Below are 72,089 nucleotides of genomic sequence, written 5' to 3'. Positions count from 1 at the left end.
GGGCCTGTTCTTCATAGGTGGTGCCTTTTATGTGTCACAATCCTTCAGACCATAGTATGTCCCTATTATTCCGAACATGTTTTCTGCAATTGAGTATGGTCTTAGTCACTGTCCATAGCTGGTTGGTCACAGAATAAAACTTTTAAATCTCAAGGGCCTAATTAATACAGTTTTTCTCATCAAATTTTGAGCTGAGAGACACAGAAGCTGGATATTTCTAGTTTCTGCATCACTTCATATTGGTGCATAAAAATGGTACATAAATCTGGCTCTACTTCATTCTCAAGTGGAAATAATGCAAAAACGTTGATTTCTGTGCTTCACCTAAAATATCTACCTCAGAATGTTTTGCATCTGTTATAAAAATGTTTAATAATGATAGCTAAATATTGAGAAGGCGCACCCCACATTATGTGTCACATCCTGTAGTTCTTATTAAGATTGCCAGAACTTAAAGTATTCTGGACAGCATTGGTCTCAGCACTCATATTTGGAAAATTCTGAGAACTCTTGCTAATGGGATGCCTTAATTGCTGCTCATACTAAGGTTCGCTAGTTGAGTTGTTCTCTTATTTCTATCAATTAATATAGTGTCCTTCCAATAAATTCCGTTTTAAACTTAAATTAGCTCAAATTGGTTTCTTACTTGCAATGAAAAGAATCTTAGCTAAAAAAGTATTTTTAATTTCCTAAAAGGAGATTATAGCATGCAGTGCTTCACAAACTTATTGAAGACTGAATGGTCCCTTTCAAGGACCTTCCTGTTAAACCAGTGTTCTTCTCCATGGGTTTTGGGGAGACACTAGTTTAAGGTAATTGATTTATCAGTGCTGTCAATTTCTTGAAAGCTATATCTAATACTGGGTTTCAAATCCAGTTTCTGAAGGTTATACTAATTGCTTTAATATATGTTCATAGAATTAGGGACCCTCTATGGTGATACTCACTAATACTCAATAATAATGCAAATAAAGCCTCAATAGACAGTTTTAGGGTTTCTCTTGGAAACAAGAAGACAGGGCTCCATTTCAGATGCAGTGCTATTTTCCCAGATATTTTTATCAATTCGTCCTCAGGTTTAACAGAGAAAATATTATACAAGACACGTAATAAAAAATAGAGGCAGAAATGGTTGGTTTATTACTGAGATGATAATTGTGCAGCCACAAGTGAAGAAAAAATAAGTATTATTAATTTAATAGACCAAAAAGTAGTAATAACATTCTTTTCTACATATCTAGGAGGTAAAGGAAAGGCAGAGAAATAGCAGGATAAAGTGTAATGGAAAAGCAGCAGACATGATTAAAATCTAAATTCATTTATTAGCTCTGTAACATTGAACAAGGTCTTTTAATCTAAGCATATTTCTAGCTCTATAAGAGAAACAATTGCTCTATGGTTTTGTGTTAGAATTAACTGAAATAGTACTCATCATAGTAAGAGTTACCCTTCAGTAAGTTCTATATGCCAGACACTGTGCTAAGCCTTTTAAATTTATCACTTTGTTTAATTTTCTAAGCATTTCTGTGAGGTTGACACAATTTTTTTTTTCATTTTGTTACTGAAGAAACCTAAGCTCAGAAACATTAACGATATTGCTTAAGGTTGCCAGTAGATAGAATTCAAGATACAAATTCAGGCTTTCTGACTCCAATGACTGCATATTGTAAGCACTCAGTATTTACTTTTTCTAGGAAGTCCCTTGTTGCCCTTTGAATAATTGGCAATAGTGAAATATCTTATCATTTCAATATATTTATTACATGAGAGAAAAATTATAAATCTGTGTGGATGACACTTGTGAATTCTGAATTCTCTCCTTGGTCAAGGTAGAAATCTTTTGAAAGAATGACTTAAATGGAGCGAAGAGAGAATTGAATCGCCAACATAATCATGTTAAAATAAGGAAAATTGACCGGAGCATTCACATCATGTAAAGAGAAATGAAGGAGTGGTGAATCTGTGTAGGATGAGTGAAGTTATGTCATTTAAAGAACTGTTTTTTAACCAGAGTAGGAATGTGGATTGATGGAAAATTCAAAGGCTGTTATAGAGGTAGTATGTTCAAAGTCTGAGTAGTTAGGATGAGCAAACTGATTTATTTGGGTGAAGAATGAAATTTACACCAAAAGATAAAAAAAAATACCAATGGCTAAATTCAGAAATGGCCCCAAGTAAAGTCTTCTCTCCCTCTCTGTTAATATATGAGGTAATATTTATTGAATAGTTACTTTGTGCAAAGCACTCTCCTAATCATTTTACTTACATGAAATCATCTAATCCTCATACCAACTCTATTAAATTGACACCATTTTCACATTTATTTTACCATTAGGGAAAGTAAGTCCCATGGGAGTTTAATGACTTGCAAAGTTTCCAGGAGGTTGAAGAGCCAAAATTCAAACCCATAATTAAGTTTCAAACTCTATGATCTTATACCAGGGTACTACCACATTGTAGCTTAGATTTGCTTTATTATGTTATTTCCTTTCTCATAAAGGTAAAGTGGTTCCATATTACTTTCATTATCAAATCTACATTCCTCTGCCTGACCTTCTGTGACCTCTATCAACTTGTAGCTCTTGATCATCAACATGATCTTTCATCACTCTCCCAAATATACTCCTGCTCTGTTACAGATAAACTATTTCTATAGTAAAATGTCCTCAGTCTCCTGATTCATTTCTCTGAACTCCTTTAAAATTGGGCTCAAAAATACATCTACTGTCTCCAACAAGCCCTATCTGATTTTTCCAATTAAATATCAATTTAAATTACTCTTTTCTCGGCAGGGGATGTACCGTAGTGGAGCTACACCTACCTCACAAGCGCAAGGTCCTGAGTTTGATCCCTGGTACAAAAAAATATATAATTTTTCCTTAAAAAATGTTTTATCTCCTTGGCTATTGAGTGGATATTGATTATTTTGTCCTTAGTAAATTTACTTGAATATTTAATTTGTATTTTGAATATTGAATCTGTAATATTGAATCTGTATTTTGAGCACGTTTCCGCTAAATGAATTATATTCCTTGAAATTAAAAAATAATGCCTTTACATAATCTTATCCATTCTTTTGACCATATGAAACAGGAAGAAAGAGGAAAATAGTAATAAAGCATAGTAAGGAAATGTTTGTTTCGTCTCTTCATGTGTCCAGAAACAGATTTATTAAAAATTCTACTTTTCTCTTGTAGAAAGTTGAGGTCAGACTACTAATATTTTCCCAAACAGATGGTAATACCAATGTTGGAAAGGTTGAAGCTCATTTTCAAAGTATGATAATCAGATCATTGGTTCAAGAAACAACAGGACTTGGAAATATTTGTAGATTAATAGTACCTTTTATATGACAATTTTAATTTTACACATCCCTGTAGAGATTATTTCACAATTACTGAAAAAATGACAAGTATCCAAGAAAATGCTTTTTTGTTTTGAATGTGGAAATGCACATACGCAAATGCAGATATTTGTTTAATGTCTGGACAGTGGGGAAGATTTCTATTTGTGCTTAGTAAATTGCAGTCAGTTGGTCCTCAATAATTTGGCCAAGGTTGTCACTGCTAATGGCAAAACATTCTTGTTGTTGTAGCTAAGCAAACACTCAGTTATTCATTTTCCTTCTGGAAAATGTCATTTTGGAAATGCTCAGAGTACTTGTTTGTCATGAAAGATTATGGGGATATCCTTTGGTAAAGTTAAAACTGTACAAGCAAAGATAAAAAGATACATTTAAACATTATGGAATTTGCATGTGCTTACAGATATATATGCAAACCTTCATGTGATTTTTGTTTTGTGTGAAATATCCTATGTTTCAGTGGAATCTATCTCTTATGAGCATCCATCCTTAGATTAAGGGAACTAACATAAGTGACTTCATGTATATTCAAGGCTCTGAGCATATGGATTTTATTGAACTCTTAAAGATATATAATAAAAACTATTCACGGATTTTGCCCCCAAAACTATTATCCTTAACTAAATACACAGTACAATTATCTTACTATCAGAGTAAAGTATTTATGAATCAAAACAATATGTGAACTAGATTGAAAAGTGTAGGAGATGACGGAAATGTATGTGAAATTACACAGGAAATGTTAAGAAGAATACAATTCATAGTATTTTTGTTTCAATTTGCTCAGTTTCTTATACAAGGTGTTACTAAGGACAAGATATAATAGGATTAGTAGGTAAGTGGGAGTCAGAGACCTGAATTCTAGACTCAGTGGTACAATTAACTAGCTGTTGGACATGAGCACGCAGATCACTCTTGTTCCCCTCACAAATAGGGGTAAATATTCTCAAAAATGCAGTTCAAATTTTAATAGTAATAAAAGGGACATCACTAGCCTAGAGAGCTTAAATGACTCAGTATGCATTTATTTCTCCTTCATAAAAAATTCAGAGGAAATGTTTTCTAAAGAAACAATTTTCTCACTTTTATTTAGGTATTTCAAAATAACCCATTAGTACTTACATGACTGAAACAATGTATTTGACCTGCCTACACTGCATCCTATGCAAAACATGAGAATCAAATGAAATTGTGTTCATAAAGCTTTAACAAACTGCAGAGTACATAGTAAATGAAAAATAACCTCTAGAAGGATTAGAATATTAAGAATAAGGCCAATAGGATCAGGCTACATGGGTTCAAATCCTTAGTTTCCTACTTAATTGCTCTGTGAATTTGAGCAATTTGTTTAATCTTGCTAACCTTCAACTTTTTCTTCTACAAAATAAGGATGATGGTACCTACCCCATTGTAGATATTAAAATGCAACAATACATGTAAAATAAGATCTGGCATATAAAGTTTAATAAATGTAATTCACTTGTTGAAGAAAGAAATCTATGGAGCATTTATAATATGTTTGACAATATTTTTTATGCTTGGACTCAAAGATGAACCAAGATATTAATCAGTCTGCCTTCACAGAGCTCATTCTAATTAGGAAGACAAATAACACATAAGCAAACACACACTATCATATGAAAATGGCATGCAGAAATTATAACAGAAAAAAAAAAACTAGAGTGAAACTATATGGGAAGAATGCATGTTTTTTGTTGTTGTTGTTGTTGTTTTTTTTTTACTTAGGGTTGTTTGGAAAGGCTTCTCTAAGAATGTGACACTTCATGAGAGACCTGAACAATACATAGGATGACAGCCATGAAAAGATCTGTGAGGGAGAAAATGACCGAAAGAGTAAGAAGTGTAATATATATATATATATATGTGTATATATATATATGTATATATATATATATGTGTATATATATATGTATATATATATATATTTGTATATATATATATATATATATATAGGGTTTTGTTTTTTTTGTACTGGGGATCGAACTCAGGACCTTGCACTTGCAAGGCAGGAGCCTTAACCACTGAGCTAAATCCCCGGCCCGAAGTGTAATATTTTTAATGAGGAAAGAATAATTTTAATTTTCTTTAGGAGGAGCAGAGACACCAATATGACATGAAAATTGTGAATTAGGGGAGAACAAGAAGGAGATGAGATCAGATTGGCAAAAGGGGCCAGATCATGATGGGCTATGTCAAATGCTAGCTATTAGCATTGCTATTATTGTTAAGCTCCAGGCGCTTTGATTATTGAAGTAATGCTTTATCCCATTTAGTAAATCCTTTTAAGATCCCACAAAGCAGAAACTTGTGACAACAATAATAGCAATGATGGGCCGGGGATTTAGCTCAGTGGTTTCGCTCCCTGCTGCACAAACGCAAGGACCCCAGTTCAATCCCCGGTACCAAAATAAAATAAAATAAAAATAATAATAGCAATGATGGCAGACTTTATCATTTGACCTTTCATAAAGTGATTTTTCACATACATGGTTTCATTTACTCTTTACTGTAATACTGTAAGTTATATAATTTTTATTATCTTTCTTTTGAGGAGACAGGCTCACAGAAGATAAAATCCTTGTGCTTAGTCACATAGCAAAGTATGTAGAAGATGTGGAACAGAAAGTCTGACTCTAGGTTTTTACTTTATTTATATCATGTCTTGTTGACCAATAACAAAAGTGATCCACAAAGGAGGGTCTGATCTAACAGAGAAATAGATATCACTTCCCCAGGTACGAAAAGGGCTCATAATCCTGATTTCATCCCCTGAACACATTTAAGAACTGAATACAAAGAGCCTATTTTTTATTGAAGAAATATTTTTTGTTCTTAGTGCTTGTGAAATTTATGAATAAAAATTTTAGTCTAAAACAATATCTTTGAAGAGACAACAGTACAAATTTGTAATATTTGAGGTTGCTTTTTAATATGATAAGTTTCTGTAATAAGTGAGCAATGCTTACTCTCACCTTCTGGTGTTTTCCATTGGTTCAAGGATAAACTAGACTTATGCGGGACAATATCTAAATTTGATTGAACAAAAGATAATCTCATTTAGAAAGAATGATACATTTCAAACACAGAGGTGCTGGAGCTTGGCACAATCGATTTTCTTTTTTCTTTTTTTTTCTTTTTTTTTTTTTTTTGGTATGGGAGATCAATCTCAGGACCCTGTGATTGCAAGGCAGGTGCAGCAACACTGAGCTAAATCCCCAGCCCCACAATCCATTTTCTAAACAACATTTATTAAAATATATCAAATGCTGACCAAGTTTATTGTGAAACAAAAGACAGAATCAGTCTATTACTTTGTCTTTCACTTTCAATATTTATGAAGTTATTTTCTATGGAAAAACATCTCTAATAATGCATACCTGAATTGAGTCATGACATTGCATGCCATAAATTTACAAAATCATCACGTCAATTAGCTCAGTGGTGCCACACTTGCCTCCCAAGGTCCTGAGTTCAATCCCCCCGGTTAAAAAAAAAAATTAAAAATTCTAATGACACACAGTATCTACTAACATACAGCAAATACTTAAACAACAAAAAGAAGTCATGTGTGTTACTTAAGAATTAGTGGGTTTTTTCCTTTTAGGTTTTTGTTTATGTTCTGGTCCCTGACATTCCAGTAGCCAGTTTTGTTATGATTGTTTTGGCTCCTCTGTGCCCTCAGGTAAGACAATCTGGTCAGCAATTCTAATTATACTAATGATCTGCCTATATTTTCCAGAGACCTAGTTTGCTATTGTGAACTGTATAGCACTAAGATGAAAAAAATCTGTTGATAAACTAATTCGTCTTCTCAAGAACAACAATATTTATAATAAGTGATATAAAATGTACATATAGGGGATTTTTTTCTTTAAGAAGTACACAATCCAGTTAGGAAAGCCAAGTATGTACAAATAAAATTTGACTAATATAGAAGTTTATAATGTACGTACAGTCAATTAATAACTTTGAAAATCTTATACCTCAGCTTTTATTGGGATTTATAGAGATCCCTATTTCAAAAAGTGTCCATCTATGAATATTTGGTGAAAAAAGTGTATAATTCTTAAGATTTCTTGGTTTTTACTGCATTCTTTTTCATGGTATGCTAAATGAAATTGCTTTCTTTTTTTATTTTTATTTTTTGGTACGGGGATCAAACTCTGGACCTTGCACTTGCAAAAGGCAGGCATGGTGCCACTGAGCTAAATCCCCAGCCCCATGAAATTGCTTTCTTTTTTTTTTTTTTTTTTGGTACCAGGGATCAAACTTGGGTCCTTGGGCTTGCGCAGCAGGCAGCGAAACCACTGAGCTAAATCCCGGCCCTGAAATTGCTTTCTTAATTCCCTTTTTTACCTAGTTCATTATTAATGTTTGGAAATGCAGTTATTTGCATGTTGGTTTTATGTCCTACAACTTTCCTGATTTTTATGATTTGTATATAACCTTCACCAGGCTTTCTTTTCTTTCTCGTTTTCTTGTTTCTTTCTTTGTTTTTCCTTCTTTCCTTCTATATTTTTCCCTTCTGTTTTTTCTTTCTAATTGTGTGTTGGTGAATTCATTTGCATTTTCTAAATCTAAAATCATGCCATCTGCAAAAACAGATAGTTTTATTTCCTTTTTAATGTGGATGCCTTTTATTGTTGACTAAATGTTTTGGCCAGAAGTTTCATAGTAAACTGAATAGAAATAGATAAATAAACATCATTTTATTTTTCCTGATCTTGAGAGAGTTAGGGACTATCATAGAGGGACAGAAGGCTGGAACAACAAAATAAACTCTTGGGCACAGTGAGCTATTACACTTTGTAGCATGGCATGTTTCAACAGACCCAATATAAGATGTGACAAAACAACAGAAATAGAATGTTTACATAAAATGAATAATCATTACGGAGAAAAATAAACTAAATAAGCCCTCTAGGGTTACTTGCTTCTGGTCAGCTTATGATTCATAATTTTCATAGTCACAAAGCTAGGCAATGGAATATTAGCTTACCACTGTCTTTTCTATAAATAATATCTCTGATGTGTAGGTTAATATACCGGTTTTCAAGGTTATTTTCTATGAACCTGAAGGTTGATTTTGTTAAGAACACTGACTCTCCTCTTGGTTCTACACATATCTGGTGGTTGACTAAAATGGAATAACAGCCTTATATCTCTGTCTTCATATTGTGCTGGTCTCCTTTGATGTCTAAATCTCTAAATCCTTCAGGGAGAGACTCTGCATGCAGGCAGGTTGATCACCTAAAATTTTTTTTTTGTCCAAGGCAGTCATATAAGTTTAATTTGGCTGATCACCCTTTGGAAATGGTATGCACTTCTTCTACCCTGCTCGCATGCTTTTTTAGCAGCACAAGTTCTTCAACCCTATCATAAGGCCAAGATATTAATAAAAAATGATGATACAAACTGTAAGAGTAACTGCAGTTTCTTAGCAACGTTAACTACCTCAAAGCCTACTTGGCTGGATACTTTGTACAAGATGATGGAATTAGATACAGGAAAACTAAATAGCTTCTAAGATGAGTTGACCATGACCTCTCATCACTAAAAGAAATATCTTTTTCTATTTTTTATTAATTTCACTGGTACATTTTAGGTATGCAATATAATGACAATCATCATTGGCAATGTGCACTTTTACATAATCTCTCTTGGTTCTTATTTTTTCCTCATTCCCTTGCTCTCCCTTCAACTCCTCCATCCCTCCCAATTTACAAAGACTTTGTTTCCATTTTTCAATTTTCTCATATTAATTCCATTCCTTCTTTCCTTTCCCCTACCCCTCCCACTTCCCCTTCCCCTTTGCCCCTTGTCTTTCTATTTCACATTATCTATTATACCTTTTAGTCCTTATTTACACTTTCAGTTTCTCACACTAGAGAAACTATTCAGTATTTATACATGTGTGTCCTATTTATTTCACTTAAGAGAAATATCTTTTAAACCTTTGTCCCTGGCCAATGGAAATTACTGGACCTTAAAGCAACCACCAAAAATTCAGAAAAAATCCTGTCATTCTCTTCTTTCTGTAAGCAGCAAGTTTCTCTCTCTCTCCCTCTCTCTCTCTCTCTCTCTCTCTCTCTCGCTTGCTCATTGACTCCACTCAGTCAAAGCCCCAATATGTCTGGAACCTCCTCTGCCATAAATATTTGCTTGTGCAAAAAATATATAGTGTGTTTCTTCAATATTTGCCACAGTCTCCTTTCTGTCTTATCTGGATCAAAAATTTCATTATTTGATAAAAATCTTATTGAAAACTGTCTTTTGCCACAGAATGTGATTATAATATATATAGCTATTATCAGGTTGAGGAAGTTACTTTCTAATCTATTATGGTTTAAATCTTAAATGGTCCCCAAATGTCTCATATTCAGTGGTGGGGCATAGTTGAAAAGGGCTGGTAACTGGAAGGATAACTTGTAGGTGTTTATTCTGGTCTTCAATTCCTCCCTTCTCTCTCTACTTCCTGATTACCATGAAATGATCACCTTTCTTCCTCCCAGTTCTTGGAGAGAGCCAACCATTGACTGAACCTACTGAAACTGTGAGCGAAAATAAATGCCTCCTGCTTTAAATTGTGAATGTCAGGTATTTTGTCACAGAAAGGAGAAAGTAACTAATAGAGAAACTTGTTACCAAGAGTGGGATCATTGCTCAGACTATATCTGAACATGTGGCTTATAATCCTTAGAAACTTTTTTTTTTCTGGAGGAATTTGGAAATGTTTGGAGAAGCAGGATAGAGGAGCCTTAGAATGTAGTAAGCAGAGACTGGTGGGTGATTCCGGTCAGAGCTCAGAAGAGCAGAATGCTTATAGGAATGTGGACAGCAAAAGCCAAATTCCGGAGCTTACCAGTTGCATTTTAACCTGAGGGTATATGTGTAACACTGTGGCAGAAAATTTGTTTATATTTTGCCTATGTCTGGAAACATTGTGGGATATTAAGATTAAAAGAGGTAGACCAAATTACCTGTTGGAGGAAAAATCAAGGCAGCCCAAAGTTCAGGCTGTTGCTTGGCAATTGTTGGCTCCTTGTAGCCAGTTCTGCAGTAAGAATCAGAAATAAATGGCAGAACTAAATGATTTGAAAAGTTTACAGTTTCACAGAAAAGAAGGACCTGCAAAGTTGGGGCCATGGAGAATACTGAAAATATTATAATTAAAAAGAAGCAAAGTTCTTTGTAGAGGGCAAAAAGAAAGATGCCTTTGTGGGCATCTCAGAAATCACTATGACCATACCCTTCACAGGCTCAAGGGTGCAAAACTATAAAAATTTCAATTAAGAAGAGAGTTCCTGGGGCCCCTGGTCAAGCAGAACAGCCTTGTGATGCATATTCCTAAATTCAGCCACCTAGGAACGCAGAGGCTACTTCAACCATAATCCAAATAGGCCTGGCTACTGCTCTTGTTAGTTGAATTCCTTTCTATAACCCATATGGTTCTGCCATTAGCATGCAGAATACAACTTACGAGGTCAGTGCATTCCAGAGCAAGGCTTGGGAGGCCAGGCAAAAATATGTGACAGGGTCATGTTCCCTGAGAGTAGACCCTGAGAGGGAAATACATAAAACTAAGAAAATGAAGCTAAAGGTACAGGAAGTTGAAGATGCCAGAATTGTGGATCATTTTCTGAGGAAAGCCATGGACAATGAGTAAAGTCAATCCAAGAGTCTGGCCATGTGGGCTGCAACTGGCAATGCTACAGGGGCAAGTCCTCCAAAAGCCTTTGGAACACACATCACACCACAATTTGTACCAGATATTGTGCTACAGTAGTTACTGTATACCCTAGTTTTCTATCCTCCTATTCATGCCACTTGAAATAAAAATGTATGCTTTGTTCCCATCTGTGGGAAATGGTAGAATTCAGCTATCTAGTTGTAAGAATAGATCACAAGAAGTTTGTTAACTAAGAAAATTAAGTCATTTCTGGGAAATTCCACAAGTCTGTTTGTTAAAAGAATGCCAGAAAACTTTAAGAGACCTTGTAAAAGTCTCACGGGAGAAAAACAGGTTTTCCTAGTTTTCTTATTTACCATTTCCTGGGATCAGAGAACCGTGACCCAGTGACTCTACAGGTGGTGAGAGAGATATGACTCACTATGCACATCTGTGATGTTTGTGGGCCAGTGGGCTTGATTTTAGCTAAAGTTGTCCTGCTCTATTGGTACCATCTGATAAGAAGAGGGCTGCGGTGTGCTCTTTGATGTACAGGATTGGTGAAGGGAAACAGGGGACTTGTGAATTCACCTGTAGCTTTTATGAGTCACTTAAAGTCACTGGTTATCATCAGAGGTTAAAATCAGAAAGACAATAGCCAGAATAACTAAACTGCTTTCCTACATGTATAAAAACCTTGCTTCTTCCTTTTGTGATTGTCAAATAGTGCCAGAGGAATTAAACTGCTGTTCATCCCCCAGGCTGTCTCCTTTACTTTCTTTAAAAGTCAGTGCTTTCTGGCATTCCAGGTCTCCCTCTAGAGAGACCACCAACACCCATTTATGCTGGAAGTGTTTATATTTTGTTTTTACAGGATCTCATAGCAAAGTGTTTGCCTTGAGTCTCAAAGGAGATTTTGGGCTTAGACTTTTTAGCAATTCTGAAACTGTCAAGTCTAGGGGACTCTTAGAGATAGAAAAAATGCATTTTGCATAATGAGAAGGACAAGACCTTTCTAGGAGTCAGGGGTAGAATGTTATGTTTTAGACATAAAATGTCTCCTAAAATTCTCACCTTCAGAGGTGAGATCTGGTTGGAAAGGCATGTCACTGGGGGCATTTCTTCTAAGGATGTATTCTCCTCCCAATTACTTCCTTCTTTTTTGCTTCCTGGTTGCCATGAAGTCAACAGCTTTCAATTACCAGGCTCCTCCTCATGCTTTGTGTTCTGCCTTGGAGCTGGCTGATCATGGACTAAACCCACTGAAAACAAAGACCAGAATAACCTCTTCTCCTTTAAATGCTAAATGCTAAATATTTTGTCCCAGGTATTCTAAAGAGACTAATAGATATTCTTTGTTTATTAGATATTTTAAAAAGGAAATGGTGGACTTCTGGTAAGATGGCAGAGTGGTGAGCAGAAAAGAAAGAGCCTCTCCAAGATATGGAGTCCATATGCTAGAATATTGCAACATGGGGAAGAGAAGAAGGAGGGAAGTGAATCCCTGGGACTCAGCAAAGATTTGAAGTGAGACTTGGAACCTATGGGGAGAGAGAAGAGAGAGATCTCAATGCAGAAGAGGGAGGTGACAAGCTTTTCTTTCCCTCAAGCCCCAATTCATGGTGTGAGAGGGGCAGCTTGAATCTTCAGAGGGAAGGTGACTACTGCTGACTACAGAGGCCTCCACGGAGAAATGTTCCAGTGGAATGGAGCAGTGGATACTCTAAACTAAACTGCCTGGTCCATGAATTTAGTCTGGTTCAGGAGTCTTCAGGAGACGGTGATTGGCCAGTTGCCATTTTGGAAAGGAGCCCACTGAACTCAGGGCCAGACCAGCCACAAATTGGCGATGTCTAGGGGTTCCCTGTGTCAGGGTGAGACACAAGCATGGGAGGCACCCAAAGTCAGAGAGCTCAATTCAAACTAGCCAGCAGCACCTGGAGTGTTGCAGGATGAACAACTCAGGTCCAAGTCTCACAGACAGATATCAGAAGTTCTGTGGAGCTGAAAAGAAAGGTCAGGCTTACTGGAATTATCCACCATCCTACTATAATTGTACTACTGGCTTGCTGGGATCATTTAACATGGATCTGGGCTCTGTCTGCTGGTATTTTCTACCAGGAACAACAGACACACCCTGAAGTGAACGTTTTTTTTTCTTTTCTTACTCTGTTTTTTTCTTTTTCTTGATCATATGCTCTTGTTTTGTGAGTGTGAACATTGTTTCTAGCTTGGTTGTTGTTTTTTGTTCTGTTCTTGTTTCTGTTTCTTCCTTCTTTTGTTGCCTCCTGTCTTTTTCATCAGTTTCCCAAAGACCAAATAATTTTTCTTTGTCTTTCAGTCTTGCTTTTAATTTCCTTCTCTTCTATTTATCTATTTTCCCCTAATCCCTTTTAAACATTCTTCCCTGAGGGTAAAATCATCATATTAAAGGGATATTTATTCTAAATTTTCAATTTTGTTTTAGATATTGTTATAAACCTAAAATCTTGTTCATATGGTTAAAGGTGGCAAATTAATAGTTACCACAGTTTGTAATTTTCTAGACTGTGCTTCATGTTATTGTTATTACTGATTTTACTACTTTAGCCAAGGTGACATGCTTGTTTTCATCAATTGTTCTTCCTTTTATGCCAACACTGAGATTGACTGAGAGTCATAAATAATACTATAGAAAAGTGGCAAAGAACTAGGGGCTAGTCCAAACAGGCAGAAATTTCTTATCCTTGATAAATTGAACAGGTAGGATTTTGCATCAGACTCAAAAACCAAAGCCAGCTACACCTGGAAGACATCTCTGAGAAGTAGTCATTTCCTAAGTTTTCCCAATACTAGCAATAAAGCTACCTACCATAAGCAATTTACGATCATCATTGAAGAATTTAAACTAAAAAAAAAATAGAAAATGAGAAGAAACAGAATCAAAATGCAACCTCAGACTTCCAGCTTCCAAAGGCAAACCTAGAGGGGCAATTTGAAAGTCACTTACCTGGACTCTCTGATCTAGTAAGAGCAGATGAATGAAGGCTGTAGTAAAAGGCAAATTAGAAATAATTTCTCAGATAACTAAAGAGATGATGATCATATTGAAGCATATCATTAGTGAATCTAGAGGAGATAAAGATGAAAAATAGAGGAACTTAGGAAAATGATGTAAACTTTGAATGTCCAACATAAGAAAGAAATGAAATTCATGAAACAATTCAGATACCCAAAAGAGCTTGGAGTGAAGTATTTCAAGCACTAAAAACAATAACCTCCAACCCAGATTGATGTATCCCACAAAGAGACCATTCAACTTTGATGGAGAAATAAGATATTTCCATGACAAAAACACCTGAAGAAATTCATGACCAACAAATCAGAGCTCCAACGTGTTCTAAACAAAATTCTAGAAAGAGATAATGAAGAATACAACTCCATGAACCCCAAAAGAATGAATTCATTAGCCAAAGTAAGGCATTAAAGAGAGGATAAAGAAAGAGAACTAAGAATGTGAAAATAACATGACAAAGATAAGTCAATACATATCAGTTATAAGCATCAATATACAATCCCATTTCAGCAATCAAAAGTAACAGGAAGAATTGATCAAGAAACAATCTCCAACAATATGCTGCATACAATAAACATGTTTAACTCAAAAAGAAATTCACAGACTGAAAATCAAAGGATGAAAAACTATTTCATATGAAAGGAAACCAGAAAAAAGCAGAGGTAGCTACAAAATTTGTAGATAAAGTGGATTTTGAACCAAAACTGATCAGAAAAGAAAAAGAAAGTCACTACATACTTGTTGAGGGAACCATCTAAGAGGAAGAGATAACAATTATAAATATATATGCAGCAAATACCAGTGCACATGACTACATAAAACAAATATTAACAGACATGAAAAATCACATAAACACTAATAGAACTGTAATGAGGAAACTAAATACTCCACTGTCACAAATAGACAAAACTATTAGGGAAAAAAAATCAACAAAGAAATATCAGAGCTAAACCAAATTTTTGAAAAAATGTACTTAATAATGTCTACAGAGCATTTTACCCCACAATATCAGAATATTCATTCTTCTCAGCTGTACACGGGATGTTTTCCACAATAGACAACATACTTGCTCATAGAACATGTTTAAGCAAATGCAAAGGAGTTGAAATTGCCCCATGCATTTTATCAGTCATAGTGCAATAAAACTGCAAATCATTGGCAAAAAGAAACCACAAAAATGCAGGTAAACATGAAAATTAAGTAACACCTTACTTTACCTATGTCTCAAATGTACCAATAAATGTTTTACTAAAAAAATACAAAAAGTTATAAATAAATAACACTTTCCTCAACAATCAATGGGTCACATATGAAATTAAAGAAGAAATTAGAGAGTTTCTACAATCAAATGATAATGTCAATACAACATACTGGAACATATGGGATGAAATGACAGCAGTCCTACAAGGGAAATTTATATAGGTGAATTCACATTTCAGAAAAACAGAATGAACTAAAATAAAGTATGTCAAGTCCAAAGCTCATATGTGGAAGAAGTTATAAAGATCAAAGCAGAAATAAATGCTACTGAGACTAAGGAAACAATACAAAGAATTAATGAATTGATGAGTTCATTCTTTGAAAGATTAAATAAAATTGACAAGCCCTTAGCCAACCTGATCAAAAAAAGAAAAGACTCAAATTCATGCAATTAGGAATTAAAAGAGTGAAATTAAAATGGATCCTGCAGAAATCCAGATTATGAATGCCTACTTCAAATATCTGTATTCTAATAAGATAGAGAACACAGAAGAAATAGAAAGATTCCTAGATACATATGTTTTACCAAAGCCAAATCAAGAAAATATAAAAATTCTAAATAATCCAATATCAGTTAATGAGATTGAAGATATAATTAAAAATAATGCATGAATTAAAAAAGCCCAGGTGCTGACAAATTCACAGCTGAACCCTACAAGAAATTTAGAGATGATCTAATACCAATACACCACAACTCTTTGATGAAATTGAAAAGGAAGTGATATTCCAAGACTCATTCCTCTGATGCCAAAACTAGAGAAGTATGCAACCAAAAGAGAGAAATATAGGAGAATCTCCCTAACGAACATACAAACAAAACTCCTCAGTAAAATAAAGGCAAACAGAAAGCAGCAAATCAAGAAGATTATAGACTATGACCAAGTAAAATTCACCTCAGTGATAGAGGGATGGTTCAAAATACACAATTCAGTAAATGTAATATACTATATTAACAGAATCAAAGACAAAAACCACATGGTTATCTCAATGAATGTGAAAAAAGCAATTAACAAACTCAACATCCATTCATGAAAAAAACCCTACAGAAAATTGGAGTAGATTGTCTTTACTTGAATCTGATAAAAATCCATCTATGACAAACAAACAACCAACATCATATTAAATGGTCAAAGCTTTCACTGTAAAATACTAAATGGTAAAAGCTTTCATTCTAAAATCAGGAAGAAGACAAGAATGGTCGCTAACAACACTCTTATTCAATATAGTTCTGGAAACATTACCTAAAGAATTAGACAACAGAACAGAATAAGTACAGGAAAGGAAGAAGTTAAATTACCTTTATTTGCAAATGACATGATACTCTTCATAGAAGACCCCAAAAACACCACCAAAAGATATATAGATTCAATAATCAAATTCAGTAGCATGGCTAGATACAAAGTTAGCACTCAAAAATGAATAGCATTCCTGTACACAAATTTTGAAAAATTCAAAAAGAGAGAAATTAGTGAAACCACACGTTCCTCAATAGCATCAAAAATAAAATGAGGAGGGTAGGCCAAGCAGCCTGAGTCTGCTCGGCTGTGTTTCGGCTCCTGTCTGCTACACGTTGAGGTCATGGGAGCAGCTTGGAGCTCCACCTTCATCCAGTGCTCCACTTAGCCACACAGGCACCTGCAAAGCCCAATTCAATCCCCACCACCACCACCTTATGGCTCTTCTGCTACCTGGTCCCTCACTACAGAGGCACAGGGGAATATACTTCACATAGTTAAATGTGATAGATTAATAATTACCACAAATTGTCATTTTCTAAGCTGCACTTGATGCTATGGTATTGCTGATTGTAACATTTGGCCTAACATGTTGTGATTGAGCTAATCAGTTTTCATTCCTGGTATAAGGAAAATAAAATAGCCTCAGAGTCACTAGAGCCTCAAAACCTAAATGCAAGCCATATCTGGAAGACACTTCTGAAAAGCAGTCATTCCACAAGGGTTTTAAACACAAGCAACAAAGATAACTGCATTAAGCAATTTTGAAATATCAACCCAGGAATTAAATCAAGGACAGTACAAAAAAAAACAAAAATGAGAAGACATTTAAGCAAGGCACAAACTCATACTTCCACTCCACAAAAAGGAAATTCTGGGGGAAATGAGGTGGAAAAATTGGATAATCAATCACCTGCACTCCCTGAACTGATAGCACAGGAAGTAACAAAGCAGATACATGAAGCTCTAGAAAAATTCAAAGCAGAAATAATCTCCCAGATAAATACAGAGATGGTGAGTAGAGTGAAAGACATGATTAGAGGCTTTAGAGCAGAAACAGATAAGAAAATAGATGAGATCAGAAACATGCTGGAAGCCATGAATGCCCAGCATAAGAAAGAAACAGAAAACATGATGGCCCAACATAAGAAAGAAATGGAATCCATGAAACAGATTCAAACAGATATTCAGGAGATTAAAAACTCCATTGAAAGCATGTAGAGCAGACTAAGAGAATCTGAAGACAGAATATCAGATATAGAAGACTGGATCGCAGTTAAGAACCATGAAAGCAGAGATTTCTTGAAAATAGTAAAGGAACACGAGAAACCAATCCAACAGCTGCTAGATGATGCAAAGAAGAATAACATAAGACTGATAGGAGTCCACGAAAAAACAGGAGAAAGTACAATTGACATAAAAAAAACTGTTCACAGAAGTAATAGTAGAAAGCGTCCCAGACAGAGGTGGAGAATTGGACACACAGATAAGTGAGGCATATAGAACTCCACCCAGCCATGATTAAAAAAAACTACATCTAGACATATAATAATCAAGATCCCAGAAACCCAACAGAAGAACAAAATTCTACACACAGTTAGGGAAAAGAAACAAATCACCTACAAAGGAAAGCCCATCAGATCACAGCAGATTTCTCAACACAAACCCTCAAATCAAGGAGAGCTGGGAGTGAAGTATTTCAAGCCCTAAAAGAAAATAAGTTCCAACCTAGACTATTGTATCTGGCAAAATTATCTTTCAAAATCAATGGGGAAATTAGATACTTTCATGATGAAGAACACCTGAGAAATTTCATGAACACTAAACCAGCACTCCAAAAAATTATATGCAGTATCCTAGAAAAAGACAATGAAGGTCACAACTCCATGAGGGCCAACAGAAAGAAGACACCATGCAAGGTAAGGCACTAAAAGGAAACAGAGAAAAATAAGAAAAGAGCCAACAATAAAACATCATGGCAAGAATGAGTCAATATCTCTCAATTATAACTATCAATGTTAGTGGCCTCAATTCACTAATCAAAAGAAACAGACTGACAGAATGGATTAAGAAGGAAAACCCAGCAATATGCTGTATACAAGAAACACACCTAACTCAAAAGGGAATTCATAGACTGAAAGTAAAAGGATGGAAAACAGTTCTCCATGTGACAAGATCCCAGAAAAAAGCAGGGGTAGTAATCTTATTTGCAGACAAAGTAGATTTCAAACCAAAAGTAATTAAGAGAGACAAAGATGGTCACTATATCCATGTGAAGGGAACAATCCAAGAGGAAGTGATGACAATCCTAAATATTTATGCACCAAATATGAATGCCCCAACTATACAAAACAAATATTAATGGACATGAAAAACCAAATAAGCACTAACACAACTGTAGTGGGGGACCTCAACAACCCTCTATCACAAATAGACAGATCATCTAGGAAAAAAATTAACAATGAAATTCTAGAACTGAACCTAGCTATTGAACAAATGGACTTAATAGATGTTTATAGAGTGTTCCACCCCACAAAATCACAATACCCATTCTTTTCAGCTGCACACAGGTCATTCTCCAAAATAGATCACATGCTAGCTCCTAGGGCAAATCTAAGTAAATGTAAAAGAATTGAAGTTATCCCCTGCATATTATCAGACCATAGTGCAATAAAATTGGAGATCAATAACATAAGAAACCACAGAACGCCCAAAAACACATGGAAATTGAACAACACCCTCCTGAACAACCAATGGGTGACATAGGAAATTACAGAAGAAATTAGACAGTTTCTACAAGTAAATGATAATGCTAGTACAACATACAGGAATCTGTGGGACACAATGAAAGCAGTTCTATGCAGGAAATTCATAGCAGTGAATGCCCATATTAGGACAACAGAGAGAACTCAGTTAAATAACTTAATGTAGAACCTTAAGCTCCTAGAACAAGAAGAGCATAACAAACTCAAAGCCCATACAAGAAAGGAAATTATAAAGATCAGAGTAGAAATCAATGCAATGGAGACTAAGAGAACGATACAAAAAAATCAATGAATTAAAGAGTTGGTTTTTTGAAAGAATAAATAAAATTGATAAACCTTTAGGCAAGCTTATCAAAAAAAGGAATGAAAAGGCTCAAATTTATGCAATTAAGAATGAAAAAGGGGAAGCCACAACAAATCCAGCAGAAATCCAGAGAATCATCAATACTTACTTTCAGAACGTGTACCCTAATAAAATGGAAAACAGAGAAGAAATGGACAGATTCCTAGATACATGCAAATTGCCAAAATTAAATGAAGAAGATATAGAAATTCTAAACAGCCTAATAACAATGATTGAAATTGAAAATGTAATAAAAAACTTACCAACAAAGAAAAGCTCAGGTCCTGATGGCTTCACTGCTGAATTCTACAAGACATTTAAAGAAGAACTCTTTACTCTTTAAACTCATCAAGAAAATTGAAAGGGAAGCAAGGCTCCAAATTCATTCCTGGAAGCAAGTATTACTTTGATTCCAAAACCAGGAAAAGACCCACCCCACAAAGAGAAATACAGACCAATCTCGCTAATGAACATAGATGCAAAAATCCTCAACAAGATACTGGTAAACAGAATACAGAGTGTCATCAAGAAGATCATACACCCTGACCAAGTTGGATTTATCCCAGGGATGCAAGGATGGTTCAACATCAGTAAATCAATAAATGTAATACACTGTATTAACAGAGTCAAGGACAAAAACTACATGATCATCTCAATAGATGCAGAAAAAGCATTTGACAAAATCCAACACCCATTCATGATAAAAATGCTATAGAAAATTGGAATAGGAGGTCTTTATCTCAACCTGATTAAGGCTGCCTATGAAAAACCAACAGCCAAAATCATACTAAATGGTCAAAAACTGAAAACTTTCATGCTAAAATCAGGAACAAGACAAGGATGCCCACTATCACACTCCTGTTCAGTATCATTCTGGGAACATTAACCATAGCAATTAGAAAAGAGAAAGAAATAATAGGAATAAAGACAGGAAAGGAAGAAGTGAAACTGTCATTATTTGCTGATGATAGGATACTTTACATAGAAGACCCAAAAAACTGAGTCAAAAGTCTTCTAGACCTAATTGACAGATTCAGTAGAGTAGCTGGATGCAAGGTCAACACTCCAAAAACAATAGCCTTCTTATACGCAAATATGAGACCCATTGAGAGAGAAATTTGGGAAATAATTCCTTTTACAATAGCATCTAAAAAAATGAAATATCTTGGAATCAACCTAACAAAGGAAGCAAAAGACCTCTACACTGAAAACTACAGCACTCTGAAGAAGGAGATTGAAGAGGATATAAGAAAATGGAAAGATATCTCTTTTTCCTGGGTAGGAAGAGCCAATATTGTGAAAATGGCCATACTTCCAAAAGTATTATATAGATTCAATCCAATGCCTATTGAAATTCCAACAATATACTTCACAGAACTAGAGAAAACAATCCAAAAATTCATTTGGATACAGAAGAAACCTAGAATAGCAAAAGCAATTCCAGGCAACAGAGACATGGCTGGGGGCATCACAATCCCCAATTTGAAACTATACTACAAAGCTACTGTGATAAAAACAGCATGGTACTGCCAAAGAAACAGACCTGAAGATGCAGAAACAACTCCAGACATGCTCAGTCACCTCATCTTTGACAATGGAGCCATCAACCCTCATTGAAAGAAAGATAGCCTATTTAACAAATGGTGTTGGAAAAACTGGATTTCAACCTGTCAGAAATTAAAACTAGACCCATACATATCATCATGTACTAAGCTAAGATTGAAGTGGATTAAAGATCTAAATATTAAGTCAGAAACACTAAACTTGCTGGATGATAAGTTAGGTAGAACTCTCAATGACATTGGCATAGGAAAAGACTTTATGAACAAAACTTCAGTATCATGGGAACTAGCACAAAGAATCCACAACAGGGACTTCATATTATTAAAAAGCTTCTGCACTGCAAGAGAAACTACTAACAGAGCTAAGAGACAACCTACAATATGGGAAGAAATTTTTAGCAGCTGTACCTCAGACAAAGGTCTACTATCTAGAATATATAAAAAATTGAAAAAAATCAGACCTCCCAAATTCAAAGACCTAATCCAAAAATGGGCATCTGAAATGAACAGACATTTCTCAGACAAAGAAGTAAAAACAGCAAATAAATATATTAAAAAATGTTCAACATCACTGGTCATTGGAGAGATGCAGATGAAAACATCACTGACATTCAACCTTACCCCAGAAATAATGGCTGCTATCAAGAAATCAACCAATCACAAATGCTGGCAGGAGTGTGGAGAGAAAGAAACCCTTCTCCATTGTCAGTGAGAGTGCAGACTGGTGCAATCACTGTGGAAATCCATATGGAGATACCTCAAAGAAATAGGACTAGAGGTCCCATTTGACTCAGCTATTCCCCTACTGGGTATCTTCCCCAAAGAATTAAAAGAATCGTATCACAGTAATATATGCCCACCTATGTTTATAGTGGCACAGTTTGTAATAGCTAAAGTTTGGAAACAGCCCAAGTACCCATCAACTGGAAACTGGATAAAGATGATGTGGTTTTTTATATAAAATGGAGTACTACTCAGCCATAAAGAATGAGAAACTAGAGTCATTTATAGCTAAATGGATGCATATTGAGGCCATACTCTTAAGTGAAATAAATAGGACACACATGTATAAATACCGAATAGTTTCTCTAGTGTGAGAAACTGAAAATGTAAATAACTATGAAAATGATTAAAACAAATAACTGATGATTTGAAATAGGAAAAGGTCCAAAGGTGGAGGGGTGTTGGGAGGGGAAGAGGAAAGGGAAGAAAGGAAAGGAAAAATTATGAGAAAGAAAAAGAAATGGAAACAAAGTCTATGTAAATAGGGAAGGATGGTGGGGGTGAAGGGTGCATAGGTAATCGGGAAAAAAATAAGCACTAAGATACATCATGTTCAGGTACAAACACCCAATGATAAATGTAAATGTATTGTACACCTAAAATGTACCAATTAATATATAAATTAAAATAAAATAAAATAAAATGAGGCCTTTCTGTGCTATCCAGGCAGGCGTCCATATGGCTTTGTTCTTGATTCCCAGCATAACTTAAAGGGAAAATTTCACAATGTCTGGAGCCCTTGATGTCTTTCAAATGAACCCACTTAGGTGACCAAAAAAATAAATAAAATGAAATACTTAGGAATCCATCTAACAAAGGAAGTAAAAGACCTTTACAGTGAAAACTCCAGTACTCCAAAAAAGGAGATAAAAGAGGATATTATAAAATTGAAAGATATTTCCTGTTGTATAGAAAGAAGTAATATAGTGAAAATGGTTATACTTCTAAAATTGTTATACACATTTATTGCAATCCATATCAAAATAGCAGTAGTATACTTCATAGAGTCAGAGAAACAAATTTAAAATTTATTTGGGACCAAAAGTGACCTAGAGCAGCAAAAGCAATTCTGGGCAACAAAGGCAAGGCAGAGGCATCACAGTTCCTGACTTGAAATTATATTACAAAGCTGCCTTGATAAAAAACGACATGGTAGTCACAAAAAAATATACCTAAGGATCAGTGGAACAGTTTAGAAGATGCAGAAAAATATTCAAACACATTCAGACCCCTTATCATTCACAAAGTAGTCCTTTCTCTGGAGGAAAGATAGCCTCTTTAATAAAAGTGCTGAAAAATCTCTTTCCACATGCTGAAGATTAAAAACTAGACCCACATCTCTCACCATTCATTAAACTAAACTTGAAATGGATCAAAGATCTAAATATTAAAACAGAAACTTTAAATCTGTGGGAAGATCAATAGGTAGAACTCTTTAAAACATAGGAGTAGGCAAAGACTTTATGCACTAAAAACTAATTGCACAAGAAATATTACAAAGAATAAACAATTAGGATCCTATCTTATTAAAAAGATTTTGGGAAAAAAGGACCTGAACGGGCATGTGGGCTCCCTCCAGAGGCCAGCCATTCCATCTGTGAGTGTGTGCAGAGCCAGGGAGCAGCTGTGTGGCCCAAACCTGTGAAGCTGCAGGAGGATCCCAGCCCGGAGTCTGCCCTGACAAGAGAGGCTCAGTCACACCCCACCCCCAGGCCAGGAGCCTCCCCAGAGAGGAGCTGCACAGGCACACATGCTTGCTCCAGAGGCCCACCATTCCATCCCTAAGTGTGGGCAGATCCCTGGGAGCAGTTGAGTGGCCCAGACCAGCACAGCTGCAGGCTGATCCTAGTCAGGGCTTTGGTGCAACCCCAAAGGGTCAGGAACACTGGCCTAAGCCAAAGGCCTACAACTAAAGAGACTGCACAGGCTAATTGGCTTCAGGAAGAAGCTCACCATACTATTGGCCACAGCCTGCGACCTGCCTGGAGAAGAGTTGTAAAGGCACACAAGCAATACCCAGAGGCTTGCCCCTATACCATTGATAAGTGTGTGGAGACCCTAGCCAAAGCCTGTGCAGACAACAGAAACTGGGGTACACAACCCCTAACCAAAGACCCTCCCAGAAAATAGCTACATAGGGGCCTCTGTGAGAAGCATGCCTAGATACCATCCAAAGTGTACACAGGCCCAAGCCAGAATCCCGGCCACACAGCAGGTCAGCTTGGGGATCTAGCAGGCCAATGCTCTGAACCCAGGAATAGGTGTACTGGTGAGCAGCAGAGTAAAGGCTGCTCAGTGCCTTGCTGAGAATTCAAGAACACTGGGTGAGCAAAAAGTCACCTCAACAAAGACCCTGCAGGTGGCATCTGTTCAAATGAGAAGACACATACATAAGTCCTAAAAGGAGCCTTGAAAATCATCTAAGGGAACTCCAAAGAGAAAAGTGATGGAACAATCTGATACTCAACCAACTGGACTCCCTGAAATGGCAACAAAAGAGGACCTGGAAAAAATGAAATCAGATATAATTTCTCAGACAACATCAGAGATTGTACCCATAGTATAACACATGGTTAATAAATCTAGAGTGGACATAGATAAAATAATAGAGGAGCTGAGGAACATGACAGAATCCCAACATACGAAAAAAATGGAATCCATAAAACAAATGCAAACAGATTTCCAGGAGATTAAAAACTCCGTTGAGAGTTAATGCAGCAGAATGAGTGAATGAGAGGATAGAATTTCAGATATAGAAGATAGGATTGCAAGAAGTGACCAGGAAAAGAAAAATTTTTTAAAAATAGTAAGAAACTATGAGAAATCAATCCAGCAGTTGCTAGACAATGCAAAGAAGAATGAACTTAGAGTGATTGGAGTCAAGGAAGGAACAGGAGACAGTACAGATGACATAAAAAATATGTTCACAGAAGTAATGGCAGAAAACTTTTCAAATAGGGGAAAAGAACTTGACATAGTGATAAGTGAGGCATATAGGACTCCCACTACCCCTGATCAAAAAAAATCTACACATAGGGATATAATTGTTAAGAATTCAGAAACCCAACAGAAGAACAAAATTCTACAAGAGTTAGAGAAAAGAAACAAATTAAATAAAACAGAAAGCCCATCAGAATCACGGCAGACTTTTCAACACAAAACCACAAGTCAAGACAAGCATGGATCAATGTATTTCAAGCCCTAATGGAAAACAACCTCCAACCCTGATTGATGTACACTGCAAAGTTATCTTTCAAAATTGATGGAGAAATAAGATACTTTCATGACAAAGAGCACCTGAGGAACTTCACAAGTACCAAATCCACACTCCAAAAATTTTTAAACATTTATCCTAGGAAAAGGATCACAACCCCAGGAAACCCAGCAGAATGAATCCATCAGGCACGACAAGAAATTAAACAAAAAGGGGAAAAACCCAACAAATAGAAAAAGTCATAACAAGGATAAGTCAATACTATCAATTATAAGCATCTATGCTAATGTTCTCAATTCACCAATCAAAAAAAAAATAGGTAGAATGGGTCAATAAGCAAAATCCAACAATATGCTCTATACAAGAAAAACACTTAATTCAAAAAGAAACTCATAGACTGAAAGTTAAAGAGTGGAAAACAATACTCCATGTAACAGGAAACACCCCAAAAAGTAGGAATAGCTATCTTCTTTGCAGATCAAGGGGCTTTCAAACCAACACTTATTAATGGAGACAATGAAGGACACTATATCCTTTTAAAGGGAACAATCCAACAGGAAGAGATGATAATCATAAATATCTATGCACAAAAAACTAGTGCACCCAAGTACTAACGGACATGAAAAGTCATTATGCACAAATACAATTGTAGTGGGGGACCTCAATACCCCACTCTCACAAATACATAGATCAACTAGACAAAACACAAGTAATGAAATACTAGAACTCAATTGAACTCTTGAGCAAATGAACTTAACAGATGTTTACAGAGCACTCCACCCCAGAAAATCAGAATACACATTCTTCTGACCTGCACATGGGTCATTTTCCAAAAGAGATCACACACTCTCAAATAAAACATGTATAAGTAAGTGCAAAGGAATTGAAGATATCCCCTGTATATTATGAGATCATAGAGCAATGAAATTGGAGAGCTATAGCAAAAGAAACTGGAAAAATTACATAAATACATCGAAACTGCACTACTCACTTCTGAATAACCAATGGGTCAAAGAGGAAATTAAAGAAGAAATCAGACACTTCCTTCAATTAAATAACAATGACAAAGGCACATATCAGAATCTATGGGACACAATGAAAGCAGTCTTATGAGGGAAATTCATAGCAGTGAATACACATGTTAGGAAAACAGAATGAGCGCAATTAAACAACCTGATGGTGAACCTCAAGCTTCTAGAAAAAAGAGAGGACAAACCCAAAGCTCATACATGGGAGGAAATTATAAAGACCAGAGGAGAAATCCATGCAATGGAGACTAAGAGAATGATACAAAAAAATCAATGAAGCCAAGAGTTGGTTCTCCGAAAGAATAAACAAAATTTACAAATCCTTAGCCAACCTTGTCAGAAAAAGGAAAGAAAAGGCCCAAACACATGCAATTAGGACTGAAAGGGGTGAAATTAAAACAGACCCAGCAGAAATCCAGAAGATCTTCAATACTTACTTCCAGAACCTATACACCAATAAGATGGAAGCACAGAAGAAATGGACAGATTCCTAGACACACATGAATTAGCAAAGTTGAACAAAGAAGATTTAAAAATTCTAAACAACCCAGTATCAACTAATGAAATTGAAAACATAGTTAAAAACTTATCAACTAAGAAAAGGCTAGGGCCTGATGGCTTCACTGTTGAATTCAACAAGACATTTGGAGAGTAATTATTGCCACTACTGTTTAAACCCTTCAATGAAATTGAAAGGGAAGCAATACTCCCAAATTCATTCCTGGTAGGAAGCATCACCTTGAACCCCAAAGCAGAGAAAGACACAACCCAAAAAGACAACTATAGGCCAATCTCACTAGTGAACATAGATGCGAAAATCCTTAATAAGATACTACCAAACAGAATGCAGAAGATCATCAAGAAGATCATACACCCTGAACAAGTGGGATTCATCCCAGAGATGCAGGGATAGTTCAACATACACAAATCAATCAGTGTAATACACTATATCAACAGAGCCAGGGACAAAAAACATATGATCATCTCAATAGACACAAAAAAGGATTTGACAAAATCCAACATGCATTTGTGATAAAAGCCCTACAAAAAATTGGAATAGACAATCTCTACCTCAATAGGATAAAAGTCATCTATGAAAAACCTACAGCCAATATCATACTAAATGGTCAAAAGCTGAAATCCTTCACACTAAAATCAGGAATAAGACAAGGATGTCCACTATCACCACTCCTGTTCAATAGAGTTTTGGAAACATTAGCCACTGCAATTAGGCAAGAGAAAGAAGTATAAAAGTATAAAGATAGGAAATGAAGAAGTCAAATTGTCATTATTTGCAGATGACATGATACTCTATATAGAAGACCCCAAGAACTCCACCAAAAGTCTTCTAGACTTAATAACCAAATTTAGTCAAGTAGCTGGTTACAAGGTCAACACACAAAAATCAATAGCTTTCCTCTGCACAAATGACAGACTCACTGAGAGAGAAATAGGGCAAATAATTCCTTTCACAACAGCATCCAAAAAACTGAAATACCTAGGAATCAACCTAACAAAGAAATCAAAGTCCTCTTTTCTGAAAACTATATCACTTTGAAAAGAGAGATTGAAGGGAATATCAGAAAATGGAAAGACATCCCTTGTTCCTGGGTAGGAAGGATCAATATAGTCAAAATGGTCATACTTCCAAAACTGATATATGGATTTAATGCAATTCCAATTGAGATCCTAGCAGCATACTTCACAGACCTTGAGAAAACAATCCAAAAATTCATTTGGAGCAAGAGACCCAGAATAGCAAAAGCAATTCTAGGTAACAGAGACATGGTAGGGGGTATCAAAATCCCCAATTTGAAACTATACTACAAAGCTACTGTGATAAAAACAGCAAGGTACTGCAAAGATACATACCTGAGGACCAGTGGAACAGATTAGAAGATGCAGAATCAACTCCAGACACACTCAGTCATCTCATCTTTGACAAGGGAGCAAAAAACCCTCACTGGAGGAATGATAGACTCTTTAATAAATGGTGCATGGAAAAATTGAGTTTCAACTTGCCAAAGAATAAAACTAGACCTATATCTCTTGCCATGTACTAAAGTAAAATCAAAATGGATTAAAGATCTAAATATTAAAATAGAAATGCTAAACCAGCTGGAACAGAGGTTAGGTAGAACTATGGGAGGCATTGGTGTAGGAAAAGATTTTATGAACAAAGCCTCAGTTGCCTGTGAAGTAGCACAAACAATCAACACATGGGATCTCTTCTTATTAAAAAGGTTCTGAACATCAAAAATCTTCACCTGCTGTTACTCAGACAAAGGTGTACTATCTCAAATTTACAAAGAACTTAAAAAGATCAGACCTCTCAAATTTAAAGACCCTATCTGAAAATGGGCATCTGAAATGCAGAGACATTTCTCAGACAAAGAAGTAGAAATAGCAAATAAATACATGAAAAAATGTTCAACATCACTGGTCATTCGAGAGTTGCAAATGAAAAAAAAGCTGAGATTCCACTTCACTCCAGAAAGAATGGCTGCTATCATGAATTCAGCCAATAACAAATGCTGTGGGGATGTGGGGAAAGAGGAACCCTGTTCCACTGCTGGAGGGAGTGTAGACTGGTGCAACCACTTTGGAAATCAGTATGGAGATACCTCAAAGAACTAGGACTGGAAGTCCCATTTGACCCAGCTATTCCTCTGCTGGGCATCTTTCCCAAAGAATTAAAAGTATCAAAGCACAGTAGTATATGTGCACCCATGTTCATAGCAGCACAATTTGTAATAGTTAAAACTTGGAAACAGCCCAAAACCCCATCAGTTGGAGACTGGATAAAGAAAATGTAGGTTTTTAATAAAATGGAGTACTACTCAGCCATAAAAAATGAGAAATTAGAGACATTTATAGCTAAATGGATGCACATTGCAGTGATACTGTTAAGTGAAATAAATAGGACACACATGTGTAAATACCAACTAGTTTCTCTAGCATGAGAACCTGCAAGTGTAAATTAGAACTAAAAAGTATAATAGATAATGTGAAATAGGAAGAGAAAGGGCAAAGGGGAAGGGGAAGTGGGGGAGTAGGGGAAAAGAAAGAAGGAAATGGAATGAATATGAGAAAATGGAAAAATGGAAACAAAATCTTTATAAATAGGGAGGGATGGAGGGGTTGAAGGAGGGGCAGGGGAAGGGGGAAAAATAAGAACCAAGAGAGACTATGTAAAGGTACAAATTTCCAATGATGAATGTCATTATATTGTATACCTAAAATGTACCAATGATTAGAATGAATAATTGATAATGCAAAATAGGAAGAAAAGGTCAAAAGGGGTAGGGGAATTGTGAGGGGCAGAGCAAAGAAAAAAAGGGAAAGGAAAAATTATGAGAAATGGAAAAAATGGAAAAAAAGTCTTTGTAAATAGGTATGGGTGGAGAGGGTGAAGGGAGGGCTAGGAATGGGGAAAAAAGGAGAACCAAGATGCATCATGTAAAGGTACAAGTTCCCAATGAGAAATGTAAATGTGTTGTATACCTACAATGTACCAATAAAATAATTTTTAAAAAAAGAGAGAAGATTCAGAAACAACTCCAGATACACTCAGCCACCTCATGTTTGACAAAGGAACCAGATACCCTCCCCTGAGGCAAGATAGCCTCTTTAATAAATAGTGCTGGAAAAATTGGGTTTCACCTTGCCAAAGATTAATACTAGACCTATATCTCTCACCATGCACCTAACTAAAATTGAAATGGGTTAAACATCTAAGTATTGAAACAGAAACACTAAACTGGCTTGAAGAGAGGTTAGGAAGAACTCTTGAAGACATTGGTGTAGGAAAAGTTTTTATGAACAAAACCTCAGTTGCCCATGAGCTAGCACAAACAATCAACAAGTGGGACCTCTTCTTACTAAAAAGCTTCTGCACAGCTAGGGAAATGACCAAAACTGGAGAGAAAACCCACAATGTTGGAAAAAATTTTCACCAGTTGTCCCTCAGACAAATGTCTTGAATCTAGAATCTATAAAGAACTTAAAAAAAAAATCAGACCTCCCAAAATTAAAGATCCAGTCCAAAAATGGGCATCTGAAATGAACAGACATTTCTCAAAGAAAAATGAATAAGAAATAAGAATTAAACATATGAAAAATGTTCAACATCACTGGTCATTCAAGAGATCCAAATGAAAACAACACTGAGATTCCAGCTTACCCCATAAAGAATGGTTGCCATCATGAAATCAACCAATAAAAATCAATCAAATGTTGGTGGGGCTGTGGAGAAAGAGAAACCCTACTCCACTGCTGGTAGCAGTGTAGACTGGTGCAACCACTGTGGAAATCAGTATGGCGATACCTCAAAGAACTAGGACTGGAAGTCCCATTTGACCCACCTATTCCCCTGCTGGATGTCTTCCCCAAAGAATTAAAAGTATCATACCACAGTGATATATGTGCACCCATGTTCATAGCGGCACAATTCGTGATAGCTAAAACTTGGAAACAACCTAATTGCCCATCAATTGTAGACTGGATAAAGAAAACGTGGTTTTTCTACAAAGAGCAGTTACCTATTTAACCCATAATTTCTTAATAACACAGTTAACTCATAGTTGCCAAGTTCCATATGGAGGGGTGGTCTCCTCTCTCATTGCCCCCTTTGAGGCTCTGATTGAAGAGCTTCACCTTTTATATCAACTTTTACCATTTACATCATGTTTCATCTTACCAATGTCTATGATTATATAATATTTTATAGATTGATATCTTTTAGCTCATAAAACTCTAGAGGATTTTTTTGATCTATGGTGGTTATTATCATGGAACTGGAGGTGGTTAGGACAAAATTAAGTCTCTTGATGCAGATTAGTATCTAGATCATAACCTCTTCCATTTATTCATAGTTCAAAGTCTTTGCCCTCTTTTCACTTTGGGTCCTGAGGGTCTATGATGTTGATAGTGACTGGATAGTGATGTCCTGAGCCCACAAGTTCTTTGTTTCTTTAAAGGAGATCCTGTCTATTGGGTGGCCTATTTTACCCAAGAACAATAGGGACAACTATTGGTTAGTGAATCTCTACACCAATATCATGGGTTATTTTCCCAGATGCACACATACTTATCATTACTATTACATTTTCTTTCCCAATTTATGACCCCAATTATGTGTAGTAAAACTAGTTCACCCCATACTTAGGGGGTAACATTTGATTAGCTTTAGAAATGGAATTGATAGCTGTACAAGCATCAAAAAATAAGTCATTAGCTCCACAGGCTTTAATTTTGTGGTTTTGTTTATCAAGGGTCCTAATTTGTATCTGGTGTGAGACACAGTCAGGATTTCTAATTCCTAAGTGGTTTCTATCTCTGAGTTAAAACAAATGGGTTAGGTACCATAGGTTTACAGATCTTATATGTAATCAAATTATGGGTACGGGTTCCTATGACCTCTTTTTTACAAACATAGTATGGAAAAGCAAAACGGTCATAAAAGAAGTTCCTGTCCAAGTGACAAACAGGCAAGGGTCACAGTTGTTGGTTGTCCCTGTGGGAATTACTCCCCCTGAGTGTTGCTCCTGGAGTGGAGGAAATGAGACGCCCTTATAAAAGCAACCAATACCAGTAAAACATCCTTCCCACAAAAGGAAGGTGAGAGCTAACAGACACCTCTTGCCCCAATTCCAGTCAGCTGGGCAGTCTCAGCAAAGGCTATGGCAAAAAGCAGGGAAAGAAATCCTAATACAGTTAAAAGCAAGGGATGACTGTTCATCACAGGTAGAAACAAAGGTATGTAGTCCTGTCTTTAGCAGCAGCATCAAGCTTCTGCCCTGCATAGACTAATCAGCCCCTATAGTGACTAGAGCAGGGCTAATGTTTTCTGCTTACTTTGGTGTATATCCCCTCTGAGTCAAAATGACCTTTGTATCCTGATGAGGGACTCTGGAATACCTCCTATCTAGTGTCATAGCTTTTTTAGTCAACTATGGTGGATCTATGTGGGGACTCCTTTCACTTGGACCATCGTGGCTGTGGTCAAAATGACTGTTAGTAGAGTTTTCCATTTGAGCTTAAGGTTGTCTTGTCACAAGTCTTTTACCCAAATTGAATCTCTTGGAGAGAAGGGGTGGAGTGGATTAAAAATGTTAACAGGGGCCCTTTCTAAGGGCTATCTTTTTGGAGAACTTTCCTAGATCAATACATTGTCTTTTGTTCACATCTGGGGCCAATTTTGGATTAAGTCCAAATCCCCTTGGGGCCCATCTGAATTTTCCAATCAAAGAGCCTCAGTTTTTGTTCTGGGGGACAGTCAGGACCAGGATCAACCACAGAGGTGACAGTTCAAAGTGCATTTTTCTGTCCATAAAATCAATTTTGGCCCTTAACTTGGTCAACAAATCCCTCCCTAAGAAGGGAATTGGACAGTCAGGCAAGTACAAAAACTTATGGACCACTTTGTGGTCCCTATTTTGCAAATCCGTGGCTAGCAAAAGGATTATGCCTCAGTTTGTCCTATTGCCCCACTGATGTCAGTTGTCATTTGCCTGAGAGGCCCAGGTGGGAATATCACAACTGAGTGGTTTGTTCCCATATCAGTTAGGTCTGGGAAGTTTCAGTACAATGAGGCTGCATGGAGGAAGTGGGGGGATGCAGTAGGTACAGGCAATTTGGGACCAAACCAGAGATCAGACCAGATATGCAATGGAGTCAAAATGGAGGGTGAGGATCTGAGGCTGCAGCTGGCATGGGGCCATCCTGGAAATGAAAGGCCTGACTCTGGAGGTGCCGAGGGTCCTGGTGCTGGTGCTGGTATCTATTGCCCAAAAGGGGAGTTTGGTCCAGGAGCAGGAGCCTCAATACATCTAAGACCAAATCATTTGGATCAACTCCCAAAATGGATGGAGTTTTGGCTGGTTTTTGCCAGTTTAGATGGGCTGTTATGGTGACCAGAACTTGGGAAACTCAGCCAAAGAAGTGGGCAAAGAACTAGCTGTAAATCTGGGTCCACATAAGGGAACTGATCCAAGTGGCTGGGGCTTTCTTTCATAATCTGATAACCTGTCACACTCTCTGGACTAAGGTTTTGTTTTTTTTTTAATAAACCTTGTAGGGGGCACCCAACCTGAAAGGATGGCCATTCTATGTCATAAAGGGTTTCTAGCTTCCCTGGGATAAGTTTCTGACTATAATTTCTGATAAATCCCTTCTTAAAGTGATTTTTACTTATTACTATGCTCTCTAGAGGAGTTTTTTTTTTACTATGGTTCCCACTCATAGGCTTTCCTCCCACAGAAATGAATAACAAACAAGAAATCAATCACTTCATCCATCACTGGCCAGTCTCCTGAAGGAGATATTTCAGGCACCTCTTAGCATTGGCAGGCTAGTGATCCTGGATATCACCACAGTGCTGCTCTAAGGCATATGATGTGGCCCTGGACCCAGAACTCCACACTCACTTCAGCCCTGTGCACTCTGACCAGAGTCAGGAATGTGATCTCCACTTCATTCACACACAAGCATTCAGATTTAAACAAACAAATACTCCCACACACCAACAAAGTTGGCCAAACCCAACTTCTGGAGACCTAAAGTGTTCTGTTTTCAGTGCACCCTGGAAGCTAGTATGGGAACACAGAGGGTGATCAAACTTCTTTTGGAGACTCCTCCTTGGATCTCCTGCTCAAAGCAAGGGCCCTCAAACTTACTGTGAGTCAGATGTCTGACAAATGCCATTTGGCTGTCTCCCTGTGAGCCCTCCTCAGGCAGCCAACTGGGGTGTCATGGCTGGTGGTATGGGGAAACTCCTGAACGTCAGGAAATATTCTGTTGGCATGCACTCATCAAGAGCTCATGATCCTCCTGACAAGCAAGTTCCTCTGCTCTGCCTATGAGGGAGGCAATCAGCCACCAGTGACTGTGATGGGCCCCAGAGCTTCCTGACCAAAGCACCAAATAAATTAGGAAACAGTGAGGACTCCAGACAGATAACTCTTTAACGCGAAGGTAGGAGCAAAAAGTGGCTTTTAATAATGCCAGTGGCTCAGCCAGTGACTCCTGTCAGTCTCAAGAGCCCCAAATAGAAGTTTGCATTTCCTTATATACCTCTTTTTACATCCATGAAGCTTAATTCCATTGGCATTTCCCTGGGAATATAGCAAGCAGGATTTACACAAAGCAGAGAAGTGGAGAGGGGGAGAGCAAACAGTTCTGGCAGGACTTTCTGAGTACATTATGCTCCTTTGGTGACAGATTACAGAAGTTATCATGGCTACTGAAGTTCATTCTACAAAGATCATAGTTACCTAGTTAACCCATAGTTGCCTAATAAAACAGTTAACCCATAGTTACCTAATAATACAGTTAAATCGTAGTTGCCCAATTCTATATGGATGGGTGGATAGTGACTCAGTGCCACTGTATGTAGAAAGTGTTTAACTTTCTTTTCACGTGTACAGGGGCTTATAGTTTAGAGTTTGCCTTACATTTCAGGGGAGACTTGGGACTTGAACTTTTCAGCAGTGGTGAAGCTATTAAGATTTTGTCAACTCTTAGAGATGGACTGAATACCTTTTGTATACAGGGATGTGTATGAGTCTTTGGGGACCAAGGGCAGAATTTTGTGGCTTGGGTCTAGATGTGCTCCCAAAGCCTCATGCAGTCTTTTTCAAAGGCAGATAAATCCAAAATATGTGATGCTAGGATTAAGGGCTTATGATTACTAAACCACTATATGTGAATGTTTGGTTTGGCACTGCCCTAATTCCTGTACAGTGAATAAGATAAAAGAAGTAGAAAGACACTGTTAAGATGTCTTGTTACCTTTGCTACCTTGTGTGTGCCATGATTTTTCCCCTCTGTGATGTCTGTTTGACATCCTTGCCTTGGACCTGGCCAATTATGGACTGAAACTTCTATGAATTATAAGCCAAATAGACTCCTTCCCCTTCAACTTTGGATGTCAGTTATTCTGTCTCAGCAATGAGAGAAAAGTCACTAACACACCATGGCATGTTTTTTTTTTTATTCTTATCCCCTTCCTTCCCCTTCCCTCCCTCCTCCTCCTATTTCCCTATCCCATTTTGTATTTTTGTTGATATTATTAATCTTAGTTCATGTTATGGCATATAATGTTTGCATTAATTTATGTTATTAAGTTCTGTCCATGGCATATCTTTATTCTACTGATTTCCCTTTCCCCTCCTCCTCAACACTTGGACTTTTTGCCTTGGACCATTTCCTGATTGAAAGAGTTCTATCTCCTTTTTCCTTTCTATTCATTTATTATTCTCTTTGCTTGTACTTTACTTCAGTCAAATGAGAGACGCCACACAGTATTTAAGCTTGTGTGTTCTGTTTATTTCACTCAACAATATATTTTCCAGGTGCATCCATTTTCCTACAAATGTCTCAAATCTGTCATTCTTTATAGCAGAGTAATATTCCATTATGTAAGGATACCAGATTTTCTTTTCCCAATTATCTGTTGATGGGTATACATGTTTCCATGATTTAGCTCTCGTAAATTGTGCTGCTATAAACATTGCTACACATGTATCACTGTAGTATGATGTTTTAAACACCTCAGGGAGGATAATTTGCAGAGGGAATCACTCGGTCATATGGAATTTTGAATTTCTATTCTTTGGGAAACCTCCATACTGATTTCCATAATGGTTGTACTAGGTTACATTCTCACCAAAAATCAAGCAAGGTTTCTTTTTCACTACACCCTCACTAGCATTTGTTATTGTTTGATATCTTAACAATTACTATTCTTTCTAGAGTAAGATGGACCCTTAGTGCTGTTTTAATTTTCATTTCTGTAATGGCTAGAGTGGTTGAGGACTTTTTCATAGATTTGATGACCCTTTGTATTTCTCCCTCTGTAAGTGTTGGCTCATTTCTCTTGCCCAGGTTTTGACTGGGTCTTTAATTTTAGGTGGCTTAATATTTCAAGTCTTTTGTATATTCTAAATATTAGTCCTTTGTCTGCAGAGTAGCTAGCAAAAATATTTTTCCATTCTGTAGGTTATCTCTTCACTCTGATTGATTCTTTCTCTGTACAGGAGCTTTTTAGTCTGATATAATCTCATGTGTTGATTCTTGCTGTTATTTCTTGTGCAATTATTTCTGTTTAGAAAATCCTTTACTTTGCCTATGTCTTTAAGTGTTTTACCTATTTTATCTCCCAGTGAGCTTAATGTATCTGTTTTAATGCTTACATCGTTGAAGCATTTTGATTTTAATTTAGTATATGGTGAGAAATAAGTGTCTAGTTTCAATCTTTTGCTTTCCCAGCATCACTTGTTTAATAGACTATTTTTCCTCTAACATATGCTTTTGGTCCCTTTTTGAAAGATCAAATACCTAAATGTGTCTGAGAAAGTTTCTGTATTCATAATTCTGTTCTACTGATCCATGTATCTGTTTTTCTTCCAGTACCAAACCATTTTTATCACTATTACTTTGTAGTATATCTTGACACCAGTTATTGTTATGCCTCCAGCTTTGCTCTTTTGGCCCAAATATTTTTTTAATATTTTGGGCCTCTTTTTGTTCCATATGAATATTAGAATTCTTTTCTCTAGATCTGTAAAGCATGCTATTAGTATTTTGATTGGGACTGCCTTGAATCTGTATAATGGTTTTGGGAGTATGTCTGTTTTGACAATATTGATTCTGCCTATACAGGAGCAAGGGACATTTTTCCATTTTCTAATGTTCTCTTCAATCTCCTTTTTCAGAATACTGTAGTTCTCTTTGTAGAGATCTCTTTGTAGAGTTCACTTCTTTTATTAGGTTAGCGCCTCAGTATTTTTTCAAAACTACTATGAATGGTATTATTTTCATAATTTCCTTCTCATCTTGTTCATTGTTGGTGTACAAAAATGGTAAAGACTTTTGTGTTAATCTTGTAACCTGCTATGATCCTGAAGCTAATTATTAATTCTATGAGTTATTTGGTGGAGGTCTTTTGGTTTTCTACGTAGAGTATAATCTCATCTATAGATAATGATAATTTGAGTTCTGCTTTTCCTAAATGTATGCATTTTATTTCTTTCTCTTTCCCAATTGCTCTGGCTAATGTTTCAAGTAATATGCTAAATATAAGAGGTGAAAATGGAAATCCCTGTCTTGTTTCTGATTTTAGGGGAAATGCTTTCAGTTCTTCCCCATTCAGTAGGATGGTGGCTATTAGTTCATCATATATAAATTTTATCATATTCAACCGTGGTATTTTATACCTGTTTCCTTCAGGGTTTTCATCATGAAGTGGTATTGGATTTTGTTGAAAGCTTTTTCTGCATCTATTCAATGATCATATGGCTTTTAACCTTGCTTCTGTGTATGTGATGTTTTATATTTATTAACTTATGAATGTTGAACCATTCTTGTATTTCTGGGATGAAACCTAGTTCATCATGCAGCATGATTTTTTTTGATAGTGTACTGAAATCTATTTGCTAATATATTTTTGAGGATTTTCACATCTATGTTCATTAAGGAGATTGGTCTATAGTCCTCTTTTTTAGTTGGGCCTTTATCCAGTTTGGGGATCTGGCTTCCATAAATGAGTTTGGGAGCACTACATTCCTTTCGATGTCTTTAATGAGCTTGAACTGTCTTGGTGATATAACATCACTAAAGATTTATAGAATTTAACAGTGAATCATCAGGCTCTGATCTATAGTTGGTAAATTATTACTGAGTCAATTTCATTGTTTGTTATTGGATTGTTAAGCATATTTATATTTTCTTGGGTTAGTTTTGGTAGTTTGTATGAACTACCAGGAAATGGTCCATTTATTCAAAATTTGCTAATTTGTTGGAATATAACTTTTCAGTGTAGTTACTATCTTCTTGATTTCCAGTGTCTCTTGTGATTTCATCTTTTTCATTTCTAATTGCACTGGTGTGATTCTTTTCTCTCTTTTCCTTGATGAGTCTCGGTAAGGGCTTGTTTATTTTATTTATTCTATCAAAGAACCAGCTCTTCAAGTCATTTATTTTTACAGGATTTTTTAGACTCTATTTCATTGATTTCTACTCTCATCTTTATAATTTTCCTCTTAATTTTCATATGTGGCTAATTTCTTGTAGTTTCTCAAGGGTCTTAAAATTTCTCATAAAGTTGTTTATTTGAGCTCGCTCTGTTTTCCTAATGTGAGGATTGATTGTGATGAATTTTCCTCTTAGAATTGCTTACACGTGTCCCAGACTGTTCAGTGAGTTGTACCAACATTGCCATTAACATCTATAAATTTTTAATTTCTTTTATCATTCTTCTGTGATCCAATTTGTTTAAGAATATATTGTTAGTTTTCTAGGAGCTTTTCTCTTTTCTGAAATTTCTTCTGTCATTGATTTTGAGTTTCATTTTTTGTGGTCTAGTAGTATGCAGGAGTAATTTCTATTTTTTATATTTACTTAAGCAGGCTGTGTGGACCAGTATGTGATCTATTTTGGAAGATGTATCATGTTTTGCTGAACAGAATGTATACTCTGTTATAGAGGGGTGAAATACTTATATAAATCCATTAAGTTCATATGTTCAAGGGTGTGTTTCAACTCTGAAATTTCTTTATTGGATTTTTGTTTAGTTGATCTACCTCTTTGTGAAAGTGGGGTGACAAAATCTGCTAATATAGTTGTGTTAGTGTTTATTTGATCTTTTAATTTCAGCAATTTTTATTTTATTAAGACAGTTTCTCCATTATTTGGTGCATATATGCTTATCAATGTTATCTCTTCTTGTTGGGTTGTCCCCTTAACTAGTATGTAGTGACATTCTTGGTCTCTTCTGATCACTTTTAATTTGAATGTTAATTTGAATGTCTAATGTTAGAATTGCTACCCTTGCTCATTTTGTGGGTCCTGGTGCATGAAATGTTGTTTTCCATCCTTTAATTTTAAGTCTATAACTATTTCTTGTATCAAATGAGTTTCTTAAATGCAGCAGATTGTTAGGCTCTGTTTTTTTATCCAATCTGCCATTCTGGGTCTTTTAATTGGAGACTTGAGGACATTAACATTGAGAGATTATTACTGAGATATTTTAGTTATTTAATGTCATTATCTTCTTTATATGTTGATGTATTCTTTATTTTTCTTTTCCTGATGTTTTTTGTTGCTCTTAATCCACTAACCTCACTAGTTTCCTCTGTGTTTTAGCTGTGTCCAATTCTTTGTTTCTGTTGAGAATATTCTTATTCATTTTCTCTAGAGATGGTTTAACAGTCATATATCTCCTGAGAGGCTCTTTTTTCATGAAAATATCTTATTTCTCCATCTATTTTGAAGAGTAACTTTCAGGGTAAGTTAATCTGGGTTGGAAGTTATTTGTACTTAGACCTTGAAATACTTCACTCCAAGTGCTTATGGCCTTTAGGGTTTGGGTCAAGAAGTTTGCTGTGATACTAATGGTTTACCTTTATATGTGACTTTTTTGTTTTTCTCTGTCTGATTTAATTTTTTGCTGAATATTTGGTAATTTAATAAGGATATGCCTTGGTGAGCTTCTTTTTTAATCATAATTGCTGGATGTTCTATAATTGTTGTTACTTGTGTTTTAAACTCTTTTCTTGTATTTGGGAAATTTTCTACCATGATTTTTGTAAGCATGTTAGTGAATCCACATGTGCTATCTTCTATTTTTTCTCTAACTCTGACTAGTCTCAGATTGCTCTTCTTGTTGTCTTCTAGTAGCTGCTGCATAGTCTTCTCTTATTCTCTTTATTTTTTTTTCTTTTTGGCTTCTTTGAGCTCTTTATCATAATTCACTGTTTTGTCCTCTATATTAGACACTGTCTCCATATTGATCATTTTTGCACTGCATGGTTTCTATACAATTTTTGATTTCAGGTATTTCTGTCTGACATCTTTACAAGGATTCCATATACTTGTTGGATCTGTAATTCAAACTGACCCAAAGACTTAGAATAGGGAGGATCAAGGGACAGTATTAAAGAAGATAGGAGTGGCTGGGAGAGATCTAAATATCATGAATTTAAAAACTTGAGAGGATGAATTTATATGTTTGGAAAAAGAATAAAGAAATATATTAATCTTTTCTTGAGGGTTTGAGGTGAAGAAACAAGATAGGCATCTGAGACAAGGAAGAGAACTTAGACAACTATGAAATTAGAGCCAGTGAAAGAACAAATACACAAAAGTAACAACCTAATAAACACAGGAGAAATAAAAGAATATAATATAACCTAACATTAATAAATCAAGAAACAGACAAAAACTTAAACCTATAAGATGTTCAATGGGAATACAGATCATATAGTCCAATGAGACATTGTATATGTGATTTCCAAGTAGCTTCTTTGCCAGAGAGTCTCACACTTCAATAACTCCACTAATCCCTCCACTTTAATACTGAAACTAATTCTCATTAAGAACTTCTTTCTGCCAGGTTGCAGGCATTCCTTCAGGGTCTGATCCAGTCAGAGTTCTTGGATTACGAACTCATGCTGTTCCACACACTGGATGTCATAGTGGCTCCAGCAGATATTCACTGTCACAATATTGTCTACTGAGCCAGGATTATTCCTATGCAATCAAATCAGCTGCAGCAGTAATAGGCTAATCCATTACAGTGTTATCTATCATGGCTAGTTGTGACATAATAGAACATGGGATGCAATTTTGGGTATCCCCTTAGAGAAAAACTCCATGGGTATAGTGTAAACATCATAGCAACCCAAATCTTGACTCACAGTTAATATGCACTAAATGTAATAGCTGTCTCCTCCAATGGTGAAAAATAGCATTCAGCAGTAATTTTATAGAATCAGTTATCTAAAGTCCAGGGGGATGGCAACTAGGTAGTACAAAAGGAAGAAAAAAGAAGATAGAAAAGAAAAAGGGTTTTTTTTTTTCCTTTTTAAATGTTCTCTGCTCTATGGAATGGGACAGAGGGGGACAAAGGATCTTAATGATGGAAAGAGGGTGTTATATATTTAGAAGGGGATAACAGAGAAAACTGGGTACAGAAATGGTGGTGGAAAATGGGGATGGGAAAAGATTTTATGTCTAATACAAATACTACAGAAAAAGTTGAAGGGAGACAAATTAAAAGGGGGAGAAGAAAGAAAAGGAAATTTGAGAATAAAGACACAGGAGAAAGTCAGGCAAAAAGATATGGATAAGTTAGGAGGGATATGAAGAGACAAGGGAGAATTCCCTTACCCCCTGTAAACTATATTGGGGACAAAGGGTAAGAGTAAGAGGATCACACATATACAGACATTCTCATAAAAGTAAAACAGGGTAAAATAATGTAATAAAAATGTGGGGAAAATATACGGAAGGAGAAAAACAGCAAAGAATTTTTTAAAAATTAAAAAATAAAAATCAAAAAGTAATACACTTAAAGAACAAAAGAAAGTTTTCTATTGGTTTGGACACAAGGTTTTTTCCCACAGCCTAGGGTTAAGCAGCAGTACTCAAGCCGTGATGTGTCTCTGTTCAGGCTAGAAATCTGAGGTGGCAGCCTGCTTCCAGAATGTTGATCTATTTACAGAGAGAACAGGACACCAGTGTGAGCTTCCAATCCTGTATTACTCAGACTGAATATGGCTTCTGACTATAGGAGCCAGGCCTGTGTTCATAAGCCCCAGCCTCTTACCAGTACTCCCACCACTCTGTTCTCCAACTGCCAGCTGCCTCCTGTGACTGCATTTCCCTCATCTACACTAGGAACTTGGTAATGTGAAGCAGCCAAGGGGCTTATCTGGGACCCAGGTTCAAACACTCAGCCTTTCCCTACAATGGTGTCCCTGCCAGATCTTGCACCACTACGGTGGCTGCAGGCACTTCTACCATGGTCACTCACCAAATGTTGACTGTGGAAGGGCACTCTAGAAGCAGTGTCCTGCATTTTCCTTGCTAGTTCCAACTGCAGATGATTATTTTGGCCCCAGTGCAGTTCCCATTCTCAGTGAACAAAAATGTTTGTTTCATTTTGATTCCCAGATGGTGGCTAGCCAGCCAGTGTTGGTGGTGCTGTGCAGTCTCTTCTCCAATGTGAGATCTATTTCTTCTGTATCAATCAATCCTATTTTATTCTCCTCTATCAGTTCCCTCATTATTCCCTGGAAACCTCCACTCACATCTATTCTTCTCCAAGTTATTGTTTTCCAGACACTAGACACTTTGTCCTGCAGAAGCTGAGTTGTTGACACTCACTCTTCTGTCATTTTGGAGGGGCCTTAGTGTTTTATTTCTTAATGCATAAAGCCTTTCTTTGTTGCTTATAAACTTTTATTTAAAATCTTTTTATGATAATAATACACTCATCTGTCATATTTTGGTTACTATTTGTATAAAATCTTTTTTCTATTTTTGTATTTTTAACCTCTATATCTTAAGTAAATTTCTTATAGAAAACATATAGATGTACCATGATTTAAAATTCACAGTGCTAATTTTTTAATTGAAGAATTTAATCATTTACACTTAAAGTAGTAACTAGTATTTAAGGAACTTGATAATTACCTATTTCCAATATAATTTATATGTATTTCCATAAATTTCTCCATTAGTGTCTTTTTCTGTGTTCGGCTAATATTTTTCTGGTAAGGGTTAGCATCCCTAAAAGCCACAAAAAATCTGACATCTGAAATGTTTCAGGATCTGCAATTTATTAAGCACTGACATGATACCACAAGTTGAACATTGCACACTTGATTTTATGTGAGGAGTTGCATTCAAAACACAAGTAATTGTGTACAAATACCTTTAAGCAGTATGTCTAAGGAGTTTATAATAAGCAAATAAAGTTTGTATTTGTTAAAACTTGGGTCTTATTTCCAAGATATCTCATTATGTATATGTGAATATTCCACAATTTGAATAAATCCAAATAATTTTGGTCTCAAGCATTATACGTATGGGGTACATTTTCAGATGGGGGTTTATTTTTGGAGTACATAAATTTATATTGTTAGTGGTTATACTTTGGATTACAATTAATATCATAAATTTATAGCAACCTACTTTAAATAAGACTCAGTTCCTATATATATTATAATCCTATACTTCATTATTTCTTTCCTTTTACATCACAGGTAATACTTTCATACATTGTGTGAACATTAACATATGTTGATAATTATTATTTATGAAGTTGCATTTTAAATAAAAATAGAAATTATGAAAAATAAAGTAATTTGGCTTTTATATTTACCAATGTAGTTATATTTACTATTGTGTATTTCTTCATATTACTGTGATTTGCTGTCTAGCATTTTTTCATCTCACTTGAAGTTATTCCTTCAGCACGTCTCACAGAATAGGTCTATTATTCACAAACTCTCTTAGTTTTATTTATCTAGAAGTGTCTTAATTTCTCCTTTATTTTTAAAGGGCAATTTTGCCAAATTTAGATGTTCTTGGTTGACGGATTTATTGTGTTTTGTTCCTTTTGCCCTTCATATTATCTCAATAATTTCTGGCTTCATTGATTTTTGATGACAAAATATCTATTATCCTTGATGACCACTTTAACATGATAAGTAAACTCTCTCTTGCTGCTTTCAAGATTATTTTCTTTGGCTTTTGAAATTTGAGTATACTTTGTTTACTGAGGATGTCTTTTTTTTTCCCTATATGGAAAAAGTTGATCTTCTTGGATTAAAGTTTTATATAGAATTTGGGAAGTTTGGGATCATTTCTTCTTCAAATAATTTTTCTACTCTTTCTCTGTTGCTCTTCTCTTTCGAGACTTCCATATTCATATCTTGAACTGATGAGTACAGCTCTATTAAATTCTGTTGCATTTTTTCTTTAGTTTATTCTTTTGCTCCTCAGACTGAATTGCTCTATTGTCAAGTTTTCTGATTCACCCTTCTGCTTGCTATAATCTACTCTTGAACACTGTCTGCGTTATTTTTGTTGATGCTAAGACAAAATACTTAACACCCAGAGTTAAGGGAGGAGAAGTTTAATTGGCTCATGGTTTGTAGAGGTTTCAGTTCATAGCTGCCTGGCTCCAAGGCAGGGTAGCATGGCAGATAAGCATTTCAGAGGAGAAACAGTTTATGGGAGGCAAAAGACAGCAAAAGGAAGCAAGCAAGGACCTTAATAGCATCTTTCTGCTCCTTTTATATTGTATCTAGGTGACCGAATTAGGGTGGTACCAAATAAATCAGTGGACTAATTTAGTAATCACACACTCTAGATTCAGCCATGTCTGCAAAGGCCCCACCTGTGACCTCATGAGGCTTTGGGCGGGGGGGCATCTACACAAAAGCTATTACAAACCCCTATAACAATTTTTATTTGTTTTAGTTATTGTACTCATCAGTTCCAGAATTTCTTTGGTTCCTTTTTGAAATTTATATTTTTGGACTAATATTCTTTTTTATTCATATATCATTATGCTCTTTTCTTTTAGTTTTCTTTTATAGTTTCCTATTCATCTCTGAGCATATTTTATATATTTGATGTGAAGTCTTTATCTACTAATTTAAATATTAGAGCTTCCTTGGGAATGGTTTCCATCAGTTTATTATTTTTCTTTTCTGCATTATTTTATACTTTATAATTTTTGTTGAAAACTTGCCATTCATTATTAAAATGTGGTAACTCTTCAAATCAAGTTGTCCTCCTTCTCCGTGTTATATTATTTTTGTTTGTTGAAGGCTTAGATTGTGTTTAGCAAGTGCTTTGAGAGTTCATCAAATGCCAGCAGCTTAAAACAAATTCTCTCAATCTTTGCATATTGGATCACTGCTAGACACTTATTCAACACTTTTCTGACCTCTTTACAATTCTACTTCAAATAAACTCTCTTTCTGGCTTTTTTCTCATGATTTAGGTCTGCTATGTGTCTCAATTTTAGGCTCTTGCCACAGATAACTCTGAGTTGTGTCATAATATTTTCAAGCAGTATAAACTGTTTTTCCAGCCTGAGTGAGTTCTACATTAGGCAAAGAAGAGAATCCCTTGCTTAATCTTTCAGATTGGCTCTAGATATGTTAGAATAGACATTCACAATAATTTATAAAGACTACTCTGTTCCCCTGAAGAACCAGGGATCAGAGTTTCATACAGGGAGCATAGGCTACTATTATCAAGCTTACCACTAAGCTGAGGAGGAGGTTTTCTAGAGTTCTGATAACACTGGTTCTAAAAGTTTCTTGTTTTTAGATTTTTGTGGAGGCATTGCAATTTAAAGCTTCCTACTCTTACATATTTTTCTGATGCCATTCTCATTGCCTTTTGAAAACTAAATGCCATACATAATTTTCCTTATCATCATAATGTATTTGAAGAAGAGTGCTTTGTACTGTATATGAATTAGATTAAAAAGTTAAATGAAATAGAGTATCAATTTTAGAAGGAGGACCAAATATATAGAACAAGTTAATACACAGTGTTATTTGAAATCTATGGGGAAAAGATAGTTATAAGTGATATTATAATAATTAGTCATCTTGGCAGAAGAAAATATGGAAATTTACTTGTATCCTATATCAGTATAATAAATTCAATGTAGATGAAATATACAAACATAAAGCAGTAGTAAACGAAATATATTATGGATATCTAAATGAAAGCAAATGATAACAGGAATCACTTAGAAAGCAGACCCTTAGCATACAATTCTTGAAATGAGATCACTCATTTGTCAGTCAGTAATAAGTACCCAATTACAGCATCAGTAGCATCACAGTGTTGAAATACAGTGAAATATAGGTGGAAAGACTATACTGAAATTCAAGCATTTGCTTTTCATGAGATTTCAGTAGACTCAGAATTTAAAAATTACTTGCATGCAGATAAGAAAGCCAATTCATATTTGATGTTGCTGTTGATTTTGAAAAAGAAGATTCACTGTTCTTTCCAATGTTGAGAAGATCTGATGTAATTAATTTACCACCAAATGGCTGATTTGGACTCCTTACTGTATTTTATTAATTTAATGTCTCAACATTAATTTTTGCTGACTTTCAGAGAGGTCAGAAATTTATAAGAAATAATAGTTGCATCATGCATTGTGAGAAGATGCCTTGCTGTTGGACCCATGCAGAATTTCTATTTCTGCTCTTTTAGTCACTTTCTTCTTTTCTGGGACAAAATATCTGACAACTGCCACTTAAAGGAGGAGAAGTTTATGCTAACAATTTAGAAGTTTCCTAATCCTTCCATGGTAGTTGGCAAGTTGGTAGAGCCTGAATGGAGGAAAGCTGCTCATCTCTTGGTGGACAGGAAACAGAGAGAAGGGAAGAGTTGAGGAGAGAAACATACCTTCCAGATCACCTCCCCTACTAACCTCTCCTGATGAGACCACCCTCTTCTAACATATTTAGCTATAGCATCTCCATAATTCCAAACTTTCCAAAAGTTCTGATTATGAATTCATAAGGACTTGGGAAGACAAAAAGATTTCAACTATAACTTTCCACCTCTGACCCGCAAAAGCTCATGCACTTCTATTTATGTAAAATGCACTTAATCTATTACTAAGTCTCTTCAAATTCTTAACAGTTCCAACACTGTTGAAAAGTCTAAGTGCAAAGTCTTCACTAAGACTCCAAGCAAATTTTCAGCGGTAAATCCCTGGTAAAATAAAAAGAACGTTAAATACTTCTAACATAAATAGCACAGGGTAAACAATTCCTTTACTAAAGAAAGTAATAGGGAGATAGAAAACAATGGGACCAAAGCAATATCAAAACTCAGCAGGGAAAACATTAAATCTTGTAGCTCCATATCCAGCACCTGGTAAAAAATGTGGCAAGATTCTAACTCCAAACAGTTTAGGCAGCCCTGTCTTTATAGCACCAGTTACCACAGTCCTCTTGGATAAGCTCCACCTATTGCCTTTAACTTTTCTCTGCTGTAACACATTCTTGGCACCTTCAAATTCGTGGGGTCTCCACTGCACTTTCAGCTTCACTTTCATAGCTTCACACACTGCCCTTTCAGAGGCACGCTAGTTGGCCTCCCTGGTATTCATCGGAAATATATAACACTTTCGGTATTAGATTTAATTCTAGCTTTCTTATATTTATTGATGCTCTTGTAGTATTATTAAATCTTTTAAGGTTTATTAAATCTTATTAGCTGCTATTTTTCTATATTTATTTAATGTTGTGTGAATTTTCTATATTCTCTTATTAGTTTTAATAGTTTGTCTGCGTGATTTCTCAGATTTTTAAAAAGAAGTAGTCTCCATTAGGGCCGGGGAAGGAGGAGAATTTGAGCACTAGTACAAGGCAGAAGAAATGAGACATGATCAAAACTCAGTATATGAATATATATGGGACTGCCTTAGTGAAACTCATTAATTTTTAAAATTAATATGTGTTAATAACTACAACAATATTATAAATAAACAGAAATTATATAAAGCACACAATACCTAAATAATCAGAATTATTCTTTCTGAATATTGGAAATTCTATTTTTATTTGTGGACATACATACTCTCAAATTTATACATTAAAACATTAGAAACTGTAACAATAGTCCTTGTACTGTTTCTGATTTAAATTTAAAATATTTGTAAGGCCTCACTATTGTTTAATATTTTGTGAAAGGTTTTAATCTTTACTATTTATCAGGTTAAAGAAATGATTTTTCCTTCCAAATTCAGTACAGTTTTATCATAAATGAGTGTTGAAATTTACTATTTTTTTAATGTAGTGTAATTTCCTATGATTTTCTTCTTTTAGTTATTTATATAGTAACTTTTTTAATATTAATACATCCTTAGTTTCTCCAGGTAAATAAAACTTGGTGAATTTTTGTGCACATTGCTGAATTATTTTCAAATGTTTTGTTATTTACATTTCTTGAATCTGTATACTATTATCCTGTTTTCATTTATTGCATTATCAGCATTCAGTTTTGAGGTTGATGCAAGATCACCTAAAATCATTTGAGTTTTTGACTTTGTGTAGTCTTTAGATTTTATATAATCCAAAGCTTATCTGTTTTATAAACATATGATAGAATTTATTTGTAAAGTATCAAATGGGTTGTTATCTTGTCAGGTATTCTATTTTTAAATAAATGTTATTTCATTTTGTAAGAAAAATTCAATTTCTTAATAATTACAGACCTATTCAAAATTTCTGTTTTCTAAAGTCAAGTCTGGAAAAAATTGTTTTCAAATGTATTAGTATAAAATTAAATATAATTGTCTTGTATATTTTGTCTTCTCTACCATATTTGAAGTTGTATCAGATTTTCTATTCATAATATTTTGTATTTGTAACTTTACACTTTAAATCTATATGGTCAGAGTATATCTTTTAATCATTACATAGATTTAGCTTTTGGTTATGTTGGTTCTCTTGTTTTGCTGTTTTATTTTCAATTCCATTAACTTCTGGGGTTTATATATTAATTGTTTCTAATTATTTTTTGTTTTCCTTTTCACTTTTTTCCTATACATTCTGATGTATATATTGCTTTACCTGTGTATCACATATTTTTCTGGGGGCTTTTTTGTTTCACATATTCACTATAATTTATTTCTTGACCAATATATTGTGCACATAAGGGTTCTGAAGTAGGCAAACCTAAGGGCATTTGAAAACTGTTGGTGATTTATAACTTTACTGCATATTAATCAAAGAAAGTGGTTTCTGGGGCTGGGGATTTAGCTCAGTCGTTCTACCGCCTGCCTCTCAAGCACAAGGTCCTGAGTTCGATCTTCAGTACCAAAAAAAAAAAAAAAAGTGGTTTGTGCATTGATTTTTTTTGCATTTATTCAAAATTCTTTTTCAGCCTACTAGGTCCTTAATTTTCATAAATGTTTTATGATTAATTTAAGTGAGTACTAATTTTTAATTGTTGAATGGATTATATCTGCCTTATTATGGTTAATGCTCAAAATTTCATATTCATATTCACATTTTCAATAGGTCAATCACATATTGAAAAATATTTTTAAATCTTCCCTAAGAGATATGTTTTTTACTCATTTTTTTGCTTGGTTGGTTGGTTTTTTTATCACTAGCTATGTAGTTCAAGCAACCTCAAACTCACTATGTAGCCCACACTGGCTTCAAACTGGTGGCAATCCTCCTGCATCAGGCTCTAAAGTGCTGGGATTACAGACCTGTGCCACCACACCAAACAAAGTTGTTTGTAAGGTAGAAGTACTTCAGAATTGATAATAAATTTTTGATGTATTTTTCTTTTATCACCATACAATTACATAATTATTATCAATAATGCTTATATTTTCTTTAAGTCTGTTCTGTTAGATATTAATATATTTCAGCTTAGTTCTGAATATTAAATACTATCTGGAAACAAAATGATATCCAGATAAAACTGAGGTAGCAATATTAATACGTCTACATTTTCTATATTTTTCCACTCATCCCTTCTATGCTGTACATTTTATCTAGAGCTTATAAATCAATAAAAATGTTTAATTCAGTCTAAGTAAGCATTTCCTTACCAAGTGTTTTTAATCTCTTAAATTTCACTATTAATTTATTTAAAAGTATTTATATTACAGTTTTTCTTTTTTAAAGCTTTTTCTACCTTATACAGTGTTCTTGGTATTTTGTTTGTCACTTGCTCTCTGACTTGTGTACTAGTGTGAGTTATCAATTCTTCTAGTAAATACCCTCACTGTATCATGTATAATTGACTCACTAAATTCTAATACTATCAATATGTCCAGTACACTTGTAATAAAATGACTTTAAAATGCTTTTACATTGTTAACCTTTTTACCAGTTCTATCTTTTTATTGCTTGTCATTTTATTTTCAATTTATTATTCAAAATTATTTTGTTTCGTTTTATTGCTTTTTTCAATTTTAATTTTTTATTAGTACATATTTGTTGTACATAATGATCACATCTCTTGTGAAGAATTGGTACATGCCCATAGAACATTTCGGTTCTCTTTTTAATCCTCTTCACCTCCCCTCTCTCTGCCCTCTCTCCATCTCTTGGTCTCCTTTCCATTTTCAAAAGATTTATCTCCCCATTTCCTATTATTTTTCTCTTATTTATATTTTGAGTTTCTCATATTTCTACTAATTAAACTGTTTCTTATTGCTTTTTGACTTATATTTTTCATTAGTCATATTTTAAAATTCATACCTGGGTGTACTATAGTAAATTTTTTTTGTCTATTTCAAATTATCAATTATTCATTTTAATCAAAAGTCCAAAGGGGTAGGGGAAGGGAAAAGGAAAAAAAGGAAAGGAAAAATTATAAGAAAAAAAAAATATGGAAACGAAGTCTATGTAAATAGGGAAGGGTGGAGGGGGTAAAGGGCACACAGGTAACGAGGAAAAATAAGAACCAAGATACATCATGTACAGGTGCAAACACCCAATGATAAATGTAAATGTATTGTATACCTAAAATGTACCAATAAAAGAATTTAAGCAAAAAAATTTTTTTTGTCTAAATATAGGTTTAAATTATTAGTACATTTGAGAGAATTCTGTTATCTGAAGTTTGGTGGTTGCCAATGCTTGAATTTATGTTGTCTTCTAATTCTCCTTTATGGTGCATCATATCCCATTCAATTACTGTGATTATTTTTATTGAATGTACTCTGGATTATTTGTTATTATAAAGTGACTTTTGCATTTGCTTTGATGGAAGTCTCAGGATTTTGACCTTTTTCACCTTTTTTGACTTTTTTAAAGCTTTGTGGTATGTCAGGTCATTATATTTTCATATCCATACCTGATGCTAGAATAGATTTGTATTTTTAAATTAGTGATAGTGTATGTTAGTTTGGTAGTGTTACTGTAACAAAGTACCACAGAGTGAGCACTTTAAACAAGAGAATTTTATTGTCAGTTATGGAGACTAGAATTTCAAAATTGAAGTGCCAGATTCATTCTGAAGGCTGTGATGGACTATCTCTTCCAAAAAATTATTGGCTTGTAGGGGTTGCCTTCTTCCTATACCATCTTCTTATTTTCACTATTTATGCCTAAATTTTTCTTTTTATGAGGACACCAGTCATGGTGAATTAGGGGATACCCTTATGACCTCATTTTGCCTAGATTATCTCTGAAAAGCCTCTATCTCCAATTACAATCAAATTTGGATATATGGGAAGAGATTGCAAAACAAATTGAAGGTAGTACAATTCAATTCATAATATGAATATGAAAAGAATATAATGTAATATACTATAATATGAATAGTAAATATCTATTCAGAGTCCCAAAAGGATACAGATAGCTTTTCTATTAACTTGGCTAATTGATAGCACCTCTTTTCTGTATGGGGTTGCCATTGCATGATCATGGATTTTGTGGGTGTCAAATATGCATTTCCTTGCCTTATCCTGGCTGACAGCAATATCTTATGTGTGAATGTTAATATGTAGTAAAAAGCAAAGATCTTGATTTCTTTACACTTGTATGTATATTTACCATGTTTTTATTATATTTCTACTTGATATTTATTATGTTTTGAGGTATGGAGAGTGATTCACTATTATCTCAATCTGCCATATTTTTGAGGATGACATTTCTTTGGTTGGTTTTATAAATATGTAATATGGCCTGATATATCCTGGGTAACATGACAGAGATCACTGAGACAAATATTAATGTTTCAAAGTCTTTCAATCGAATTCTACTGCAGAAATTAAAACATGTAGTGATGGTTTCATTTAAACCAATTGTGTGTTACTGGGCTTCATTATCCAGTTCTTAACATCTTGCTCACTTCTGTGCTCTCATATGTTCCAATCACCTCTCTCCATAATGTAAAAATGCTAACAATTGACAATTCTTGGTCATAAAACTTGAGTGTGTTCTTTGGACTAGAGTCAGAGACTAGAGCCCTTTCCATAACCAATAAAATAACCAGCTTCTGTTATCTAGATTTAATCTAGTCTTGGCTTTCTGAGAGAACAATTTCACTTATTTTCCCCTTTTAACACCACATAATGATTGGGATTAATGATGGTCTAACTACCTTTTACCACTTGGGATGATTTAGGTTCACTCAAACTGTAGGTCTGAGAAACATTTCAGTGAAGCATTATTATAAGGCTAATTTGAAACTGAGGAAGTCAGTTTAAATGTTAAGATCTTGAATTTACAGAAATATACTTGATTTTCTGGATTAGTGTCTCAATATTTATTTTAGTTGTTAACAACTCTGATCAAATCCAATGTTGTTTTTCTTTGCAATTTTTATTACAAAGTTAAATATTTTTATAGTGAAGCCAAAAGTTTCATAGTATTTTAGAAGGTGTGGACTGAGATTTCTACTCCAAAAAGCCCTTCTTAAGTTTCTGTATTAAATCTTAATTTCTCCTTGACCCGCAATGTAGACAAAATTTCTGTAAGTAGAGCATGAAATAATATCTATTCATATTGAAATATTATTACCTACATTCTAAATCTGCCATGAAAGTTTGCTTATTCTAATTCTCAAATTCTTACAAGAGGAGGGTAAGAAAATCAGTTTAGTTGAATTACGAGCTTTCTTGTCTTGAGATCAAACTCCTCCAGAAAAAAGAATCTCTTTTCACACAAGAAGAAAACTTTTCATCAGTAAGTGCACACAGGTCCCAGCGAGAAACCCACATGGACCAGAGCTGCATAAGGGTGTGCAGATCTCAGCCAGGCCCCCACCCTGAAAGAGCTGCACAGGCACACAAGCAACAGCCAGAGGCCAGCCCAGATTCCACCTGAAGGTTCACTCAGATCCCAGTGAGAATCCCACCTGGACCAGAGCTGAGTGAGTGCTCCCAGGTTCCAAACAGAGCCCTTCCCAAGCACAAGCAGCTTAGGCCCACAGGTCCCAGCCAAAGGCCCACCTGAAAAAGAGCTATCCAGGTGGGCAATAAACAGCCAGAGGCCCACCCCAATACCACTGGTAAGTGCATGTAGACCTCAGCCAGAAGCCTGCTCAGACACCACTGACAAGACACATGGCCCCCAGCCAAAGGCTCTCCCAGAAAACAACTACACAGGGGAATAGGCCCCAGCTACAGGCATTCTCAGATACCATCCCAAGAATGCATAGGCCCCAGTCAGAAGTCTGCACAGACAATAGGGAAGCACAGGGATCCATAAGAGCACAATTCTGAAATGAGGAATTGGTGCAGTGGTGAGCAGCAGAAAAAAAAGGCCTCTCTGTGGCTTGGTGAGAATTCAAGACCACGTCTCAAAACCAGACTTCCAGATCACCTTAAGGCAACCCCAAAGGACAATGAGATGGAACAATCTGGTACTCAACCAACTGGATTCCCTGAACTGGCAATGAAAGAGGATTGGAAAAAAATAAAATTGGAAATAATTTCTGAGATAACAACAGAGATTGTATCCACAGGGCAAGAAATGATTAATAAATCTAGAGCAGACACAGATAAAAAAATAGAGGAGCTGAGGAACATGATGGAATCACAGGATAGGGAAAAAATAGTATCCATAAAACAGATGCAAACAGATATCCAGGAAATTAAAAACTCCATTGATAGTTTACACAGAAGAATGAGCCAATGTGAAGACAGAATATCAGGTATAGAAGACAGAATTGCAATTAGTGACCAGGAAAGGAAACATTTCTTAAAAATGGTAAGGGACCATGAGAAATCAATACAGCAGCTGCTGGATGATGCAAAGAAGAGTAACATAACACGAGCAGAATCAATGAAGAAACAGGAGAGAGTGCAAAAGACATAAAAAATCTGTTCACAGAAGTAATAGCAGAAAACTTCCCAAGCAAGGAAAAGAACTTGACATACAGATAAGTGAGGCATATAGGATTCCAACTAGACAGGATAAAAAAAATCTACACCTAGACATATAATAGTTAAGATTACAGAGGGCCAGGGATTTAGCTCAGTGGTGCCACCACCTGGCTTGCAAGTGTAAGGTCCCATGTTCGATCCCTGGTACCAAAAAAAAAAAAAAAAAAAAAAAAAAGATTCCAAAAATCAAACAGATGAATAAAATTCTACAAGCAGTTAGAGAAAAGGAGCAAATCACAAACAAAGAAAAGCCCATCAGAACCACAGCAGACTTCACAACACAAACCCTCCAGGAAAGAAGAGCCTGGAGTGAAGTATTTCAAGCCCTTAAAGAAAACAACCTCCAACCCAAAGTGATGTGCTCTGCGAAACTATCTTTCAAAATTGATGGAGAAAGAAAATACTTTCATGACAAAGAGCACGTGAGGAACTTCATGAATACCAAACCAGCACTCAAAAAAAATGTAAAGAATATCCTAGGAGAAGACAATGAGGATCACAAGCCCAAGAAGCCCAGCAGAATGAATCCATCAGGCACATCAAGAAATTAAATGAAAAGGGGGAGAATAAAACAAAAGGAAAAAGCCATGACAAGGATATGTCAATACGTATCAGTCATAACCATGATGGTCTCAATTCCACAATCAAAAGAAATGGACTGGCAGAATCGGTCAAGAAGCAAGATCCAACAATATGCTGCATAAACGAAACACACAAAATCCAAAAAAATTACAAAAAAACAAAAACTCATAGACTGAAAGTTAAAGGTTGGAAAACTATAATCCTTGAGACAGGAACCCCCAAAAAAGCAGAAGTAGCTATCCTCTTTGCATATCAAATTGATTTCAAACCAACAGTAATTAAGAGAGGCAAAGAAGGCCACTACATCCTTGTAAAGGGAACAACCCAAGAGGAAGATACTACAATCATAAATATATATGTACCAAATACTAGTGCACCAAACTATATAAAACAAATAATGATGGACATAAAAATCAAATAAGCACTAATATAACAGTACTGGGGACCTCAATACCCCACTGTCAAAGTTAGACAGATCATCTAGACAAGAAAGAAACACTGAAATATGAGAACTCAATAAAACTCTTAAACAAATGGGCTTTACAGACGTTTACAGAGTGTTTCACCCCACAAAACCAGAATTCACATTCTTTTCAGCTTCACAGAGATCATTCTCTAAACAGACCACATACTAGCTCTTAGGGCATGTTTAAGTAAGTACAAAGGAATCAAAGTTATCCCTTATATATTATTAGACCATAACGTGATGAAAGTGGAGATCAATAGCAAAAGAAACAGCAAGAATTTCATAAACACATGGAAATTGAACAATATACTTCTGAATAATCAATGGGTCACAGAGGAAATTAAAGAAGTCAGGCAGTCTCTACAATTAAATCACAATGCCAATACAACACATTGGAATCTATGGGACACAATGAAAGCAGTCTTTTGTGGGAAATTTATAGCAGTGAATACTCATATTAGGAAAACAGAGCGAGCTCAGATAAACAATCTGATGCTCAACCTCAACTTCTAGAAAAATAAGAGCAGGACAAACCCCAAGCTTATACAAGGAAGGAAATTATAAAGATCAGGGCAGAAATCAATGCAATGGAGACTAAGAGAGCGATTAAAAAAAAAATCAATGAAGCAAAGAGCTGGTTCTTTGAAACAATACACAGTATTGACAACACCTTACCCAGCCTTATAAATAAAAAAGAAAATACCCAAATACATTCAATTAGGAATGAAAAGGGTGAAATTGCAATGGACCCAATACAAATCCAGAGGATCATCAATACCTATTTTCACAACATATATGCTGATAAGATGGATAACACAGAAGATACTGACAGATTCCTAGATATATATATGAATTACCAAAGTCAAACGAAGAAGACCTAAAATTTCTAAACACCTAATATCAATCAATGAAATTGAAAATGTAATTAAAAGCTTAGCAGTGAAGAAAAGTCTTGGTCCCAGGGCCTTCACCGCTAAATTCTACAAGACATTTAGAGAAGACTATTGCCACTACCGTTGAAACTCTTCAATCAAATTGAAAGAGAAGCAATAGCCCCAAGTTCATTCCTGGAAGCAAGCATCACCTTGTTCCCAAAGGCAGAGAAAGACCCAACCGAAAAAGAGAGCTATAAGCCAATCTCCTAGTGAACATAGATGCAAAACTCCTCAATAAAATGCTGGCAAACAGATTTCAGAAGATCATCAAGAAAATCATACATCCTGACCAAGTGGGCTTTATCTCAGGGATGCAGGCATGGTTCAACATTTGCAAATCAATAAATGTAATAGACTATATTAATAGAGCCAAAGATACAACCATATGATCATCAAAAAGCATTTCACAAAATCCAACACCCATTCATGATAAAAACCATACAGAAAATTGGAATAGATGCTCTTTATCTCAACCTGATAATAGCCACCTATGAAAAACTAACAGCTAATATCACACTAAATGGTCAAATACTGAAATCCTTCACCCTAAAATCAGGAACAAGACAAGAATGCCCATTCTCACCATTCCTGTTTAATATAGTTTTGGAAACATTAGCTACCCCCATTAGAAAGAGAAATAAATAAAAGGAATAAAGATAGGAAACAACAAAAGTGAATTGTCATTATTTCCAGATAACATGACATTCTATGTAGAATACCCCAAAAATTTCACCAAAAGTTTTTTAGACTTAATAACCAAATTCAGTATAGTAGCTGGATACAAGGTGAACACACAAAAAACTGATAGCCTTCCTGTACATGAACAAAAAATTCATTGAGATAGAAACTGGAAAAACAACTCCTTTCAGAGTAGCATCCAAAAAAATGAAATACCTAGGAATCAACCTAACAAAAGAAATCAAAGACCTCTACTCTGAAAACTACAACACTCTGAATAAAGAGATGGAAGAGAATATTTGAAAATGGGAAGGCATCACTTGCTCCTGGGTAGGAAGAACCAATATAGTGAAAATGGCCATACTTCCAAAACTGCTATATAGATTCAATGCAATCCTAATTTAAATTCCAACAGCATGTTTCACAGACCTGGAGAAAACAATCCAAAAAATTCATTTGGAACAAGAAGAGACCTAGAATAGCAAAAGCAATTTTAGGCGACAAAGAAAAGGTAGGGTGTATCACAATCCCCAACTTGAAACTATACTACAAAGCTACTGTGAAAACAACAGCATGACACGGGCAAAGAAATTGACCTGAGGGTCAGTGGAACTGATTTGAAGATGCAGAAACAACTCCAGACACACTCAGCCACCTCATCTTTGACAAAGGAGCCAAACATCCTCACTAGAGGAAAGATAGCCTCTTAATAAATGATGCGGGAAAAATTGGGTTTCAACTTGCCAAAGATTAAAACTAGACCTATATCTCTCACCATGCATTAAATTAAAATTGACATGGGTTAAAGATCTAAATATTAAAACAGAAACCCTAAACCGGCTGGAATAGAGTTTAGGTAGAACTCTTGAAGACACTAGCATAGGCAAAGATTTCATGAAGAAAACCTCAGTTGCTATATAATAGATTGAAAAGTGCACCATCACTAAAACATAACCAAAGCTAAGGTTGCATCACAAGAAAAGAAACTTCCACACAGTAACAGCATGGGGGTGACACAGTGGTGGGGTAAACTTCAATTTTCAGCAAAATTTTTTTTTTTTTGGTACCAGGGATCGAACTCGGGACCTTGTGCTTGCGAGGCAGGTGGCAGAACCACTGAGCTAAATCCCTGGCCCAGCAAAAATTTTTTTAAATAGACATTAGAAAACAAGGCAACAAGATTATTCCAAAACATTAAACTTCCCAAAAGCACATTTCATGGACAAAAGAGAAAATTTCAATAAATAACTCAAAATATAGTTGGTTAAAATATGTGAATAGATCAAAGAAGAAACTATTAAGCAAGCCTATAATATGTTCAGTGACCTTAAGAAGGACATAAATGAATAAAACAGCTAATAAAATGTGTAATGTGCTTAAAGATACACAGAGGTTGATTGAATTGAAGAAGACATGCAAGATATGAATGACCACCTTTATAAAGAATTAAAGATAGTAAAAAGTAATCAAGTAGAAATCCTGTATATGAAAAACAGTTGAATACGTAAAGAAAATATAGTATTTATACACAATGGTGTACTATTCAGCCATAATGAAAAGTAAATTTCAGTTATTTGTAGAAAAATGAATGGAATTTGAGACTATAATGCTAAGTGAAATAAATCCGACATAGAAGGATAAATATCACATGCTTTCTCTTATATGAGAAATCCAATATATAAAAATAAAGGACAAATAAATAAAAGAAAAAATGATTTAAAAGATAGTGATAGACTCTGTGTAGGTCAGAAAGAGATATAAGGAAGGGGGTAAAGGGGAGAGCAAGGGGAAGGGAAAGTAAAATGATCAAGATGTGATATGTACATGTACCAATTCTCCAAGTAAAATAAAATTATTATGTGTCAAATAATATACCAGCACTAAAACTAAAAGGGCAAGGAAATTGTCTTAGTTACATTTATATTGCTGGGACATGATGTACCTGACACATATGACTTAAAAGAAGGGAGGACAATTTAGCCCTCAGTTTTAAAAGTTTTGTCCATGTTTGGCAGATTTAAATACAGAAACAGAATCTTGCCCTGAAACAAAGGTCTATATATTAAAGCAGTCAGGAGGGAGTGAGCAAAGCAAGGAACCAGTGAAGGTGAAATATCCTTCCAGATCAAACCTACAGTGACCTGCCACTTTCAACCAGGCCCCATTTCTTTACCATACATTTGGCAATACCACTGTCAGATCAAATCACTTTCCAAAAGCCCCATCTCTGAGTTCATCAGAGTTGTACAGATCATACTTGATCTGAAGCACAAGAGAAGTTTGTCCATTTTTAAGACTAGTCTTTCTGAGCAGATGAATCTTTTGCTGTCATATCCTTTGGATTTTAGTCTCCAAGTCTTTAGTTTCTTCAGCCTTCTAATGCAGCTTGCATGCATAACCTTCCAGTTAGTTTCCAAGTCTTCAACATTGTACTAGTGCTGCATCCTTGAGTTTTTTTGTTTTGCAGATTGCATCATTTTGGCAGAGCAGCTGCTGGATTCTCCAGGTATTCAGTCTATAGGAAGACATTATAGACTGTCCTTCCTCTGATTGCAATCTTAATTATAAAATCTCTTTGAATTATTATGCATATATTCTTTCTTAATTCAGTTTCTCTAGAGAACCCAAATTAATACAAATATTTGTACTGCAAATGAGGCATACAGTGATACCCCTTCTAAAGTGAAGAATACTTGTTGCATCTTGCCCCTCCTACACCCAAGAAGGAAGTACAAAACTCACTGGGCCTATTTGGATTTTAGAAACAACATATTTCTCACTTGGGTGTGTTCTTCTTACCCATTTAATGAGTTACTTTAAAAAACTACTAATTTTAAGTGGGGCCCAGAATAAGAGAAAGCTGTGCAATAGGTCAAGTCTGTGGTGGAGATTTATCTACTTTAATCTAGAAGATCAAATGCTACTTGAGGTGTCAGAAGCAGAGAAGGGTGCTGTTTGGAGCCTCTGGCCGGCTCCCATAGGTGAACTAAAATGGAGGTCCACAGAATTGTGAAGCAAGGCTCTGGCATCTTCTGCAGACAACTACTCTCCTTTGAGAATCAATTCCTGGACTCCTACTGGGCCTTAGTGGAAACTGAATGTTTGTCAAGAAACAACAGGCTGCCATGCAACCTTAGCTACCTTGTACACTTGGTACTATCTGACCCACTGAGTTATAAATTTGGACATACACAGCAATGGCCACCATAAAAATGAAAGTGGTATATACATTATCAGGCCTACGTCCTGAAAGTACAAGTAAGTTACATAAAAAATAGCCCAAATATTCATAATTCCTATACCTACTATGCTGTCTTCCGTCCCTCAGCATTCATGTATGACCTCATGGAATGTACCCTATGATCAGTGACAGTAGAAGAAAATACCAGAATCTGATTTACAAATTGTTTTTTACATTATGCAGACACTGCCTGAAAGTGATCAGTTGCAGCATTACAGCCCATTTCTAGGATATTCCTGAAGGACACTGGTAAAGGAAAATCTTCACAAGAGGCAAAACTGTGGGAATTACACCTGTTCATATGTTTTGCTTGAAATAAAAATAGCCAGATAAGTGAACATATTCTAATTCATGGGCTATAGCTAATGATCTGGCTGGATGGTCAGACACTTGGTAGGCACATGACTCAAAAATTGGTGACAAAGTTATTTGGCGAACAGATATATGGAGCGACCTCCTCCTATGGGTGAAAGAAGGAAAGATATTTCATGTATGTAAATGCTCACCAGCAGATTACCTAAATGGAAGAGGGCTTTAAAAATCAGGTGAGTAGCACTACCCACTCTATGGACAGCAGTTATCATCTTTCTTCAGCCACCTTTGTCATTGTACAATGGGCTATGAACAGAGTGTCAATGTGGCAGAGATGGAGATTACTTATGGGCTCTGCGACATATATGTTCACTCACTCACCAAGACTTATTTGGTACAGTCACTGCTGACTGCTCAATCAAAGACTGGATAAGTTCTGAATCAGCATCAGATATATATATATATACACACATATATATATATATATATATATATATATATATATATATATCACTGATTTTTTTTTCCATAGCCAAGATTCATGAATCCTGGAAAAGGAAATTATACCACTCAAAATTTCCACTATTGACACATTAGAAAAATTTTGCTTCCTATTCTTGAAACCCTATCCTCTACTGGCCTAGAAGTCTTAGTTATCAGGGTGGAGTGAGGATTCCTAACAAAACTGTGATTCCAATAAATTGGAAGATAAGACTTCCTCTTAGTCATTTTGGGCTCTTGGTGCCTCTGAATATGGTTTTGGTAGGGGTGATTGATCCAGATTGTCAAGAGGAAATCTGACTACTACAGCACAACAGATATAAGGCAGAATAGTTTGGAGTACTGGGCATCATTTAGGGACAAGTGATCCACAACCTTTTTGACACCTAGGTCCATTTTCATGGAAGACAAGTTTTTCATGAAGTAGGGTGAGGAAAAACATTTGGGAATGATTCATTTCATTTTCTGTGCACTTCTTAAATTGGTATTACATTGTAATATATAATTAATGCAATTCACCATAATGTAGAATCAGTGGGTGCTCTGAGCTTGTTTTTCTATAACTAGGTGGTCCCATCTGGGGAGTGATGGAAGACAATACCATTCGAAGTGTTATGCTTGTGTACAGTCTACTTCATAATCTTGTTTTGGTCACTGTAATTCTAGAAAATCCCACTTTAAAAAGATAGGATGTTAGAAATAGAAGCAAGCTTTTCGGAGCTTTTGTGCCAATAGCAAAATATTGTGCCTTGACTTTAATCCAAAACATATATAGATTTGAAGTTTTCTTAAACATATTTTTAAGGTCAATATCATTTGTAGTCTCAATCAGTCGATCCTCTTTTAGCACAAAGGTTGATTCACTTTGCTTATTACTAAACTTGTCACAGATCCATTCCTTGACATTTTAGGGGAACTTTATGTTTACAAAGTCGTGCTAAACTCTTTTGGAAGCTGAAATAAGTGATCATGCATCAGATGAGAGAAAATCCCTGGCTCAGTGTATTTCAATAATTTTGCTACTCCCAACATTCACTTATTGCCCTGATAATTCCAGCTTAGGTTTGAATGTAGCCACATTATCTGCCAACCTGGACATAGTTGTCATTCGAGACTGAAATGGCAAAGGGAATTCATTGAGTATGTTGAATATGTTACCCATTTTGTGTCATTGAAGTATGCTGCCAGTGGTAATTGTTTGTCTAAAAGAAATCCCGGGAGTGACTCTCCTAACTAAAAATCTGGTGAGTGATCTACCCTTAGAAAGCCATCTCACTTCAGTGTATAAAAAAAACTTGTGTGTGCTCTGTCTCCACCTCCTCACAGAGCTTCACAAACATATGTAAATTAAGGACACATACATTAATGTTGTTGGTAATTTAAATCATATCCTGTAAAAAATTGTTAAATTTCAGTGACATTTCTAGCTAAGCAGCATTTCTCTTTGTATGACACAGCATGTAGACTCACATTCAGAAGTTACCTCTTTTGCCTAGTTAGTGAAACCAGAGAGCTATCCAGTCATGGTAGCTGTCCTATTCCCATGTATAACAACACAAAATGAGCAATTCTGTTTTTCTAACGTGCAATTATCGAAAGATTTATAGCTCTGCACTTGTGGTGTTGATTGGTATCAAAAGTGCATATTACATATCTTCATGCACATATTCCTGAAAAAAAATCACAGAAAACCAACCATCTTTTTTTTTTTACTGCATCAGTAAACTCATTGGCCTGGATTGCATACCAGCTAACATCTACCACATCTAACACTTAACAGTGTGGCTCAATATCCTTTTCAATTTCATCCATTCATCTAGCCTTGGTGCTAGCTAAGAGAGAAACATGTGCCATTTTTTTAACTGTACCATCTCTTTAATTTTCACAACAAACATCCTCACCAGCAGGCTGGACTGACTTTTCACCAATAGTAAAGAGATTCTTAGCATTAGCGAAGCAGCTAGCCACTAAGAATGATGTTCTCACTGCCGGCACATTTGATGAAGTGGTCTTGTTTCTGTCCATTTTCAGATTTTTTTTCTTTTGAATAATTCCAAAGTCTTATATGTTAATGTGTGGTGTTTGGCTTCCACTGTGGTGAAGCAGTTTGAAAGGTTTCATGCCTTTGTTGGGCAGGCAGTTGCCACATGAGACACAAAGCAAGTTTAGAGATTGTGAAACACCCATTGAGATTAGCCCATAATTTAATAGCACTCTTGGTATTTTCTTTCATAGGTTGTTTTTCCAGGGCCTCCTGCATAGCCATTGTGTGTTTACTGCAAGCTCTCTTAGAGATACCTACCCTCTGAAGTCTGCTAGATAGTCATATCAGAGAGCTCCCAAAATTATCATTTTTCCTGGTCTAAATAGAAATGTTAAGAGCTAATACAATGAATTTATAAGACATATAGCACATTTTTCTCCATGAAATTTTACAAAATATATTTTGGGGGGACCAAATATGTGAACAATTTTTATTCTAAGTAAAGTAAAATGTAAGTAAAATTTCATTCTAGTTCTCTATAACAGAAGGACTATTTATATTGACGTTAGCCTCAAAATCAGTTTATGTCTTTGAAAGCATTTTAAAAGTCAATGTTTTTACTCATTTTTAAATTTTATATATATATATATATATATATATATATTTTTTTTTTTTTTTGGTACCGGGGATCGAACTCGGGTCCTTGCGCTTGCGAGGCAGGTGGCAGAACCAAGGAGCTAAATCCCTGGCCCTAAATAAAATATATTTTAACTTCTCTTTCCACATTGGTATTTACAACTGTTTCTGAAACATGCACAATTGTTATATTCATCCCCAAATTTCTAAAATCTGTGAACCTAATAAGAGTACAACATAAAATTAATACAATTGATATTTCAAAGATATAGTTTAGGGCTGACTATATGAAAGAAGACCTGGGAAATTATAACTTTAAAAATTTTAAATGATTGCCTTGAAATTATATCAAGACTGTCTTTGGAAGTAATTGTTTACATATTCTTAAATTCAATTTAAATTTATTTTTAACTGATACATGAACACATAAAAATTACATATATTGCTATAGTACCCAATGTGATGTTTTGATATGTGTATGCAATGTATACAATGTTCAAATCGGGGTAACCACAAAAGGGGTGATTAAAATATATGATGAACATTTAAAATATTATTACAGTAAAAGACACATTGCCACTAATACTCTCAATATACTCCTCCTTGCTTTAAACACACTTATTTTATCATTCTTTGCACTTTGTAGTGCATTTCTAAGGTCCCATTTCATGAGTATCTTTACAAGGTATGATGACAAAAATACAGTGAATGCTGCTGTCAAGTGCTATCCAATGGAAAGGCAGGCATTTAACAACATTACAGTATGTCCTCATCCACTTTTTCACCAAATCTGTCACTGAGTCTTGACATTTCCCCAAACTCAAAATGACCATAAAATATATTTTGAATTGATTCATGACATAAAGGTAGCTATGACAGTACAACTAAAGACACTTACAAAAGAGGACATCTAGAGTTCATTTAGAAAGTAATGAGAATGACGGGATAAGTGTGTTCAAAGTGAAGGGAGTATTTTGACAGAGATTAATGGCAATGTGTCTTTTACTGTGATGATTATTTTAAATTAAACATTAACTATACTTTTGGATCATACCACATATCTATCTGCACAAATATTTATCATTTCTTTATGGTACATTCAAAATCTTTTCCTCTAACTTCTTACATTATACTGTACAATGACTCTACCATCCAATAGCACACCAGATATTTTTACTTTATCTACCTGTAACTGAGTGTCAACTGATAGGCCTTTCTCATTTACTCCCATATTCATGCTTATGTCATTTAGTATACTTTACTACAAATTCATCCATGTCACAAATGGCAAGATTTAATTCATTTTATGGTTGAATAATATTTCATTGTCTTATATGTGCCACATTTTCTTTATCCATTCATCCCAAATGTCTCTTTAATATACTGATTTCATTTCCCTTAAACATACATCCAAAGCAGGACTGGTGCATCTTCTAGTACTTCTATTTTAATTTTTTGAGGAACCTTCATAGTATATTCCATAGTGGCTATACTAATTTACACTCCAACCAAGAGTGTTCAAGGGGTTTCTTTTCCACATCCTTGGAGACCAAAATCACACATGGGCACTCATCAAATGTGTTCACCTCTATTATTAATATATGTTTGAATACATAATAACTACATTCATTGTAGAGAATTGGTATATATACATATTTCAGCCTTAATCTTTTATAACACAAGTTTGAATAGTCACATAAACACTTCCACAAATTAAGAACTCTATATAATGCTGTATATTTCTGTACAGGTCAAGTACCTGAAATACTTGAGATGTAAGTGTTCCAAATTTCAGATTTTTTTGTGCTTTGGTATATTTATCTATGTATAATGAGATGTTCAATATAAACTGGGGATGGGACGCAGTCTAAATGTAAAATTAATTTGTTTCAAATATGCCTTATAAACATAGCTTTAAGATAACTATATGTAATTTTTAGTCCATCTTTGTTTTGATTGAAACCATCAAATGAGGTCAGGTGTAGAGTTTTCCACTTGTGGCATCATGTTAGTGCTCAAAAACTTTTAGACTTTTGAATATTTCAGACTTCAAATTTTCAGATTTATGGATGCACAGGCTATAACAACAAAATTAAAACAACACTGAGATACCATCTCACCCCCCAAAAGAATGGTTATCATCAAGACATCAACCAATAACAAATACTTGCAAGGCTGCATAGAGAAAGAAACCCTTTTCCATTTTTCATGGGGCTATAAACTGATGCAACCATTATGGACATCAGTATGGAGATTCCTCAAAAAATTATAAATATCAATTCCATTTGACCCAGATCTTCACCTTCTAGGTATCTTGTCAAAAGGGTTAAAGATATCATGCTACAATGATGTATGCATACTCATGGTTATAGCAGCAAAATTCATAAGACTAAATCTTGGAAACAGCCTGTATGTCCATCAACAGAAGAATGGATAAAGAAAACGTGGTATTTATACACAATGGAGTACTACTCTGAGATAAAGAAGTATAAACTTGAGTCATTTGTAGGACAATGAAAGCACCTTGTGACCATGATATTAAGTGAAGTAAATCAGAAAGAGAAGACTAAATATCACATGGTTTCTCTTATATGAAAAACTCAAAAGATAAATAAAATGTAAAATAAAAGACAGATCATAGAGAAGAGAGAGAAAAGTTGTTGTAATCCAGCATGGACAATGTATCTAAAAGTCTATGCCCACTTATTACATTTTCTTATGTGTTTTATAGTTTTTAGGCTTATTAATCTCATTGTTAATCTGTATGTATGATAATTAACTTCATATGCCCTTATAAGATAAAGAAATGAGTTTGATGCTGGCCAAAAAGAAGGGGTTGGAGAGAAGGGAGAAAAAAGGTATTGAGATGTTACAAATTCCTCACAGTGAATGTAATCATTATGTTCTGCAAACATGTATTAATAAAAATTAAATATTTAATTTGAAAAAATCTGTAAGATGTTTGATCAATTTTGTGTATGGAATATATACTGTTCACATCAACTATTTTGATAGTTGTTGAGAAAATTCCTAACAAGCATTTGTATATTAATAAAATCCATTTTCACTCTTTTGAAGTTGCATTATCAAAGTAAGTGTATAATCCTTGTGGGGGAGGTGGCGTTTTAAAGGTAATTAAGTTTAATCATCCACTCTCTGAATGTAGAAGTCTTTGACAACTTTGTGGGATGTTTTTGGGTGGACATATTTCCCTTCTCTGACTCAATATAATCACAAATATCTTTGACTTTTCTTAATAACCAGTTGTATGTTTAAAATAAATTTTTAAATCATGACTTTCATGAGATTAGCGCATTTGTGCTCCTTTAGGAAATAGACTATGCCTTATCCATCTTTATAAGCATTGCATCTAGTAGAGCAATATGCCACAGAAACTCAACTCAAATATGTGCTGGCTGAAAATCTTAATAGTTTTTCTTTTTTCATCCTTCACTATTTCTTGAATGATAATTAATTTTATTAATTTTGTAATAGTATTTCTTTAAATCATCCAAAAACTGTTATTTCACAGGGTACTTGTTATCATTCTGGGATTATTTTTACTACATGTATGGTCATTAAAATTATTTATTTGCTCAATAACCATTTACCTAGCCACTCTTATACACAAGGAATTATGAAGAAAAGAAACATGAAACAGCCAGGGCCTTAAAGAGCTTCTAGTGTAGGAAGATGAGACAATGAAAAGTTAAAAAATATCCTAAGAGATACAGAAAAGTAGTGTGTGACCCCAATATAAAAATGAATGGTATTACTGAGAGATAAATTAAGTAGAAAATGAGCCTCCAAATACAAAGTAGAACTTGTTTTTGTTTTTTTAGAAGGGGCCATTTTAAAATTTTCTACTTACAGTATGGATTGGTTTGTCATATGCAACCTCTTTATCAAACTATTTTTACTCATAAAGTTATTATTGTCTTGTTGAGGTAACATGGACTGCTCACAAAGATAGCTTATTTCAATAGTTACTATGTAAGATGATGCCATGTACTCATGTCTTCAGTGTCAGTACGATGATTATCTTCCCTAAAATTTTCCATAAAATACTTTATAATATTCACATCACTTATAAAGTAATTTTATAAGTCCAAAGTTAATCTAGAAAAATCTTAGTCATGTACTGTACACAGTTACTAGTCAAGCCAATAAATTCCTAAACAGAGCAGATCTATCTTTCAGATTACCTTAAATTTGATTTAAAATAAGTTGTAAAGGAATAGGTCAACCATCTACAAGTCACTGGTCAATCTGATATTTCTCAGTTAATGGGAAATGTCTATTGTGTTTCCATTTATTATAAATTATTATTCTAAGAAAAGGGCAAGTACCAACAATCATTAGTCAATCTGATAAAAGAAATCAAGCCACACTGGAACTGAATGACATAATTCTGTAGTCCATTTCTTTCCTGAAATCCATTAACCTCTCTTTCATATGAAATCTTTCACAGAATTTATTTTTACTTGAATACTTATTTATTTTATGATAATTTACTTCACCACACACTCTATAAAATGTACTCTGCACACATGTAGGAGTTAGATGGCTCAGAAATTAAATAGCTATCTTATCTTATGATGATATAAAATCTTTCTGGGAAATAAAGAGGTCATCAATAACAGTAATATGAGATTCTAAAAGGTATTTATATAGATTAATTTGTAAATACTTTAAGGTTTCATTCATGAGAGAAAAAATATATTATTTCAAACAAATCATGCAATAAAAGTACCACAAGGAACAATGAATCCCTCAATTTTGAGCCTCAAGTAAAAAACAACAAAATATCAAGAAATTGGAATACTGGCTTTATTTTCATATGTTTACAGGTGTATCTCAACAGAATCCTTCTAGTTGCAAGTGACAAGAATTGACTCAAATAAAAAATGAGAATATATTTAGCTTATATAGATCATATGGACACCAAAAAGACTTCTAAAACAGAACAAGCAGAATGGAGTGATCTAGGAAAACAATATGCCCCAGAAAATACTGAACTGAATAAATAACTTAAAACAATATCTAACATCTAATTAGTGTACAATAAATATTAGTTATTGTTCTGCACATTCCATAATTTATCTCATTTAATATTCATAACAACCAAATCAATGAAAAGTCTCATTTTACAACTGAGGAAATGCATGTAACTTTTGCAAGATCATGCAGCTTGTAATGATTCATCTCAGATTTGAATCCAGGTAGGTTTGTTCTAAAATCCATTGTATTATATTACTTGTGAAACAGTGCATGTTGATATAAATTGAAACCATAATACTATTTTTAAAGTAATTTTGTTTATATAAATGTTTAGAATAAAATCGTTGATATTTTAGCATAAAATATATTTAATTTTCAGTATTAATCTGAAAGCTTAAAGACATAAAAAGAAACCAAGAGTTAATCAAAATAGTACTTTCAAACTGTTTAAATTTTACTCACAATATGAAATAAATTTTATATCATGAACAAGTATACTCATATGTTATTTTTATTGAATTTGTTGGTACATTTTAGGTATACATTATGATCACATCCATCATTGGAAATTTGTACCTGTACATGATACATTTTGGTTCTTATATTTTCCCATTCCCCTTTCCTCTCTACAACCCTTCCAGCCCTCCCATTTACATAAGCTTTGTTTCCTTTTTTTCTTCTTTTTTCATTTTTTTTCCTCTCTCTCCTTTCCCCAGATCCCCCTTCTCAGTTCCCTTTCCCTTTTGAGCATTTTCTTCTTGTTTCATAATATCTATTATGCACTTTTCTCCTCATTTACATTTTAAGTTTCTCACAGCAGAGAAACAATTTGATATTTACACATGTGTGTCCTATTTATTTCACTTAAGAGGTGCATTCAATCAGCTATAAAATTCTCTACTTTCTCTTTCTTTATGGCTGAGTAGTACTCCATTTTATTTGAAAAAACACTTCTTCAACATCACTGGTCATTCGAGAGATACAGATGAAAACAACGTTGAGATTCCATCTCACTGCAGAAAGAATGGCTGCTATAAAGAAATCAACCAATAACAAAGGTTGGTGCAGGTGTGGGAAGAAAGGAACACTTCTCCACTGTTGGTGGAAGTGTAAACTGGTTCAACCACTGTGGAAATCAGTGTGGAGATCCTTCTTCAAAAAACTAGGATTTGAGGTACCATTTGACCCAGTTTCCTCTCCTTTGTATATTCCCAAAAGAATTAAAAACATCATACTACAGCAATACGTGTGCATCCACATTTATTGCAGCAAAGTTCATAATAGCTAAATCTTGGAAACAGCCCAAGTGACCATCAACTCATATGTTTTTATTTGTACAAGGAAAACTAAAATTTTATGAAGCAGTATTTACCTTGTGATGCATGGTACTTTGTATTTCTCACCTTAGAAAAATACCTTCCATGAACTATTAAGTTGATTCTTAAGCCACTAATATATTGCAATCTCCAGTTTGATAAACACTTTCTTTGCCAATGATGATTTAAGCAGCCATGCCTAGATCCTTTTAGTTCCTAACTATAATTACATTGTCTAAATACTAGACTTAACTGAAAGAACAAACAAAAAAATTTGAAATTTTCACTCTAGAAAGTTGTATCAAATATTCTTTCTTCTACAAAGACATGGAATAAAAGTTCCTCAAGTAATTTTTCTGCTCATACAACCTCCCTTAAACCAGGTAATATTCCAGATCTCTATTCCATTTTTTTCTGGAAAGTATCAAGATTTTTATGTTTTGTACTTTGCATCAACATATGGTATTAATAAAGTTTCTAATTTCTATTATGATGGAAGTTCACTGTACAAAATGGGGAGTGAGGAACTGCTAGAATGAAACTTGACAAAAATATATCAAAACCATTATAATGTTTGTGAATAGTCACTCCTATACTAGTCTTAGACCATTAGTGTCAACAGTAGATTTTATAATTATTAGATAGGCTATACTGGACAAATCATAGAGATAAATATGGGTCAAAACATTTAGCCTTTATTTGTTTCAATCTTTTGATTAGTTCACAATAAATTCTTCTCTTAAAATTTTGATGAAAGAACAAAATCTAGTTTAAATTAAACATATGAAAGATAATTATATCAAGATAAAATTTTTCTTGTTAGACCCAGAAAAAATATGGAGATGGGAAGTTATGAAGGGGAAACTCTTATAACTGCCTGTCGGAGGTAAGTGATTTTTCAAGTACTTTTTATAGGACAAGAGATTTCTTTTCATTCTGTACCCAGCCCATGGTTTGTGGGTCTTACATGTTTTTCCAAATTATGGAAACAAATTTATCTTTAACATTTTTTGAAGGAGTCAGACAAGATGCTATTAACAAAACTGATACAAACTCCTGTCTTGAGTCGCAAAGACCAATGAACTTTATGTCCTAGTGTTATGTGAGTTTATCCTATTTTACAGCTGATTAAATATTTCTATTTCAATATTGATATCTTTGTTTTTTTATTTCAGTTTAGTTCATGTTGAGAGATATTGGTGTAGGTTTAATCTTCACCATGTGGAAAGCCAGTTTTCCCACCACCATTTATTATTTTTTAAAATATATATATATTTATTGGTACATTTTAGGTATAAAATACATTTACATTTATCATTGGGTGTTTGTACCAGAACATGATGGATCGTAGTTTTTATTTTTTCTCCCATTACCTGTGCACCCTTCACCCACTCCACCCTTCCCTATCTACACAGAGTTTGATTCCATTTTTTTTTCCTCATTATTTTTTTCTTTCCCTTCTTCCCTTTCCCCTTTCCATTCCTCCATCCTCAAACCCTTGGACCTTTTCTTATTTCAAATTATCAGTTATTCATTTTAATCATTTTCATCCTTATTTACACTTTCAATTTCTCACACTAGAGAAACTATTTGGTATTTACACATCTGTGTCTTATTTAATTCACTTAAGAGTATGGCCTCAATATGCATACATTTAGCTATGAATGTCTGTAGTTTCTCATTCTTTATGGTTGAGTAGTACTCCATTTTATAAAAAAAACAAAAAAAAACACATCTTCTTTATCCAGTTTCCAGTCGATGGGCATTTGGGCTGTATCCAAGCTTTAGCTATTACAAATTGTGCCACTATAAACATAGGTGCACATATATCACTGTGGTATGATTCTTTTAATTCTTTGGGGAAGATTCCCAGTAGGGGAATAGCTGGGTCAAATGGGACCTGTAGTCCTAGTTCTTTGAGGTATCTCCATACTGATTTCCACAGTGGTTGCACCAATCTACATTCCCACCAACAATGGAGAAGGGTTCCTTTCTCTCTACACCCCCACCAGCATTTGTTATTGGTTGATTTCTTGATAGCAGCCATTCTTTCTGGGGTGAGGTGGAATCTCAGTGTTGTTTTCATCTGCATCTCTTGAATGACCAGTGATGGTGAACATTTTGTCATATATTTACTTGCTGTTTTTACTTCTTTGTCTGAGAAATGTCTGTTCATTTCAGATGCCCATTTTTGAACTGGGTCTTTGAATTTGGAAGGTCAGATTTTTTTCAGTTCTTTATATATTCTTGATAGTAGACCTTTGTCTGAGTTACAGCTGCTAAATATTTCTTCCCACATTGTAGGTTGTCTGTTAGCTCTGTTGGTAGTTTCTCTTGCAGTGCAGAAGCTTTTTAATATGATGAGATCCCAGTTGTTGATTCTTTGTGCTAGCTCCCATGCTACTGAAGATTTGTTCATAAAATCTTTTCCTATGCCAATGTCA

Source organism: Heterocephalus glaber, unplaced genomic scaffold (genome assembly GCF_053883595.1).
Source record: "Heterocephalus glaber isolate CG9 unplaced genomic scaffold, H.glaber_assembly_v1.0 deba00001613, whole genome shotgun sequence".
Taxonomy (NCBI): Eukaryota; Metazoa; Chordata; class Mammalia; order Rodentia; family Bathyergidae; genus Heterocephalus; species Heterocephalus glaber.
This window is presented reverse-complemented; position numbering follows the sequence as displayed.